This window comes from Arachis hypogaea, chromosome 14, assembly GCF_003086295.3.
Source record: "Arachis hypogaea cultivar Tifrunner chromosome 14, arahy.Tifrunner.gnm2.J5K5, whole genome shotgun sequence".
NCBI lineage: Eukaryota > Viridiplantae > Streptophyta > Magnoliopsida > Fabales > Fabaceae > Arachis > Arachis hypogaea.
The window spans coordinates 21,618,726-21,690,814 of record NC_092049.1 but is presented as its reverse complement, the minus strand read 5'-3'; the positions used below and the strand labels follow the sequence as shown (position 1 = coordinate 21,690,814).

General features: G+C 34.5%; 3 protein-coding genes across 5 annotated transcripts in view; 2 read left to right on the top strand and 1 right to left on the bottom strand.

Annotated features, from left to right (window-relative positions):
* The first annotated feature begins 36,941 nt into the window (after nucleotides 1–36,941).
* Nucleotides 36,942–40,111, top strand: LOC112741805 (uncharacterized). 3 transcript variants are annotated; one of them, XM_025790918.3, is made up of 4 exons: nucleotides 36,942–37,201; nucleotides 38,586–38,880; nucleotides 39,115–39,321; nucleotides 39,609–40,111. In XM_025790918.3, the coding sequence occupies exons 2-4, from the start codon at nucleotides 38,623–38,625 to the stop codon at nucleotides 39,903–39,905; spliced, it is 762 nt and encodes a 253-aa protein (XP_025646703.1). In that variant the 5' UTR covers nucleotides 36,942–37,201; nucleotides 38,586–38,622; the 3' UTR covers nucleotides 39,906–40,111. The 3 variants fall into 3 exon arrangements, with proteins under 3 accessions (XP_025646703.1, XP_025646704.1, XP_025646705.1); XM_025790919.2 differs by having other exon boundaries at nucleotides 36,968–37,201; nucleotides 38,578–38,880; XM_025790920.3 differs by having other exon boundaries at nucleotides 36,975–37,201; nucleotides 38,597–38,880.
* A 16,231-nt stretch (nucleotides 40,112–56,342) lies between these two features.
* On the top strand, nucleotides 56,343–59,236 carry LOC112741804 (cationic amino acid transporter 5). The gene is made up of 3 exons (XM_025790917.3): nucleotides 56,343–57,359; nucleotides 57,639–58,025; nucleotides 58,508–59,236. Exons 1-3 carry the CDS (start codon nucleotides 56,588–56,590, stop codon nucleotides 59,095–59,097), a joined length of 1,749 nt encoding a protein of 582 aa, XP_025646702.1. The 5' UTR covers nucleotides 56,343–56,587; the 3' UTR covers nucleotides 59,098–59,236.
* A 12,722-nt stretch (nucleotides 59,237–71,958) lies between these two features.
* LOC112741802 (cationic amino acid transporter 5) overlaps nucleotides 71,959–72,089 on the bottom strand; it is a 2,516-nt gene continuing 2,385 nt past the window's right edge. The window contains exon 2 of the mRNA XM_025790915.3: nucleotides 71,959–72,089. This exon is cut by the window's right edge and continues 648 nt beyond it. The gene's annotated coding sequence lies outside the window, so the exon portion shown is untranslated.

Below are 72,089 nucleotides of genomic sequence, written 5' to 3'. Positions count from 1 at the left end.
TCATACCTTCAATGTCACATGATGCTCATCCTATGGGTGTGCTTATTAATTCCATGAGTGCTCTCTCTGTTCATCATCCTGATGCTAATCCTGCACTCAAGAGTAAGTAACACAAAAAAAAAAAAAAAATAGTTTTCCAACTTTTCAGCTTTTCAACATTTTTTCATCTAGCTCTGATAATTTCTTTTAAAACCCTTTATCATACTTCAATGCAGGGTTTTGATATTTACAACTCAAAGCAAGTCAGCGATAAACAAATAGCTTGGATTATCTGAAAGGTTTGGTCACTCAATTCTCTCTATTTTTTGTCAGTATCTGTGGTTTATAGGTTTTACTTATGTGTGCTGAATTAGTCATTGATTTATTCTGAATGCTACTTGCCCTGGCTAAGTTTGTTTCCTCCGAATTTCTTATGTAGCATTCATGTAATTTTATACTTATTATTTGGAATTTATCTTATTACCTCTTGGGCAATATCATTTTCCCTTTCTCAATGCAAAGAACAACAATTGCTGCAGTAATTTATCTCAGAATGGTGGGATGGCCACCTGTGCTTCCATCCAATCAACTTTCTTACACAGAAAACTTCCTATACATGCTTGATTCTCTGTATGTCTAACTGTTCTTTCTGTCAGATGATTTGAAACTACTTTATTTTCGATTTTATTTTCCGTTGTGATCTCATTATGTAAATAGGGAATATTATAGAAAATCTATATATATGTATATATGATTCCACATTGTTCATGATAATCGTTACTTTAAGGTGGCAAGTTAAGAATGCAAATCCTATCACTGTTCAAGTCCTGTTACTTGTTATCAATAAGAGTAGTCACGTATGGCCAAAGTAACACAGCTTTTATAGCCCTATATATGTAACTCCAAAACACAAGGATACAAAATATATGCATATTCATCTTAATATCACATTAAAAAGTGGAGCCAAAAAATTATTAAGTTACCCTTCAGCATATAACATCTTATCAAAAGAAAAACATTTGTCACAAACAACCACTATAGTGTGTTTTTTCTTCTCTTCAATCATCTTGTTGGAGCTGAAATTTCATTGTAGGATTCTCTAACAAAGATAGAAACATGGTATATAGTAACTTAATTCTCAAGAATTTGTGTCAGTAATTCACTACAGTACCTTCATGATGGTTAAATTTCTATCTTTTTGCATCTTTCTACTTCTTATGATAGGTTCTTGCTGCAAACCATGGTGAGAAAGAAGGTTCTAAAGGCATTCTGGCGCTCGATTTTCGAGGCTACTCGACAGATAAGTCGAAAACTGGATGATGGCTAGCAGCAGGGCTCATCTTAGGTACCCCTTTTTTTTCTTTTTTTTTTCTCTTTTTTAATCCAAAGAAATTTGAGTCATAATTTGAATTCTAAATTTGCAAACCTTTTTTTACTATGCAGGAACTGAACTAGCTGAAAGAATGTGTTATGGGAATATCTATGAACTTGGTGACATACTTGGTTGGAACTTTGAATCTTCCATCAGCTAAATTTGCTACAATATTGACCAATTTTTTGGGAACTCTCAACCTTCTTGGCCTCCTTGGTGGCTTCTTAACTGATGTTGGCATTCAAAATTTATATGATGCTATAAGAACAATACACTGAGTTTATATTTTAAATTATAGTTGATGTATCAACACATTTTGTTGATGTATAGTTGTTATTTATTATTATAGTTAACGTATCAATACACTTTGTTTATTTTTTGAATTATATTGACTTCCTTGTTTATAGTATTTTTCTTTTACTTTGATAATACAATGACTTTGTTTATTTTTTGAAATATTATAAATATTCGAATACAAATTAGATAAAAATTTCTATTTATTAAATTTATATTTATTTTGTATGAAAAAATGTGTATTTTGCAATGAAAAAATCTAAAAAAAAAACAAAAATTTTACCTTATTGATGGATTTACAGATGGATTTTCTGTCTGTATTCAGAGTTTGGAATGGTTTTCCAAGGCTCCAACTACTGATGGAAAAACTGTGAGAAAATCTATCTGTAATTACCGACGAAAAATCCGTCAAAAAGTTCGCCGTTTCAGGGAAATGGAGGGAAGAATTTACCGAGGAAAAATCTGTCGGTAACTGGTAAAAATCCGTCGGTAAATAATTTCTGACGGAAAAAAATCCATCGGTAAATAATTTCTGACAAGGATTTTATAGAGGGACAAAATCCGTCGGTAACCAAAAATCCGTCTGCAATAAAGAGTAAATATGTCTGTATTAAGCAATTTTCTAGTTGTGACACTTGTAAAACTCCGACTAAATAAAAATTAAATAAATAATTAATTAAATATAGACCGACGGGGTGGAAAATTTTAGAATCATAATTTAGAAATTTAAATGTAATATTTAGATTCGGAGGATTTTTTCGAGTGGAAAAATCAACTTTTCTGTGAAAAATGCGTAAGACGCGTATTGGAAAATTAACCGATAGTACCGACTTAGACTGTCTGGTATTGTAAGTGAAAAAATAAATTACGAGTCAGAGAGATTAAGAAAGTAGAATTAAAAAATAATTAAAATGCAGATTAAAATACTAATCTTAAAGGTTTTGGTTCAAAATTGGGCCAACGGGCTAAATTGAGTGAACCGGCCCAAGTGACCCAAGCCCAACACATATATATGCTCATTAGAGGCCATTTCAGCCTTATTAAACACAAAGAAGGAGAGAGAGGCGTTGAGATTGGAAGAAGTGAGAAGAGAAGGGTTTCACTATTCACCCTCTTCTTGTTTCGCTTGTAACTTTTGATCTGGAACTCTAATTGACAAGGAGTTTGCAGTCACGTGAAACTTGTGTCGAGCTCTTTGATTCTATCTAGGTATTGTGATAAGTATCTTGAAGTTCTCTGCCCAGTTTTATTTTCCCCTTTTAATTCGTGTTTTGGTTTGGATTTTGAGAAAATCTTGTGATTTTGGTTATTTATGGGTGCTCTAGTATGAGCTATTGATGAGTTTCATCAATAAATTCTATAGATTAAGGTAAAAAATCTCCAAACCCTTGTGATTTATCAAATCTCATGAACCCTAGATTAATGTATATGTGAAATTAGTTATGTTGGTGTTATTGGGTAAATTTGGCAGACTTTGAGGACTTAAATTTGCTTGTGAAAATTTTGGGGTGAGTCTTGGAGTAGAGAATTCAAGTGTCGTGTGTGAACCACCATCATTAAAGTATGGTTTAAGTTTTATTTAAGTACCGTGTGATGTGATGAGAATTCCTAGGTTAGATGCTCCTAGGATTAAGCTTGAATGGTATGTTTGAATGGATTGATATGTCTAGTGAACGTGTGGATGAAATTGATACTGTATTTATGAAATTGATGTTGGATAATTATTGTGCATATATGAATTTATATTGAATTGATGAATGTTGGGCCGGAGGCCGTGGAATTGGGCCGGAGGCTGTGAAGGTAATCCCGGTAAGTTGTCGAATGATTATGATTGAGGTTGAATTGTGAAATTGATGGTTTGAGGTTGAAATTGAGATTTGAGTTGTGAATTTCAATGGTTTAGGATTGGAATGTGTGTATTGCATAGGTTTGAGTATAAATGATGGTGAATGAGTGATTTGGATTGGTTAGAGGTCATTACGTTGAGTTGAGATTGATGAGGCTTGTGAATCTTTGGAAATTTGGTAAATTCTATTTTTTTGGTAAAAATTGATTTTTGACCAACTTCGACGAGTTGTAACTCGGTCCTCGGAGTTGGAAATCCAATGAAAGATGAATTTTATGGAAACTTATTCAAAGATCTTTCCAATGGTTCAAGAATGATTGAAAAATGAATTTTGTGGAATAAGTTTTCAGATTTCAAAGTTTGTGTTAAAAATTGAATTTTCTGCACTAAACAGTTTTTCTAAAAACTGATAAACTCACGTACGCGGAGGTGTCATGCGACGTGGGTATTGGGCTCTGTCCAGTACTCTCGCATATGCAGAAGTGTCAGGGTTGCAAACTCGCGTACACGGACGTGTTACGTAATGACAAATAGATTTTTGCCGGTATAGAAATTATCAATTGATCAATCGTAGTATAATCTAAACCGACGCAAATCCTTCATCAAACAAATCTACAATCTATATCCGAGAGTACTAGTCTCCCGAGTCGTTCTCCCTTGGAATTGCCAAAGTGTGCATATTATTGATTTAGTAAGCTTTGTTGGAATTCTTTGAAGGTTTTAGCAAAGCAATGAGAAACAAACAATCAATTATCAAAAGACTTGGCTTAGGGTTGGCGTCGGAAATCCTATCCTTATAGTCCATTCAATGATGACAACAATTAGGCCTTGCTCCATTTAGTTATCCCCTAGGTATAGAGGAAGGTCAAATGAAAGTAATTAACTTGAGTCACAAGTCCTAGCTTCACCTTATGGGAATCTAGCTTTAGTGCACTCCAAGCCAACTAGCAATCCCTAATTCCAAACCAACTATTGATACACTATTCAACTTCTTCCAAAGACCAAACCCTATGCCAAGTGTGAAAATTCTACTCCATAGCTAGTGTTGTCATTTTATCAAACATGTGATGAGCAAGAAGGAAAGGCATAGTAAAATGAGAAGAAAAGTCAAATTGAAAGTATTGCAACACAAAGATCTAACAACATGTCTCAAAGAGTAGCAATGAAAATCCAAAATAGAGATGAAATCTAAAATTGCAAAGTTGAATTCTAGATCTATGAGAATTGATCAATTGCATCTACTACTTGAAATTGGAGAAGAAAATCTATGTCATGAACAAAATGGAGTGAGAATTGTAGTGGATCTCACCAAAAAGTCATTGAAAATTCAGAAATTAGAAGAGGATGAACCCTAGTGAAGCTTGGAATCTCCCTCTTCTTCTCCCAAAAAGTGTAACTAACTCTCTCTTCTCTCCAAAAAAAGAAAAATATCTAGATCTAGAAGAAATGAATTCCAAGTGTCCTTAACCCTTGTTCCTTTGGTCTTCTTAAGCTTTTCCCGCCAAGGTGCTTCTCTAAGAGTGGAATCATCAACTGCCTCCACGCCTAAGTCACGTGACTTCTTTAAAAAAATCATATTCGCAAATCGGCGCGCACGCGCAAGGCACGCGCACGCGTCGTTGAGACGTCTTGCAATGTGCGCGGAGGCGTGATGTACGCGTGCGCGCCCATGAAGATCCTGGCTTAGCCGCTTCTCAAGCCGGCTCTTGGCTTCGGCTCCACGTAGCTGTATCCGCGCGGGCGCGCCAGGTGCGCGCATGCGCCTACGCGAAAATTCCAAGGCTTAATCCTCATGCTTCCTTTCTTCGTACCCGTCTTCTTTCTCTCTTTCGGTCCATTCCTACTCTATATCCTGGAACCACTTAACACACGAGTCACGGCATCGAATGGCATCAAGAGAAGATTAGAAATGTATCTATCTTAGTGCAAAACAAGCATGTTTTCATTCATGAGGCAAAACTAGGAGAGGAATGCAAAATCTTGTATTTTCATGTAGAAAGTGTGTGAAATCATTGATAAAACCCCTGAAATCAGCACGAGATTGATCCTCGAATTGGGGTTTGTCAACCTCCCCACACTTAGATTCTAGCATGTCCTCATGCTTAGAGAAATGCAAAGAAGCACGGAAGACCGATGGATCACAAAAGTATAGGACTCATGAAGTGCAACCTACTTATATGCATGCAACTACGACTTGGTGCTACTATCCACTTGGTTGGGAACAAATTAGCCTTCTTAGGACATATGCGAGCATATGGGGCATGATGGTGGTCAAAGCATGGGACTTGCCACTTTCTAAGCATCAAATGCAATATGCGCAACCTTGCATGAGGAATGCTCGCGAGAGCCGGGAATCGAAGGATTGAGCTTCGAACCCTCACCGGAGGTGTTTTTACTCTAATCACTCGGTGTTTGGGGTTTATTCTCTCAATTCTCCCCTAATCATGCTTTCCAAGATTTGTTTTTCATCTAACAATCAACAATTATTCAATGCATGCATACACTTATCATGGGGTCTTTCCTTAGGTTGTAATGGGGTTAGGGTCAAGGTAGGGTCATATATGGCTAGTGGACTTAAGATTTGAATCTTTGATTAACTTAAACTTTCCCACCTAACCTATATAATGACCTATACAATTAGGTACTAACCTAGCTACCCATTCCTCACTTTTCTACATACTCATGCATTTTTCTTTTCGTTTCACAATACTTATGCATTGATTCCTCTTGAGCTTCACTTTGGGGCATGTTGTCCCTTATTCATTATATATATTCTTTTTCTCTTTATCTCTTTTTTTCTTCTTTTTTTTTTCTATATTTTTTTTTCTTTTTTCTTTTCCATATTGTTCTTCTTTTTCTTTTGTTCTTTTGTTTTTCTCAAATTTTTATATACAAGAGCGTCAATGCACGAGGTTTTACATTTGATCAATTCATGAGTATGTACCCAATTCCCAATATTCCAATAATAATACAAAATACCCTTCTATTCACCTAATGCCCTAAGGTCCCCACACTTGAATGATACTCACATACACTAGCCTAAGCTAATCAAAGATCCAAATAAGGACTTTTATTGTTTTCCGCTTTAAGGCTTGTAATGTGCTAAATTAAGAACAAAGTGGGTTAATCGTAGGCTCAAGTTTGGCTAACAACGGAGGATAGAAGGTATGGCCGTTTGGGTAAGTGAGCTAATGAAATGATGGCCTCAATCATATAAATGCATGAATGCACCAAATAATGGACATAAAGAATCAAACAAATCAAAGGCCACAATCATAGAGAGAGAATACTGCACACAAGAAGGAAAAATAAGTGGTTATAAGATGTAACCACACCATTAGGCTCAAATCTCACAAGCTTGTGTTCTTAGCTCAAAACCATGTTCCAAAATATAATTCTTCATGCAACTTTGGCATCGAAGCATTTAAAATTTGCAATGCCATGGTTGCCCCAAAGTGTTGATTTTCCTAAGAGAGAGTTTCATTGTTCCAACCAAGCGGACTTATCATGCGAATGGTGCTAACTAAAACCTAATCATGCAACCTATCCTAATTTATTCAGATTTATTTAAGTGTTACCTACGGAGATCAGTCGGTCGACCAATTTGCAATGCCATGGTTGCCCCAAAGTGTTGATTTTCCTAAGAGAGAGTTTCATTGTTCCAACCAAGCAGACTTATCATGCGAATGGTGCTAACTAAAACCTAATCATGCAACCTATCCTAATTTATTCAGATTTATTTAAGTGTTACCTACGGAGATCAGTCGGTCGACCTCCCCACACTTAAAACTTAGCACGGTCCTCCGTGCTAGAGGTTAGGCGCAGTGGGTGGTGGAGCTCCGAGTGTGCCACATCTCTAATGCCATTGCTATCTCCGCTTGAAGTTGCGGTGGAGGTGGAGATATCGGGTTCCTCCATTGGCGGGGTGATCATGCTTAGAAGCCTCTTCACATGAGCATAGCGGCGTTGGTTACGCCTCTCATAACGGTCTACTTTGTTGTGAAGGTCTTCAAGGCGTTGGGCGGCCGGTTTTTGTGATGTAGATGAAGAGGTAGCGTGGCCAGTTGGTGCGGGTAGTTCAATGTCCATGGCGACTTCCGGAGGCTTGAGGCATCTCTTGGTCGGAATGATATCACCCTCGACCGGTATTGAGGTTCGCCTATCTTTAGTCTCCTGGTTGACACCGGCTTTCGCAACTAATGCCGTCACGAAAGCGGGGAATGGTAGATTACCCTTGGCATGAATGCGCCCCATGGATTGGCGGATGGCATGCGGAACGTCGACCGGTTTCTCGGTCAAGATGCACCATATCAATAAGGCAAGCTCGGCGGTGATGGATGACCTATGTGTGCTTGGGAGCACGTAGTGAGCTAGAATTTGGGCCCATGCCGTAGCTTCTTGAGTGAGGTGGCGGACATCTAAACCCTTGGGTCTTCGCTTTATGGTTCCCCGAATCCAAAATGCGTCGGGTAAAGCAATGACGCGGAGGATCGCGCTCCAATCGAATGTGCGGTCAACGCATGCAGCCAAGACTTCTTGGTAGGCGTCATACGCATCCGTTGACGGTGCAATCCCAAGGACTTCTCGGATGGTTTCCACGGTGACCGACACTTGTTTTCGGCGCACAAATATTGATGTGAGATGAGGTGAGTGGAAGTTGGAGTAGAATTCCACCACCCAAGAGAGATTTGCCTCCGTTGGTTGCCTCAAGAGGAATCTCCAATGCCTCCGGTCAATATGTGGCATCACCATCGGACTGAGGTGAGCCGGTAAGACTAGGAGGGGTTCCGGATGGTAATTCCTTTCAATAATTCTGGAGTAAACAAGTTCGTAGTAGCGGTTGGGAAACTTGTTCGAATCCTTTGGAGGGTTGTCCTTCTCTAGAACGTCAACGGGGCCCTTAGTCTTCTTTAGGAGGGGCCTGGCCGTTAGTTCTTGGCGTGCTTTATTGGAAGCCGGGTTCTTGGGGCCTTTCCCGTTGTTCTTTTTGATGACCATCCTGTAGAAGCAAGAAAGGAAAATGTCAAACCCAACGAAATGGAGGCACATGAGCTCTGTGTAATGAAAAGGTATGCCATAGAATATGGGTATCTTAGTTACATGACAGCTGCAACATGTAACTAGGATAATGTGTGAATAGCAAGGCAAATAATTTTCATGTGGTGCAAGGGTAGTTTAGGCATGCAAGGAAGAAGCATGAGAAGCACACACCCTTGGGGATCATAAATGGAAGACAATGGGGATGAATGGTTTGTGGAAAGTGGGGATGCACTTAAAAGTGATTGGTTGAGAGGCAAGGTAGTCATAAGAAGTCCAAAATTCAAGTGTGCCTTTCATCAAACACTTGGTGTGCATCCTTGAAGTAGTGTTTAATTATGTGAAAGTGGGAGCAATGTAACTTTCCACAATCCATTATTAATGAATGTAATGCATATTTGAGTGCAAGAAAAGTAAGTAACACCATTCATCTATGCATGCAAGTTAGTATGCTCATGAAGAATTGGGTTGAGAGAGAAGAGGGGGCAAAGACATCCCAAGGGAGGAACTAAAGAAAGAGGGAAGAGAGAAGAAAAAGAAGAAGAAAGCTACCTAAAAGATGGTGCAATTAAATGAGAGATTAATGAACTAAGAGGGGGCCTAGTATAATACCTTGTGAGAGGTAGGAAGGTATGGAGAAAGAAGAGAGGTGGAATGAGAATGAAGGGGTGAGTGTGTCCCTTTTATTTTTAAGGCGTCGATCACCGGCGCGTACGCGCGCGCTGCGCGCTCGCGCAGGGAGCGAGGTGGGCTAGGGGCGCGCGCGCGTACAGGTCGCGTGCGCGCCCATGCGCTTGGGCTGGGGGCACAGGAGAGGCATAGGGGTGGCCTAACTCTCTGGGAGAAGTACCAGAGATGGCTGCAGCGTGCTTTGGCGCGCGCGCGCACAGTGCGCGCGCGCGTCCTCGTAGTTGTGCCCCAGGCATAGAAGGGGCCTGGAGGGGGCTCAACTCTCTGTGAAATAGCCCAGAGAGGAGTGCTGAGTGGAAGGGCGCGTGCGCGGCGGTGGCGCGCACGCGCATTCCGCGCTTGTTTTGGATGGACGCGTGCGCGCCAGGTGCGCGCACGCGGCAATGGTGTTGGGCTGGTGGCTTAGTGTAGGCATGAGAGAGGCTTAACTCTCTGTAGAATATACTAGGGGGCAGCAAAGCAATCGGCGCGGACGCGCGCCATGCGCTTGCGCGTCGATTGGTGGATTTTGCTTATGTGCACGGATGCGCCATGTGCGCGCACGCGCAGAGGGGCGGGATTTTTCTAAATTTGCAAGTGGTTACACCATTTTCAACATTTCAAAACCCCTTTTTTTTTTCATACAGCCACTTAAGCACTATAGCAAATGAAGTCAATCAAAATGAAGGGGAGTTGTCATTAAAATCTAACTAGCAAACATAAAGTCAAGTGTCTATGTACAAGTCTCAAAGGAAGATCTTACCATGGTGGGGTGTCTCCCACCTAGCACTTTTGTTTAATGTCCTTAAGTTGGACTTTCAGCAGCTTATAGTGTTGATTCAAGAGTTGCATCCCTCAAGAGGAACACTTCAAATTCCTTGACGTTCTTTCTTTGCTCACCATGATACAATTTGAGACGGTGCCCGTTTACCTTGAAGATGTCCGGGCTTGATGGGTGGCGCAAGTGATAGACTCCATAAGGTTCTACTTTCTCCACTTGGTAGGGTCCATCCCACCTTGATCTAAGCTTTCCGGGTAGCAATCTCAACCTTGAATTGTAGAGAAGGACTAGGTCACCGGGTTGGAATTCTCTTCTCCTAATGTTCTTGTCATGGATGGCTTTCAACTTTTCCTTATAAAGTCTAGAGTTGTCGTAAGCTTCCAATCTCAAACATTCCAATTCCGCCAATTGGAGCTTTCTCTCTACTCCGGCCCCACCCAAGCTCATATTACACTCCTTTACGGCCCAGTAAGCTTTATGTTCAATCTCTACCGGTAGGTGACATGCTTTGCCATATACAAGCTGGAAGGGGCTCATGCCAATGGGTGTCTTGTAAGCCGTTCGATAGGCCCACAGGGCATCGGAGAGTTTAGTGCTCCAATCTTTCCTATTCGGCTTTACAATCCTTTCTAGCACATGCTTGATTTCCCGGTTAGAGACTTCGGCTTGGCCATTTGTTTGAGGGTGGTAAGCCGTGGCGACTTTGTGGATGATGCCATATCTTCTCATGAGGCCGTCTATTCTTTTGTTGCAAAAGTGGGATCCTTGGTCACTTATGATTGCTCTTGGGGCGCCGAAGCGACAAATGATGTTGTTCCTCACAAAAGAATACACAACATTAGCGTCATCCGTTCGGGTGGGGATTGCCTCAACCCATTTGGACACATAATCGACGGCTAACAAGATGTAGAGAAAACCATTGGAGTTTGGAAATGGTCCCATGAAGTCGATTCCCCATACGTCAAAGATTTCACAAAAAAGCATATTTTGTTGGGGAATTTCGTCCTTCTTGGAAATATCTCCAAACCTAATACATTGGGGACAAGATTTGCAATAGAGATAAGCATCTTTGAGAAGAGTTGGCCACCAAAATCTGCAATCAAGGATTTTTCTTGCCGTTCTTTGGGGCCCATAGTGGCCACCTCCTTCGGAAGCATGGCAAGCGTCCAAGATTGCTTGGAATTCGGTTTGAGGTATGCACCGGCGCACTATTTGGTCCGCGCCACACCTCCACAAATAGGGATCATCCCAAATATAGTATTTGGATTCGCTTTTCAGCTTATCCTTTTGGTGTTTGTTGAGATTGGGAGGGAAAGTGCGTGAAACCAAATAGTTTGCTATTGGGGCATACCAAGGAACCACTTCCGAGATTGCATGCAAGGCATCTAAAGGAAAGGAATCATTGATAGGAGTGGTGTCGCCGTTTGTGTGTACGAGGCGACTTAAATGGTCCGCCACTAGGTTTTGGGAACCGCTCCTATCTTTGATTTCCAAGTCAAACTCTTGTAATAAGAGCACCCAACGAATTAATCTCGGTTTGGATTCCTTTTTTGCCAACAAGTATTTTAGTGCCGCGTGATCCGAGTACACTACTACCATGGAACCAAGAAGATAGGCCCGGAACTTGTCCAAAGCAAAAACAATAGCTAGAAGTTCCTTTTCGGTAGTGGTGTAGTTGGATTGGGCTCCGTCTAATGTTTTGGAAGCATAAGCTATGACATATGGAATCTTACCTTCGCGTTGTGCTAACGCGGCTCCTATCGCATAATTCGAAGCATCACACATGATTTCAAAGGGTTGAGTCCAATCGGGTCCTCGTACAATAGGGGCTTGTGTCAATGCTACCTTGAGTTTGTCATATGCTTCCATACATTCCTTGCTCATCTCAAATTCGGTGTCTTTTTGTAGTAATCGAGAGAGAGGTAAGGCCACCTTGCTAAAGTCCTTAATGAATCTCCGGTAGAATCCTGCATGTCCAAGAAAAGAACAGACTTCCCTCTTGGAGGAGGGGTAAGGTAAATTAGATATGACATTTATCTTTGCCGGATCTACGGAGATGCCTTCCTTTGATACTATGTGTCCCAAAACAATGCCTTGTTTGACCATGAAATGACATTTTTCAAAATTTAAGACAAGGTTTGTTTTGGTGCATCTCTCTAAGACTTTTTCAAGGTTACCTAAGCAATGCTCAAATGACTCACCATACACGCTAAAATCATCCATGAAAACTTCCATTGATTGCTCTAGAAAGTCCGCAAATAGGCTCATCATGCATCTTTGAAACGTTGTCGGTGCATTGCATAAGCCAAATGGCATACGCTTGTAAGCATACGTTCCAAAGGGGCAGGTAAATGTAGTTTTTTCTTGGTCTTCTAGAGCAATATGAATTTGGAAGTATCCGGAGTAGCCATCAAGAAAACAATAGTATGATTTACCGGCTAACCGATCAAGCATTTGATCGATAAATGGTAGTGGAAAATGGTCTTTTCTTGTGGCCGCATTCAATCTTCGGTAGTCTATGCATACTCTCCAAGAATTTTGCACTCTTGTTGCTATAAGTTCACCACTTTCGTTTTTGATGGTTGTCACTCCGGACTTCTTTGGCACTACTTGGACCGGGCTTACCCATTCACTATCCGAGATAGGATAGATGATGTCCGCCTCAAGTAGCTTGGTGACTTCTTTCTTTACCACCTCAAGAATAGTTGGGTTGAGTCTCCTTTGAGGTTGTCGGACCGGTCTTGCTCCTTCTTCAAGAAATATGCGGTGCTCGCATACTTGGGGGCTTATTCCCACTAGATCCGCCAAACTCCACCCAATTGCTCTTTTGTTTTTCCTCAATACATTTAGCAATTTTTCTTCTTGTTGAGGAGTTAACTCTTGTGCAATTATTACGGGTAGCTTTTGTGCTTCATCAAGGTATGAATACCTTAAGTGAGGTGGTAGTGGCTTCAATTCCATCTTCTTGTCATTCCTTGAAGTTTGAGTTTCCGGATGGCTTGTATGATGTGTGGTATTTAGTTCGCTTGACTCTTCAATTGCTTCTTTGATCATGTATTTCTCATCTAATCTTGCAAGATGCACTTTGGCTACTATGTTATCGATTGGGTCACACCGAAATAGAGAATGATTCTCCGGTGGATGCTTCATTGCTTCCTCTAGGCTAAAGCTTACAATTCTTCCATCAATTTCAAATGAGTAGTTCCCCGAGTAAGCATCAAGCTTAAATCTAGAAGTTCTCAAGAAGGGCCTTCCAAGTAGGATAGAGGATGCTCTCTCGGTTTCGCTTGACGGCATTTCAAGGACATAGAAGTCAATCGGAAACACCAACCCCTTTATATTCACCAATACATCTTCCGCAACACCCGCTACGGTTATTATGCTCTTATCTGCTAGGACAAATCTTGCCGTCGACCTTTTTAGTGGGGCAAGTTCAATACCCGATAAACGGAGAGTGGCATGATGCTAACACATGCTCCGAGGTCACACATACAATCTCTAAATTGAACTCCATTGACGGTGCAAGTGACCATACAAGGGCCCGGGTCATCACACTTCTCCGGTAATGTTCCCATCAAAGCGGAAATAGAACTCCCCAATGGGATGGTTTCCAATTCAAGAATTCTATCCTTGTTTATGCATAAATCTTTGAGGAATTTAGCATATCTAGGAACTTGATGGATGGCATCAAAGAGGGGGATGGTTACCTCAACTTTCTTGAACATTTCTACCATTTTAGGGTCGAGTTCCATGCGCTTTTTAGCTTTCTTTGCAAGTGTTGGAAATGGAAGTGGTTGAGCAATTCCTTCTTCCAAGGTTCTTTTGGTCTTGGGTGTCTCCCTTGTTGGTTGAGCTTCATCTTCAACTATGGCTTGTGGTGTCTCCTCTTCCACTACCTCCTCTTCCACTACCTCCTCTATATCTATTCTCTCTTCCTCTTGGGCGGTTGAGATAGGACTTGGGTCCTTTGCTTCCTTTTCTTTTAGTTGTGTACCGGATCTAAGGGTGATGGCATTAATGCCCCCTTTTGGATTTGGTTGAGGTTGAGAGGGAATGACACTTTGGATTGGGGGTTGAGGAGTAGAGGTCGATGGTGTGTCCATACGTGCAAGAAGAGCTTGTAGTGTAGAGGTGAGGCCGGTGAGGCCGGAAGCAAGTGTGTTTTGTAGTTCCTTTTGGCCTTGGATGATGGTCCGGAGTGTTTCGTCTTGGTTGGAGGGGGTGGTTGCATATGTGAGTTGAGGGGCTTGTGATTGGTTGGGTGGTGGTCTTTGATGCGGTGGTTGGTATGTTTGGTAGTTTCTTTGTGAGTTTTGTTGGTTGTATGGTTGATTTTGGAAGTTGTATGGTCGGTTTTGTGAGAAATTTTGCGAGTTGTTGTTCCATCTTTGACCTCCTCCATTGTTGTTGTTATCCCTATTCCCTTGTTGATGATTGTCTCTCCAATTTTGATTATTGTGTCCACTACCTTGGTTGTAGCTTCCTCCTTGATAAGGGTGCCCTTGGTTAGGATTACCTCCTTGGTAGTACCCTTGATTCGGGCGGTCATAGAAATTATGGGTAGCCGCCAAGGTGTTGTCTTCTTGAAGGCTTGGGCACTCATCCGTGTAGTGAGAGTAGCAAGAGCAAATGCCACATACTCTTTGAGGAACCAATTGTTGGTTGTGTTGTTGAGGTGGTGGAGGGTGTTGTTGATATGATTGAGGTTGTTGTGGTTGTTGTTGGTTCAATTGGAGTTGCCTCAAAACGGATGTCATCTCATTCAAGGATTGAGTTAGAGCGGTGGCTTCACTACTAGTTGATACCTCGTTCACGGTCCTTGGACGGTTGACTCTTCACCTCATGTGTTGATTGGATTCGGCTAAGTCAATAATGAGTTGCCATGCCTCCTCCGCGGTTTTGTATTTGGACAAAGAACCATTGCTAGAAGTGTCCAAGAGGGTTCTATCTTGCTCTCGCATCCCTTGACATATGTATCCAAGCAATACTTGAGTGTCGAGCATGTGATTAGGGCATGCATCTAGTAGTTTGCGAAACCGTTCCCAATACTCATATAGTGGTTCCGTCTCACCTTGCACAATACAAGACATTTCTTTCCTTAGCCTATCCATCTTTTCCGGGGGCAAGAATTTATCCAAGAATCCCCTTCTAAGTAGGTCCCAATCGGAGGTAACTTCACTAGAGAGAGTGTAGAACCATTCTTTGGCCTTGTCCTCAAGAGAGAAAGGGAAAGCAAACAACCATATAGCAACTTCATCGGAACCTTCCCGTCTAGTAGTTGAGCATATGCGGTGAAAGTCCTTGAGATGTCGAATAGGGTCTTGTGCGGGAAGCCCATAAAACTTGGGTAGGAGGTTGATCAAAGCGGTCTTCAATTCAAAATTCGCATTCAAATTGGGGTGAGTTACATGGAGGGGTTGAAGGACATAATCCGGTGCACCCGCTTCCTTGATGGTAACTCTCCTTGGAGCATCCATAGTATTAGTACCTAAAACAAAAGAAGAATTGTTAGTGAGGTTGATGGGAGTATGATTAATGCCTTCTTTGAGTGACGGTTCAATGTTCACTTCTAGTAAGGTGGTTGAGGTGGGGAAAACCTCTTCCTCTTTTCCAAATCTTAGCCGCCTCCGAGCTTGTCTAATATGAAACAAAGTTCGTTCTATTTCCGGATCAAAAGGGGCTAAGCTCGGATTCGGTTGTGAACGCGTCATGCAATGAAGGGAAAATGGAATTCATTGTAACGATGAGGAGTTAATCAATTGAGCAATTTACAATGAAGTGCAACTATGTACATATATACATGCTTGATCCAAAACAATAACATGGCACACTAAGCAATTTCCCCGGCAACGGCGCCATTTTGACAAATAGATTTTTGCCGGTATAGAAATTATCAATTGATCAATCGTAGTATAGTCTAAACCGACACAAATCCTTCATCAAACAAATCTACAATCTATATCCGAGAGTACTAGTCTCCCAAGTCGTTCTCCCTTGGAATTGCCAAAGTGTGCATCTTATTGATTTAGTAAGCTTTGTTGGAATTCTTTGAAGGTTTTAGCAAAGCAATGAGAAACAAACAATCAATTATCAAAAGACTTGGCTTAGGGTTGGCGTCGGAAATCCTATCCTTATAGTCCATTCAATGATGACAACAATTAGGCCTTGCTCCATTTAGTTATCCCCTAGGTATAGAGGAAGGTCAAATGAAAGTAATTAACTTGAGTCACAAGTCCTAGCTTCACCTTATGGGAATCTAGCTTTAGTGCACTCCAAGCCAACTAGCAATCCCTAATTCCAAACCAACTATTGATACACTATTCAACTTCTTCCAAAGACCAAACCCTATGCCAAGTGTGAAAATTCTACTCCATAGCTAGTGTTGTCATTTTATCAAACATGTGATGAGCAAGAAGGAAAGGCATAGTAAAATGAGAAGAAAAGTCAAATTGAAAGTATTGCAACACAAAGATCTAACAACATGTCTCAAAGAGTAGCAATGAAAATCCAAAATAGAGATGAAATCCAAAATTGCAAAGTTGAATTCTAGATCTATGAGAATTGATCAATTGCATCTACTACTTGAAATTGGAGAAGAAAATCTATGTCATGAACAAAATGGAGTGAGAATTGTAGTGGATCTCACCAAAAAGTCATTGAAAATTCAGAAATTAGAAGAGGATGAACCCTAGTGAAGCTTGGAATCTCCCTCTTCTTCTCCCAAAAAGTGTAACTAACTCTCTCTTCTCTCCAAAAAAAGAAAAATATCTAGATCTAGAAGAAATGAATTCCAAGTGTCCTTAACCCTTGTTTCTTTGGTCTTCTTAAGCTTTTCCCGCCAAGGTGCTTCTCTAAGAGTGGAATCCTCAACTGCCTCCACGCCTAAGTCACGTGACTTCTTTAAAAAAATCATATTCGCAAATCGGCGCGCACGCGTCGTTGAGACGTCTTGCAATGTGCGCGGAGGCGTGATGTACGCGTGCGCGCCCATGAAGATCCTGGCTTAGCCGCTTCTCAAGCCGGCTCTTGGCTTCGGCTCCACGTAGCCGTATCCGCGCGGGCGCGCCAGGTGCGCGCACGCGCCTACGCGAAAATTCCCAAGGCTTAATCCTCATGCTTCCTTTCTTCGTACCCGTCTTCTTTCTCTCTTTCGGTCCATTCCTACTCTATATCCTGGAACCACTTAACACACGAGTCACGGCATCGAATGGCATCAAGAGAAGATTAGAAATGTATCTATCTTAGTGCAAAACAAGCATGTTTTCATTCATGAGGCAAAACTAGGAGAGGAATGCAAAATCTTGTATTTTCATGTAGAAAGTGTGTGAAATCATTGATAAAACCCCTGAAATCAGCACGAGATTGATCCTCGAATTGGGGTTTGTCACGTAACGCGAGTCAACATTTCTGTTTTCCACTCATGCATACGCAGACGAGGCATGTGTATGCATGAACCCCAGTTTTACTAAAATTGTGTTTTTAAAGCTTTCAACCATTCTTCTAGCCTTCCAAACTTCTGTAAGTTCTGTTATGAGTTTAGAGCCGGTGTAATGGAGGATAGAGAAGTTAAGAATGAGAATTTATGAGTTGAGTTAGTGAATTGAGGATGGATGATTGATTGCGTATAATAGGAATGATTTTGATAATGAGAGATGGCGGAGATCGATTACGATTGAGTATGATGAGAATGATTATGATAATGAGTGAAATGAACAATGAGTCTAAGTTATTGATAATTGGTGAAGGATGAGAGATTGGAGAGATCGAGGATTCCCTCCGAGTTATATGTTATATACATGAGTGAAGATTCTGATGAGATGATGATTGAGAAGTGTGACAGGCACTATATCCCGGGATGAATAGACGAGTTGGGCTTGAGGATTCCCCCTCTTTTGTTGTGGTTGTGAATAAAGAGATACAGGCTTTTCTATTTGTGAGGTATATAGGGCACTCACCCTGCGAGAGATACAGACTTGTGTGCCTGCAAGGTGTACAGAGCACTTAACTTTTCGAGGTGTATAGAGCACTTAACTCTACGAGGTGTATAAAACACTTAACTCTGTGAGGTTCTCTCTATCTGCAAGATGTACAGGGCACTCACCCTACTAGATATACAGAGCATTAACTCTGCAAGGTGTACATGGCACTCACCCTGCGAGGCTATGCTATATTCCAAGTAAACAGCAGAGAGGACAATATCCGGGTTAGCTCCGGATGTGTCGGGTTCTGACAAAGTAACCGACACGTGAGCTCATGGCCAATAGGACAAACATACATCATCTCTATTTGATTGATTTGTTTGGGTTTGCTACCTGTCATGGCTGTTTACCTGTGTATAATATATGACTATGTGCTAATTATTTTACTTGAATTTTTTTGTGTGTTATTTGTTTGTCTTGCTTGTATTTGCATAACTGAGAAGTCCCTCATGTTGGTGTCAACTGACGATGAGGACTGCTCTTGTTGAGATGAAATGATGAAATGATTGAATAATAAAGATGAATATGGAATAAGATGACTTGAGCTCCCTGGGTAGATGCAGTGGAGTGATTCCACTTGCTCCAGGTGGAGATTTGAGGTGTTGTTATAGAATTACTGAGTTGAATTAGCTGAGAGTGGTTCCGTTTGATGTTGAAAGGTTGCAAAGAATTGTGAAAAAAGTTAATGAGATAATAGAGTCATATTAGAATCCCTTAAGACAGTTGCCTGATTATGGATTAGTGAGAACTTATGAATGGAAAGTGACATGTTAAGGTATGGAGCTTAGGGATGCATAATGAGTTCCTATTATAGTGCATTGTATTTATTTGGCTTTTTTATCATACTGGGAACCCATAGGTCGGGGGTTCTTATTCTGTATATTCTCTATTTTTCAGATGCAGGTCCTGGTGCTCAGTAGTGAGCTGGATTTGTCTGGACGATGGTGAAGTCTATTTGATTCTGTTTTGTTCTTTTAAAATCTCTCCTTTTTATTTTGAAAACCTTTAATATGATGTATGTAAATGTTTATTTTGGAACTTGCCTATAGAGGCGATGATGTATCTTTGGGAGAGATAGAAAATACTGTTGTTAACTGTTTTAATTCTGTAACCCTAGCCAATCTAAACGTCGCGGGTCGTGACTAGTGGCTAGTATACTTATATTATGATACATATCTAGTTTTTATTCTATTCTTCCTTAATGTTTTATTGCTTATCACTTTCCAAACGCACTTTACCTTTCATTTTCATCGATGCGTGAGTGTACCCGATTCACGATTTTATTTTACTCCTTTTCAGACTTCTCGTTTAATAATTTCTTCAATTATATATATATATATATATATATATATATGTATTATAAATCCACCTTTAAAGTCGTACCGCCTTATTATCACTGACTTATGACTCGAGCATAAGAATTTATATATTAGGGTGTTACAATACCAACCATAGAGAATGAGAGACTTATAAATCATCCTCACAATAATCAAAGTCCTAATTCTACTTTTCATCATATATATTGACACTATGTTTCCACCAACTACACTCCCACTGTCCTCATCTAATCCTTATTTTTCTAATAATCAACTTCATCCTAGTAGTATCCCTATCTCATATATCGAGATACAATTTGGTAGTGCACCTAAGACTCATGTTAAACCCAATAATCATCCTATGCAAACTAGATTGAAATCGGGTAGTAGTAAACCGAAGTTATATCACACATTGATAACTCCTCAATTTGATTTGATTAATAATATTTTCTCTATTGTGACTCGAGCTTTACAATCTGAATATTGGCATCAAGCAATGATTGAAGAGCTAAATGTTCTATACAAGACCAATACATGGTATTTTATTACTTCACCTACAAACACTAAAGTGATAGACTGCAGATGGATATTTGTCATTAAATGCCATCCAAACGGTGAAATCATGAAGGCAAGATTAGTTGCCAAAGAAAATCATTAAATAGAGGCCATTGACTATAATCAAGTTTTTGCTCCCATTATCAAATGCACAACTATTCAGATTATTCTTACAATTACATTGAAAAATCAATGGCAAATTCGGCAATTTAATTTTAACAATGCATTTTTGAATGGTGACTTGAATGAACTTTTTTTATGAAAGAACTACCAAGTTTTATACAAAGTGATGCTGTCCAAGTTTGTAAATTGTACAAGTCCTTATATAGACTCAAGCAAGCTCTAAAATTATGGTTTTTTAAACTTTCTTCTACTCTAGCACAATTTGGATTCATCAAAACCAGGTCAGATCATTCTTTATTTACTAAACATGATGGTGATCTTATCTTATATATCCTTGTTTATGTTGATGATATATGAATTACTGGAAATAATTCTCAAGCCATACAGTCCATCATTGATCAATTAAACAATGTCTTTTCCCTCAAGGACCTAGGTGAATTTAGCTTCTTTCTAGAAATAGAGGCATGAAAATTAAAATCTGGTACTATCCACCTTTTTCAAATGAAATATATTAATAACCTTCTTTAAAGAGTGGGCATAAAAGAACATAAAGTGGTTCCTACACCCATGACTACCTCTGTTAAGTTGTCCAAAAATGGAGAGCATGAATTTGAAAATCCGTCTCTATATAGGTCGATCATGGGTTTCCTTCAATATACTACTCTCACCCATCCTGACATAGCTTTTTCGGTAAATAAATTGTGTCAATATATGCAAAGACTTCTCATTAGTCATTGGAAATGTGTTAAGAGATTATTACGCTACCTCTCTGGAACTATTACTCATGGTCTTGTATTTCATGCTAGCAATAGCTTACATTTATTTGCATTTTCAGATTCTGATTGGGGCTCAAATTTGGATGACCGCCGTTCTACAGGTGGTTATTGCATTTATATGGGATCAAATCTTGTCTCATGGTTAAGTCGGAAGCAAGCATCCGTTAGTAGATCAAGCACGGAGGCCGAATACCGCGCTCTTACTATTGCAAACTCAGAAATTATTTGGATCCAAAATTTGTTACAAGAATTGAGAGTGAAGATTACATTAACACCAACTTTATACTATGACAAGCAATGAGAGTGCTGTCCTCTTGTCCGTAAATTCAATTTTGCACAGTAAAACCAAGCATTTTGAGCTTGATTTACACTTTGTGAGAGATAGGGTAAATCAACATCAGCTACATGTGGTACATATAAGAGCCATTGACCAGATGGCTGATATATTTACAAAGCTTATTTTCTTGAATTTATTCACAAAGTTTACTATCAAACTTAAGGTTGCTTCTAAAGCCACCTTAACTTTGAGGGGGCCTGATAATGATACTAGTATAATATAAGAAAAGTGACAAAATTAGTTTGGTTAGTTATTAAGAAGAGTGTGTTGTCTTCTTGAAGAAATAGAAAATACCTTTTATATAAATACTACTCTTATATCAGTAACTATGGAACAAGAAATAATACAACTCTGCAGAATTTATTTTCACATGTAATTTCACTCTTCATACACAAACTCTATCATAGTTTTAATCCAAAAACTAAACAAGTGAAAAATTTCAATCATTTAAAATCTATTAGTTGTTGTAACAACATTTATAAAATTATCTCAAGGGTGATGATGACATCACATTATTTTTCCAGTTTAGCATGCTTTAGTTAGGGAGAAATAAATTCAAGATAACATAATTATTGTTAAAGTGTTTCATTCTCTTCAAGAAAAGGTAAGAAAAGTTCACAGGACTTGGCGGCTAAACTTGATATGAACAAAGCATACGATAGACTTGAATGAGATTACTTGAAAAAAAATTTTTTAACCTTTGAATTTAACAAGAAGTAGTGGACGAGTGACGGGTCTTATGATGGAATGTGTAAGGAGTATTAGATACAGGGTTTAATATTAATGACAATCTGATAAAAGAAATCATCTCAAAGAGAGAGAATTGAGATAGGGAAACTCCCTTTTTTCTTATCTTTTCATTATTATTTCTAAAATACTAATAACCATTCTTATGGATGAAGCATAAAAGAAAAAATTAATTTATGGTGTTAAATTAGTTCCTTATGCCCCGACTATTATTTTTTTTTTATGATTGTATTATTTTTTCAAGGGTCCGAGAGGAAGAGATTTATCAAATTATACATATCCTCAATATCTATACTTTAGCATCGGGACAAGTGATAAATTTGGATAAGTCGAGCATAATATTCGAGAATCAAATTTCTATTCAAACAAGAGTGAACATAGAGAAAATTCTGAGACCTCAACTTGAGACAATCCTAGCAAATATCTTAGACTCTCGACTTAGTAGAGTAGATCTAAATCAAAAGGTTTAAATTGAATAAAAAAAAGTTAAGGACAAGATAGAAGGTTGAAAAGAATTTCTTCTCAATTAACCCAGAGAAAGAAGTTCTTATAAAGGCAATGATTCAATCTATCTCATCGCATGTCATGAGCGTTGTACGATTTTCTAAAATTTTTTGCAAGAAAGTATATGTTAAAGTGATAAATTTTAGTGAAGAATTCCAATGAAAGATAGATGAATACAACGGAGAAGGTGAGATAAGTTGTGGAAAAGTAAAAAAAATGAAGGGATAGAATTTAAATAGCTATCTCATCAGAATATAGCTCAACCAGAAATACAGACTTGGAAGTTGGTCCACAATCCTAAAATCTTATGGGTCCAAATCTTAAAAGCGATATACTTTTCAGATGCATACTTCTGGAAAGTGAAAGAGCATAAAAAATTTTGAGTGTGAAAAAGTATGTTATAAGGGAGAGAGTTTTTAAAAAGGAATAACAAATAGAGTATATAATAGGAAAGAAAAGTCAATATTTAAGAAGATAACTGAATTTAGGAATTGAATTATCCATTGAAAAGGAGAAATCAAAAGGTGGATAAAGTGACAAAACTCATCAATATTCATAAGGAATGGGATAGAAAGAGAATTTATGATATTTTTTTAGAATATTGCAGAAAAGATACTCCAAACTCCTTTAAGAAAATAGATAAGTTGGATAGTTTAGTTTGACCTTTCAAAAAAGATAAAAACTATACCGTAAAAATAATATATCATATAGCCAAAAGAAATGAGTTAGAAAGAGGGGATAACAAACCAAGCACTAGTTGATCTTACAAGGTTATGGAGAGAAATTTGAGATATAAAAGTTTCACAAAAAATCAGAATATTCCTATAAAAAGCTATATATAATATAATTTCTGTAAAATCAAATTTGTATAAAAAAAGAGAGAATAACTAATTGTCGTAATTATCCTCTTTATTTGCAAGAAAATGAAATATCTGTCACCAAAAAAAAATGAAACATCTAAATACAAAAAATATAAAATCTACGGTAATTGTAGTGTGTGTGAATAGAGGTGTGTTATGTAAAACCAAAAAAATAAAAAACTTCGTAGCGATGCTAGAAACTTAAATTTTGTTGTGATAAGGAATGAGTTGTATGCTCATTAATACTTGGACGGCTCAGTTTCTCAATGAAAGAAGACTTTAATGAAGTTTGAAAAATCAAAGCCTAATATGTGTATGAATAGGAGGTTAATCTTCCGTTAATAACACATAGAAAAATAACAATAACAAATACTTCACTCTCTCTCTTTATATATTGCAATAACATATAAAATTCTCTTTCTTTCTATTTCTCTCCGTGTTTTTTTTTTAAATTGTAATATACTAGTAAATATATAAATTACTTATATTATACTAAGATAATTTTATTAGTGAATAACAATACTCCACTCTTTTATTTATACTTCTTTATTTTATATTATATCTTCCTTGTTTATTTATTTTACAATACGTTATCAGCACGAGACTCTGATCAAAATTTAGGAATTAATGCTTTTGATATATCTAGAAATAACTACTTATCATGGATACACGATAATTTTATAAGTAGTTATCTCGTAATAAATTTTCATTATGTCAAAACTCTCTCATCTTGAATTAATGCTTTTGATATATCTAGAAATAACTACTTATCATGGATACTAGATACTGAAATCCATCTTAATTCGATGGATCTTGGAGATACCATTAAGGCTTAAAATAATGCATCTCAGAAGGATAAAGCCAAAGCTATGATCTTCCTTCGGCATCATCTTGACGAATGATTGAAAATGAATATCTCACATTAAAAGATCCTGCAGATCTATGGAAAGACCTTGAAGAAATTTATAATCATCAAAAGACAGTGATACTTCCTCAAGTCCGATATGAATGGACGCACTTGCGTCTATAGGATTTTAAATCCATAAATGAATATAATTTAGTAATATTTCAAATCACCTCACGAATGAAATTATGCGGGGAAAAGATAACTAATAATGATATGTTAGAGAAAATTTTCTCGACCTTCCATGCCTCGAATGTGCTCCTGCAGTAGCAGTATCTAGAAAAAAGATTTAAAAAATATTCTAAGTTAATTTCTTGCCTTCTTGTTACTGAACGCAACAATGAGTTGCTTTTAAAAAATCATGAAGCGCGCCCAGTTGGTGCCACCCCGGCCCATTTCCTGAAGCAAATGCGGCAAACCATAACCCCAGAAGAGGTAAATGGCAAGGTTTTGGTAACAAGAAAAATTATGGAAGGAAGAAAAATTATGTTCACAAGAAATGATCTCATCAGAAGTGGGATAAAGAAAGAAACAATAGGCAAAATAAATCAACACAGGATAAATATTTTCGTTGTGATGGAAAGGGTCATTGGTCGCGTACCTATCGTACCCCAAGGCACCGAGTTGATCTTTATCAAGTGTCTTTGAAAAAGGGCGACAAAGGAAAGAAGACGAATTTTGTTTCAAATGATGCTGCTGGAAATTACACCTCATTATGATGTATCTGATTTTTTTGAGGATTTTGAAGAAAATATTGGTCAATTGATCAATGATGAAAAAGTTTAATATGTATGTTTGTTAAGTAATCATGTAAATAAATATAAAAAAAAACATTTAAGTTTTATTCTCTATGTATTTGAATTTCAAGTGTGATGTATATAAATAATATTTAATAAAATATTTATGTTTATAAATTTTAAAATTACTAAATGTGCCAAGTTCTAAAATAATAATAATAAAATTTTTAGTATATGATACTACGCACAGTATTTCTTAGAAAAACAATTAAGAAAATAATTTTACTGTACATATACTTCTACTCATTTTATTATTATTATTTGTCTTTGAAGAAAATGACAAGAATATATAATGAAGATGTTTACTTTGCAGATAGTGCTAGTTCACATACCATTCTCAAAAGTAATATATATTTTACATATCTTATACTAAAAGAAGAATATGTTAATACTATTATTGGTTCAAGCAATGTGATAAAAGGCTCAAAAGAGCTATAATTTTATTTTCCGGAGGAACAAAATTCATAATAAATAATGCACTATTGTCTACCAAGTCTCTAAGAAACTTGTTGAGTTTTAAAGATATTCGCCGAAATGGGTATCATATTGAAACAATGAATAAGAAAAATCATGAGTACTTATGTGTCACAACTCATTATTCAAATAAAAAGGTTATATTAGAAAAGTTACCCTCACTTTTATCTGGGTTATATTATACTAAAATTAGTGTAATTGAATCACATGTCATTGTAAACCCGAAGTTTACCAACCTAAATGAATTCATAACTTGGCATGATTGATTGGGTCATCCGAGAACAACCACGATGCGGAGAATTATTGAAAACTCCCATGGACATTTACTAAAGAACCAGAAGATTCTTAAATCTAGTGAATTTTGTTGTGCTGCATGTTCTCAAGAAAAGTTAATTTTAAGGCTATCACCAGTAAAGATTGGATTTGAGTCTCCTGAATTCCTAGAAAGGATTCAAGGCGATATATGTGGACCTATTCATCCACCATGTGGATCTTTTAGATATTTTATGGTCCTAATAGACGCATCTTCGAAATGGTCACATGTATGCTTATTATCTTCTCGCAACTTGGCGTTTACGAGATTACGTGCTCAAATTATTCGATTAAAAGTACAGTTTCCAGAAAATCCACTCAAAGCAATTCGTCTTGATAATGCTGGCGAATTTACTTCCCAAGTCTTTGATGCTTATTGTATGGGTAACGGAATAAGTGTTGAAAATCCAGTAGCTCATGTTCACACACAAAATGGGTTAGTAGAATCACTTATTAAATGCCTCCAATTAATTTCTAGACCCTTAATTATGAGAACAAATCTTCCAACCTCGGCTTGGGGGCATGCTATTTTACATGCCGCAACATTTATTTGTTTGAGGCCAACAAGTTACCATCAGTTCTCTCCTATATATGCAGTTAGCTTTTGGCCAGCAGCCAAGTATTCCCCATTTAAGAATATTCAGGTGTGCGATATATGTTCTCATTGTATCACCTTCTCGCACCAAAATAGGACCCCAAAAAAATTAGGGATATATGTTGGATATGATTCTCCATCTATAGTGAGGTATCTTGAGATACAAACTAGATATGTATTTAAAACCCGATTTGCAGTTGCCATTTTGATGAATCAAAATTTCCAACATTAGGGAGAGAGAATAAGCTTCCTGAAAAGAAACTTAATTGGAATGCATCATCCTTGATGCATTTAGATCCTCGATTAGGGCAATATAAACTAGAAGTTCAAAAGATTATACATTTGTAAAGAATAGCAAACGAGTTGCCTGATACATTTTCCGATACAAAGAGGATAACCAAATCTTATATACCAGCTGAAAATGCCCTAATTCAAATTGATATACCAATTGGACAAGTGGCCACTGAAACAAATTCACGCCAGAAGCGTGATACACCTGTCAATTCCAAAGACAAAAATCTTCGAAAAAGAAAAGAGGTAAATACTATTCCTGTTGAAAAAGATAAAGACATAGTAAAGACACCTGCAGTTGTCCAAAATTCTGATATAGTTTTGACTTTAGAAGACGTTCAGGTACCTGAAAATTGTGAAAATGACGAGATCTCGATAAATTATGTCTTTACAGGAGAAAAATGGGATCGAAATAAGATAATTATCAATGAAATATTTGCATATAATATGACACTAAATATCATGCATAAAAGTAAGGATCTTGAGTCAAGAACAATCGAAGAATGTCGACAAAGAAATGATTGGCCAAAATGGGAAGAAGTTATAAAGGTTGATTTAAACTCACTTGTAAAACATGAAGTCTTTTGACCTGTAATCCGTACACTAGAAGATGTAAAACCTATTGGATACAGATGGGTATTTGTGAGAAAATGAAATGAGAAAAATGAAGTTATACGCTACAAAGCTCGACTTATGGCACAAGGTTTTTCACAAAGGTCTAGTATAGATTATAAAGAAACATATTTTGCTGTAGTGGATACAATAATATTGCATTATTTGGTTAGTTTATCTGCATATCATAAATTATATATGCATTTAATGGATGTGGTAACAACCTACTTATACGAATCATTAGATCGTGATATCTATATGAAAATTCCTGAAGGATTAAAGATATTTAAATCGTCCAATGAATATTCATAGGGGTTATACTCAGTCAAATTGCAAAGATGTTTATATTGTCTAAAGTAATCTGGATGAATGTGATATAATCGTCTTACTGAGTATCTGGCCAAAAACGGATTCAAGAATGATGATATATGCCCATGTATTTTTATAAAAAAATCTGCATCTGACTTCATTATAATTGCTATGTAAGTTGATGATTTAAATATCATTAGAACTCTTGAAGAGATTCCAATAATTATAAAAGTTCTAAAAGAAGAGTTTGAGATGAAAGATCTTGGAAAGACTAAATTTTATCTCGGCCTGCAGATCGAGCATACAAAAAATGAGATCTTTATTCATTAAACAACATATACAAAAAAGATTTTGAAGAGATTTTATATGGATAAGTCACATCCCTTGAGTATCCCAATGATCGTAAGGTCTTTGGATGTGGAAAATGAAGATATCCTTGGTCCTAAAGTACCATATCTTAGTGCCTTGGGGCACTAATGTATCTTGCTAATAATACATGACTTGATATATCATTTGCTGTGAATTTATTAGCAAGGTATAGTTCCTCTCCAACCAGAAGACATTGGAATGGAATCAAACAAATCTTTCGATATCTTCACGGGACGGTTGATATGGGATTGTTCTATCCATATGGATCAAAGTCACAACTAGTTGGCTATGTAGATGCAGGATACTTGTCTGATCCACACAAAGGGAGATCTCAAACAGGATACTTATTCACATATGGTGATACAGCTATATCATGGAGGTCAATGAAACAGACGATAGCAGCAACATCTTCTAATTATGCTGAAATACTAGCGATACATGAAGCAAGTCGTGAGTGGTTTTGGCTCAGGACTTTGATCCAATATATTCTATCATCATGTGAGCTGATTGATCATAAGATAGCTCCAACTGTTCTATTTGAAGATAATACAGCATGCATTGCGGATACATCAAAGGTGATAGAACAAAGCATATTTCTCCCAAATTCTTCTTCACTGATGATATTCAAAATCAAGGAATAATTAATGTCCAACAGATCCGCTCAAGCGAGAATCTAGCAGATCTATTTACAAAGTCACTTCCAAAATCCTCATTTGAAAGTTTGGTACCTTAGATTGGGATGCGCCGATTCTGAGACATTAAGGTAGCGTTTGGTGAAGAGACAGAGATAGAAAGACTGAGACTGAGAGACAGAGACTAAGAGACAGAGATTAAAATAAATCTCAATATTCTGTTTGGTGTAAAGTAGGAGACAGAAATTGAATCAAGAATGAAATTCTAATTTAATTTGTACAAAGGGTAAAATTGAAATTAATTAATTAAAATGAAGGTATTTTAGATATAAAATGTTATTAAAGTTTCAGTCTCTATCTCTAAAAATTTTAGTCTCCTGTGTCCCTACTTTTTGGAGGTATTGAAATACTGAAATTTTAGGAATAGAGACAGAAATTTTAGTACCAGTCTCTGAACCAACAAACATGATACTGAGTCTCAGTCTTCCAGTCTCTGTCTCAATACCTCAAAACAAATGCTACCTAAATAATGTTGACAAGAGGAGGAGACTGTACTCTTTTTTTCTTAGTCAAGTTTTTGTCCCTAACGGATTTTTCTTGACAAAATTTTTAATAAGGCAGTCCCCATCACAAAGAATATTGTACTCTTTTTCTTTCACTAAAATTTTTTTTCATTGATTTTTTTAGTAAGGTTTTAACGAGGCATAATTCTAAATGGTCATTCAAAGGGAGTGTTGTGATAAGGGATGAGTTGGATGCCCATTAATACTTGGGCGGCTTAGTTTCTCAATAAAAGAAGGTTTTAATAAAGTTTGAAAAATCAAAGCCTAATATATATATAAATAGGAGGTTAATCCTCCGTTAATAATACACAGAGAAATAACAATAACAAATACTTCACTCTCTCTCTTTATATATTGGAATAACATATAAAATTCTCTTTCTTTCTATTTTTTCTGTGTTTTTTTTTTAATTGCAATATACTAGTAAATATATAAATTAAATATAATGAGATAATTATATTAGTGAATATCAATACTCCACTCTTCTATTTATACTTTTTTATTTTATATTATATCTTCCTTGTTTATTTATTTTACAACAAATTTTAATAATTGTCTTGTATAATTGTGTAATCAAATTGTATATATAGCATTAGTGACAGTAAAATTGGTAGTTGGTTTAACAAATAAAAAAACACATAGTTTTGTTAAAAAAAATGATCATTTTAGTTTAGTTTATATTTTTATTTTTAGTATTTTATATTTATAAAATTTTGCAAAAAAAAAGTGAAGGTAGAATTGTTTGAAAAATATCAGGGGGATAAGTTATTTTTATAATTAAGTTTAGCAATTTTTTTATGTTTTTAATTAATTTTTATTGTACTAATAAATTATTAAACCAATTTAATTAAATTTAATTATCAAATGATTTCGTCATATACCATCATTAGAATTATTTTATTATTAATCTGTTAAAAATTTTAATACCAAAAAACATTATAAATAAAATTAAACAAGGGCAAAACGTTTTACCAACAAATATGATGAAAAAATAATTTTTATTTAAAAAAAACTAAAAGAAATATGATTAATTTTTTTGGATATGGAAAAAATTTTGGTATAAAATTCAATTATTAAGTTTTATGATATTTTTTAAAATTTTGGGGTGGGATAATATGTCTTTGTGTATTGATAATATGTCTTAAAATTTTGAAAAATATCATCCAATAATTAAATATTATACCACAATTTCACCAATATCTAAAAAAATAAAAAAAAATAGCATAGGCAACTAGAGATGGCAAAAAAGCTCGAATTTGCGGAGACCGCGAAAAAAACCTGCGACGGAGAGTAAAATAGAGACCCACAAAATCTCTACGATGATGGAGACCTGTCTCCACAAATAAACGGAGACGGAGACAGGATTGAGGTACCCACCCCATGAAGATCCGCTAAATTTCCGCTAGTGTGAAATTACTAAAATATTCTTTATATATACACACAAGTTAATGTAAAATTCTAAATTTTTATATGTTTAATTTTGGATTTAAATAAGACACTTTAAAATTTAGGGATCAAAACAGAATTAGACTCAAATGTAAGACACCAATTTAATATTTTATTTCACATTTTATTTAGAAATAAATTAATGATTTACATAATATCTAAATCTACACCAACTAATTATTTAAATTTGTATCTACTTAATATACTAAAACTGGATTTTCTCCTAACTAATGGAAGTGAGGTGTCGATTTCTCATAAATCTATTTTTCCGCCAAAATGAATGCACTATTTTCGCTTCTAAGTTTATTTTATAAAAATATCTTTATTATAATTATACTATAATTAGAATTTAAGTAATAGTACATATTATACTAATTTAAAAAAATATCTTTATTATAGTTATATAAAATCAATATTTAATGAATTATTAAACTACTTATCAATTATTAATCGAAAAAAAAAAAATAATAATAATAATAATAATAATAATAATAATAATAATAATATTATTATTATTATTATTATTATTATTATTATTATTATTATTATTATTATTATTATTATTATTATTATTATTATTATATGACAATGGCACCGGTTATTAATAACCAATTTATATTTCTCTAAATAAATTTATTTTTAAAAAATATCTTTATTATAATTGTATTACAATATTACAATTAATATTTAATGAATAGTGCACAATTATACTAATTTAAGAAAATATATTTATTATCTATCTATTCTATTATATAAAAATCAGATTTTTGCACTTAATAACAGAACTAATGCGACATGCTATTAAGGTGTTTCCTTATTTATTTCATTTAATTCATTAAAGCAAATCAATTATAATTAATTAATTATATCAATTAATTAATTGATTAGATATTCAAATTTTACCATTTGTTATAATTAATTATATCAATTAATTAATTTAGTTAATTATATTAATTATTTGATTTGATTGGAGTAAATATCGAATTATTTAATAAATAATAAATATGATAACAAAATATATGAATTAATTTAATTAGTTTATTTTTTCTCAATACCCTCTATTTATATAAAATCAAATATTTTTTACTCATTCGCTTTCTTTTCTCTCTCTCTCCCTCCCTCCCTCCCTCCCTCCCTCCCTCCCCCTCTCTCTCGTGTTTATGTACAATTTTTGTAATTTATTGAATTTTTGTTTCTTTTATCTTTATTTATACATTTTATTTTTTTATATTTTTTAAAATTTCTGTTTATTTTAATTGCTTATTATTAGGCGCACCCTTTTCTTTTTATTTTAGCTTCTGATTAACAAAAAAAATATGTGATTTTTATGTTGTTTTTAAATAATCTTACTATAATTTTGTTTTGTAATATTCTATTTTGCCATGTGTACTTTAATTCATATATTGTCTTTTTTTTTGTAATTCATAATTAATATATACATTGTTCGTGTATATGGTTTATATGTTAATGTTTTTATTGATTCTCTTTATTTTATTTTATTTTTTTGTGTGTCTCTTTGTTGCTCTTTATTTTAGTTATATATATTCATTGATTTTTCTATATTGATACTCTTTTTATTTGAAATATCGTGACAATTTAGAGTGTATGTTGTGACCCATGTGATATTCATTAATTTGGTGTATTTTTTTAGATTGTTTATGTTATAATGTGTTTAAGGAGTTGACTTAAAATTATAATATGATATATAAATTTATAATATGATTTATAGTATGCTAAAATATTAGGACATTATCATATAAATATTTTTTTATTTGTCCGTTAGATTTAACTATATATAGGATCTTAAAAATTATGCAATTATGTAATTATTTATTTTTCATATAATTATTGTATTGATCATTTACATTAGTGAGACTATTTTTAATATTAATATTTATAAATATGCTATTATTTATATAATTGATTAAATCATCTTATTCGTTTAAATTTAATTCTATTGAATTAATTATTCAAAGTGTCATCGTTATTTCTATTTTTAAAGAATTTTTTTAATATTATTTAACAATTCTAATAATAACAATTAAAAAAAGTAAGACGGTACAAAATTGTAATGACGATAAGATTGAAATACCCGTGATAAAATTATGTTGATAATATACACTTGGGTATTACTAACAACTATGTTAATAATTACTTAAAATAAATAACAAAATAAGCTATAGGGTATTATTTTATTTAAATTATTAATAATTAAAAGAATAAAAGGTCAGTAATTATTTTTTAAAATAGACATTAAATTTAATTTTATGGTACTAATTTATTTGAGTTGTTAATAAAATTTATAATTTCTAGATTTATATCTACTCAATTTATATATTTTATTTATTTTAATTTAACAAAAAATTGAGACGTGTATTTTTAATTATTTATTTAGAAAATATAGTGAAATGAGTTATATCAATTATAATTAATTATCGATAACTAATATTAATAAATTGATTGTATTAATTTATAAGATGAATAACGTGTAATAAATGTTGTAAAATTAATTATAATAAATTAATAATTAATAATTAATAAATAAAAAACTAAAAAGGACTTTTTTAATTACTTTTTAATGGGTATACATTTTTATAATTTTACTTTCTCTTTATCTCTTCCTTACACATTTAATTCTTTTAATTTATTGAACTAAATTAATTATATTAATTATTTGTATTAACTAATTAAGTACTTTTTAATGGGTTATTATAAATGTGCCTTTAAACCATAGGTTAAAAATATTATAAAAAATCTTTTATAAAAGTTGTTGCAAAATAAATATTTTTAAAATGTGTCCTTAACACACAAATTGACTAAATTATTTTTCAATCTAATGTGTTTGATTCTTTCAATTTTATTAATTATAACTAATCAATTATATAATTTTATTTGATTAGTATAAATATTTCATCATTTAATATTTTATTTGATTTATTAAATTACATTAATCATAACTTCAAATATTTGATGTAATTAGAGTAAATATCAAATTATTTTAAATTTTGTTTAATTTATTAAACCAAATTAATTATAACTAATTTATTATTTAATATGATTGAGATAAATATTAAATTATTTAATAAATAATATATAAAGCAATGAAATAAATGAACTCAATTAATTTAAATTATTATCTTATTATTTTATATATCCCTTCTCTCTATCTCTATTTTGTAGTTCAAGTAAAATATTTATAATTTTTTATTTTTATTTTTTTATCTTAATTTTGCTAATATTTTTCTATGATTTTGTTTTATATTAATTTTTTATTTAAAGATAATTTAAATTTTTTGTAATATTTTTATAAAAGTTGATTAATAGGTTAATAAGATCGTATTTTAATTTTTCTCTTTCATCCTTTGTATTAATTAATTATATTAATCTTCTATTGCAATACATTTTTTATCTACTCCACACATTATCTTTTCTATCTTCTTTTGCTTTTTTTAATAGCTCTTTTTACTTTATTTTTAATTGTTTATTTTACTTTTACTTTTCATATATAGATTTATTATAATTCATCACAGGTTCTTTTTGAATTTAAGTGATTTTTTAGGTTATATTTTATCATTAATGCTTTTATTTTTTAGTGTATTTTTTTAGTCGGTGTTTAATATAATAATCTGTAAATATCTATTCTAGTATGTAAAAATTAAATTTCTACACTTAATGATAAAACTGTCGTAACATGTTTCTGATGGTGTTTTTCGATTTATTTCTTTTAACTCATTAAATTCATTTTATTATAATAAATCAATTATATCAACTAATTGATTTGGTTAATTTTTTAAATATCATATAATTTATTATAATTTCTATCAATCAATTAATTGTAATTCAAATTGAATGATTATTTTGTTACGAAATTATTATTTCCTAATCTATTTATGGACAATACATATATTAATTATAATCGTAAATTAAACTATTTTACATTAGATGACTTATATAATGGCCATCTCATTTATTATCATAAATGTTGAATTAAATAAGTCATTATTACTTTTGATTTAGAATTAAATGAGAATAAAACTAGAGATACTATTTTTATTTGGTATTTCGAGTTTAATGGGTTTGACACTCAAATATAAATAATGACTTCCGGATTTTGGTCTCCAACACATCAAAGTCATATCCGTAACTCTTTTTCCATAAAAGGAATTTCGATTCAACTCTATCAGAAATACAGAAAGTTTTCAAAAAACAAAAGAATTGTCTGAATTTGCACGAATTCTAAATGTTCGAACTTACGACGTTGTTTCAGTTCGTTGTCCTTACGAGAATGACTCTAATCTTTACGTGTCTAAGGACTAGAATAGATTAAATATTATTTAAGTAATTTATTTCTAATATTGGTATTTAATTAAATTAGTTTTAGAGAAATTTAAATTGTTGATTCAATTTATATATTACGACTATTCTTTTTGAATATATTATTTTTATATATTTTAATATAAAATTTCTTTTTTTTTCTTCTGATTTTTAAGTTCATTTTCTCTCTCATTTTATATTTTAGATTAGTAATGTAATTATTAAAAAAAATATATTTAAAAAAAAGAACAAAAATTAAAATATCACAATTTAAAAAAAAGAAAGATACGTGAAAAAAAGAAAAACGAAAAATTAAAACATCACTATTAGAAAAAAAACTGTTAATATGCGTATGAATGGAGTTAGAATTGAGGAATATATATAGATATAAAAAATAAAAAATTATTGCACGATTGTAGAAAGATATATATAGAATTATTTAACAAAATTAATATATAGCGTTATGGAAAGTCTCATCCAAATTTGACAAGAACAAGACGACTTACATAGAAATGGTTCTCATGGATGATAAGGTAAGTTGATTATTTTCCATTATTCTTTCAAGTGATGCTAGGTCCAATTTATAAATATTTTTGGTTCATATTTTAAGTTTATTTGATAAGTAAACCCTTGCACACGAACAAAGACAGTGCGATTTTATAGATTTATAAGTGCTAATAGCCTTTATATTTAATTTGCATTCAGTATATATGTCTGATTTATTGAAAAAAGTATATTATTAAAACTGATTAATAACTATTTTAGAGTTAATCCAATTAACACTAAATTAAAAAAAAACATAACACGTTACTTTTTTATTAATCAAATTATTATAATTCAAATTAATTTTAAAAAATAATTTAAAATTATAATTTCAATCTTATCACGTGCATGACGTGGATAATTATACTTGTTATTATAAAAAGAGAGTACTATTACGGAATTATGATCGTCATTCAAGACTTATTATGTTACTATATTAAAAGTTTTTATATTTTATTTTAATTTATATATGAAAAATTTTAAATTTATGTTATTATATTAAATGTGTTTAAATAATCTTTAATTTAATATATTGTAGTTAAATTATATAAAATTTTAACGTGATTTTATTTTTTTATTTTCATGTATCTGTCTTTTTAAAAAAAATAAATAAATAAAAACTCAACAAAAATAAAACAGAGATGGAAGACAATTTTTTAAACAGAAATGAAATGAGAAGGGGAAAGAAGGTTCCCATTTCCTAGATATCCATTGCCATTCCTACGTACAACTGGCTAGGAAGCAACATTACTACATTACAAATTTACAATATTAGATTCAGTTCCAAGGTTTACGGTCCCACAAGATGGGGTGCACGTGCAATAATGTAATGAACATCAATAAAAAGCTTTTGGAATGTAATTTTGATATATTGATAGTATAAAAATTTTTATATAATTTTAAAGTTTTTTAAATAAAATTTTATTTATTTTTAAATTATTATTTATATGATTAATATAAAAAAATTATTTTTATTAATATATATATAAAAAGTTGTTTTACACTACGATGCATCAATTTTTTTTTTTTTTTTGAGAGTTCAAGGCCATTGTTTTAGGTGCAAAGCAAATGGTATTCCCTCAAAACCTGACGCTGTTTTCTGGTGAATACGCAATGACCATAATACCCCAATACCACATATATTCTGCGACCATAGTTTTCTCTCACCCTACCCTCACTTTTCATTTTTGCCTTTTCTATTCTTTAACTTTTAGTTAATTGCTATAACAAAGTTAGTTTTACTTAATGTCTGGTTTGATAAAACCTTTAATTTTCAAAAATAGTTTATTATAATAAATATAAGTTAAAATAATTGTATTTTGATAAAATCATTTGTAAAATTTAAAATAATTTTAATAGACATAAATAGAATAAAAAATATAAATATCTGTTAAGATATAAGATTATATTAATTTTTAATTTTAATAGATATAAACTAACTTAAAAAATACTGTTTCTAAATATTTTCAAAAAAATATTTCTAACTTTTAAACTTATGTCAATGTCATTCTGTAAAAAATTAATATTATTTCTGTCTAAAATTTTTTAAAACAAATTAATTTTCAGACAAACAACCTAGGAAAAATGGAAAATAGATGCAGAGGAAAACAAAATAGTGAAAAACAAGAAACAACGAATCAGGGGGTTGTTGATTCCTCATTTCCTTGTGACATGTACTCTTCTTGGGAGAGTAGCAATTCTCTCTCTCTCTCCCTCTCTCTCTCTCTCTCTCTCTCTGAATGTCCTTTTTTGCATATATAAAAATGGGTACTCACTTCTCTCCCTGTGTTCTCCATGATTGTGTAGCTTGAGCATTTTCCCATTTGGGGATTTAAAAAAGCATCTCGATTTTACTTGAGCTTCTGGTAAGAACCAAGATTCCTTTCCTGCCTCAATTTTATTGTTCTTCTTCTTGTTATTGTTGTGATTGAACAATTTGAGTTTATTTCTACAAGTGGATTGTAAAAATATAATCTTTTTGGTGAAATGTTTCTGGGTGTTGACCTGCTCACACTCTAGTGCGTGTGTGCATTTTTATTTTTCTTTTCTGGTAATTGTCTGAAACTCTGATTTGATCTCCTTTCAACTATTTCTCTCAAGTGTTTTGTTTCCGCTTAAATTTCATATTGGAAATTTTCCCAATTTGAATTACTTTGGACTGGATGCTCCTTTTTCTTCTTTTGTAGCTGATGAACTTTGGTTTAGCCACATTATAAACCTTAGTGCATTTTGACTTAAACCCATTAAAGATTATTTTTTTTTTTTTTATCTTTTCGTTTAAAAGAAGAATGAAAGTATAAGCCTTTGACCTGTGAGGTAGATGGGTTGATTTCAGGTTAAGATTTTGTGTTGATGAATGATTATAGAGATTAGAAAGAATATGCTGCATTATTTGAACTGTTAGTAATTAGTGATTTTTGTTCTTTCTTCATCTTGAATTTGTTGATGATTGCAACCTTACATCATTACATGCAGAGTGCAATTTTAATTTCAAGTTCCTTGAAAAAAATCGTTGAAACTTGAAATGGACCATCCATCCATCCATTTTGAGCTACCCATTTTCCAAGATGTATTAACATAATACTAGCATTATGTATAACATTACAACTAAGTCTAAATTGCTGATGTTTGCAAGGAAAATGTGTTATCTGAAAGTGCCTGTTGTGTGTGGCAATGGTATTTAATTATCCAAGTTTAAGGGTATTTTTGGTTGCGGGTAAAAATGGAGAGAAATTCCTATAAAGAAAATGGGCTAGAAATTTTCATGGATGAGTTTCGGGGGTAGATTTTACCTACAAAGCTCATCCATGGAAATTTTCACTCTCCAACCGAACATAGCTTATCCAGTTCCTTTCAATTTGCAATGGTTTTACCATGTTATACTTTTTTTTTTGTTCTTCTTGCATTCATCCATTGCTTTAATCATGTGTAGTTTCAAAGCCACGTTCGTATCATTCAGTCCAACAATTCTGATATTGATTAGAAAAGTTCTGTCTCTCTATTCTGCGCAATATTATCAATAACTTCATCAATTCAAAGCAACCATTTCCATGCTCCTCTCTTTTACTTGGTCAAAGATTTTACAATGCTCTTCTTTGATTGAAATTTCATTTCCACTTCAAGTCACTAATATAGTAATATGAAATCACATGTGCAAGCTTCAGTATCAATGTTAAAGGAGCTCAATACTTTATTCCATTAGTTGATTTATTGCTGCTGTTTGTGAAATTCTTCTGATCAGTCTCTTAGTCAACACACAGGAGCCTACTTCCCGATTCGCGCCACCATGTCACTACTGAATAAACTACGGTGTGTCACCATAGATGTTACGGGTACCCTAATGGCTTACAAGGGAGAGCTTGGTGACTACTATTGCATGGCAGCCAAGGCAGTTGGCTATCCATGCCCGGATTACAAACGTGTGCACGAGGGTTTTAAGCTTGCCTATAAGGACATGGCAAAGAAGTATCCCTGTTTCGGTTATGCAGCCAAAATGCCAAACATTGTGTGGTGGAAAACTTGCGTGCGAGATTCTTTTGTGAGGGTAAGATATCTTTGGAAGTCAGTATACTTGTTTGTACTAATTTATCAAAATAACATGAGAAATGAAGCAAATTTATTTTTGAACCATCAAATGTGTTGAACCCACTTTGATTGATGTGTTATGCTGCATTATAAGATATTGATATTGATATCAAGTAATGAATTATAGCTTTATGATAATCACGTGTGAAAAGAATTTCTTGAATTTCATGGAGATAGTTGTTTTCCCTGGCAGGCTGGATATGAATATGATGAGGAGACATTTGAGAAAATTTTCAGACGCATATATGCGGCCTTCGGTTCTTCGGCCCCATACACCGTCTTCCCTGACTCCCAACCATTTCTTAGATGGCTTCGAGGAAAAGGCATAACCGTCGGCATTGTCAGCAACGCAGAGTATCGATATCAAGATGTGATTCTTCCAGCTCTGGGTATAAACCAGGTAAACTTTTCTACAATTTTTGAAGGTTTGTTGTTAGATTTTTACACAAACTCTAGAACATTAGTTCACACCGTTGCGCTTCAATTTTGTAATCATAATTTATCATTTTTATCTCCTGATCCAAGCAAACCACACTCCCAGCAGAAAATTTTGTTGAACCAGTGTTTGTTGAGCTTTAAGACTTTACTAACCACTACAAGTATCCATTGCTTTTTGATACACTTGCAATGCGATTATATTGAATTTTGCTTCTACAATTCCGAATGATTGTCTAAATGATGGTGCAGAATTCCGAGTGGGACTTCGGTGTGTTTTCCGGTCTGGAAGGCGTGGAGAAGCCGAACCCAAAAATCTATGAGATTGCACTGGAGAGGGCTGGAAACATTGCACCTCAAGAAACTTTACATATCGGTGACAGCATGCGCAAAGACTATGAGCCGGCCAAGAGCATAGGGATGCATGCCCTGTTGTTGGATAGATTTAAGACACCGGATGCCGTGGAGTGGAGGAAAGCCGGTGCAGTTGTCCTCCCTGATTTGGTGGCCACGCAGGAATGGCTATCGTCGGAGAAGTCGGCTTGCTAGAGAGTAGAGGAGTCTCTGACTTTGCTAAAGTGAACCATTTGTGTTTCATTTTTCCCCCTCTGATTGGGTGTCATATTTGCTTCATTGCTTGTGCAGCTGCATGTTGCACTAGAGAACCATACCTGAGGACCTGATACTGATAGCAAAGAGCTATGTTTTTATGTAGCTTGGTTATAACTTAAAAAAAAATTAGAAATTTGTTCAAATTTTGTGTCTCTTCCTTTGTTTCTTGTTTTGCTTTGTCATAATCTTTTTCTTTTTTCTTTGTGTTGAGTCGCAAGGGGGAATCAAAATCAAAGTTTATTATCTCATGAAAATAAACTGATGAATAAAAAGTGAAAAATACAACTAAGATTGAAGCCTTATGCAGCATTGATAATTCAGCAAGACACATTTGATTCAAGTCTTCTAGGCTGGGTTTGTTTATTTGCAGGCATAGAACACTGAGACTGAGGAATACAGAGACACAAAATTATGTTTAACAAATGAGACATGAACAGAGACACAAAATTATGTTTAACAAATGAGACATGAACAAGAGACATTGTGTCAAAACACTAATAAAGAAATATATAAGGAACACATCTTATTTTTTTTTATTTTTTTTAGAGTTATGCTACACATACAAGTCTTTTTGAGTTATAAGTTTTACAAGTTGGGTTAAGTCTAACAAAAACTACATTCACCCAGTGTGATAACACGCGCGTTGTCACTCTACCGTTTCTAAAGCGCGCTCTCACTCACTATTATGGAAGACACTTCTTCTACCGTTTCTAAAGCGCGCTCTCACTCACTATTATGGAAGACACTTCTTCTTCACGATCCTCCTTCTCCTCCTTCTTCTTCTTCTCCTTTTTCTTTGCGTTTTTCTTCCTTTTTCTTCGCGTGTTTTATCTCTATTGTTATTTTTTTTTATTATTATTATTGTTGCTGCATTTTTTTCCTCCTCCTCTTTTTATTAATTTTGCAACATTATGTATTTTTTTTCTTTATTTGATTTTTTCTCCCAATAAGAATTATAAGAAAACAAAATAAGAAGATGAGGAAAAAGAAGCAGTAGAAAATGAAAAGAAGGAAGAAGAAGAGTTTTAAATTATGCAAAACAGAACTTATCAGAACAAAAATACACCAAAAAATTCTTAAAATACACCAAAAAATTCTTAAAATACACCCAAATATCTTTATGTTACATCCAAATATCTTCGTATTACAACCAAATTTGCTGCAAATACAGAAAAATATTTTCTCTAATGCTGTGTTTTTTTCTTCTTTTTTTTTATTTCTTTCTTTTTTTAGTTAAATGAATGTAAGTTCATCCTCTTCCAAGTAATTTTGCAGCATTATGTGTTTCTTCTTTTTTTGTTTGATTTTTTTGTTTTTATTCTTGTTAAAAGAGTAAAACAAGAAGAAACTTGAGAAGATAAAAGAAAAAGAAAAAGATGAATAAGAAAAGAAGAAAAAGAAGATGGTGATGATGATAAAAAAAACAAAGAAGAAACAGTAGAAGATGAGAAGGAAGAAGAGGAAGAATTTTGAATTATGTAGAATTTTTTTTTGGTGACTAAATTATGTAGAATTTATCAGAATAAAAATACATCCAAAAATTCTTAAAATACACCCAAATATTTTCGTGTTACACCCAAATATCTTCGTGTTACACCCAAATTTGCTAATTGACAATCTGAACATGAATTATTTATTATCTTCAACAACGAGATAACTGATGATGAAGGAGAAAGAGAAAAAGAAAAGAGGAAAAGAAATTTCAATGAAAAAAGAAGGAAGAAGAGGAAGAGGTGGTGTTGATGATGATGATAACGAGAGAAAAAATTACAAAGAAGAAGAAGAGGCACGGAAAAAGAAGAAGAAGAAAATGCACGGAAAGGAGAAGAAGAGGAGGCACGAAGAAAGAAGAGACACGGAGAAAAACGTAAAAGCGTGTGAATATAAATGACTTGTATAACTTATATAGGAAAACGCTTCTACGTGGAGAATAATTTTTTTTTTATTATACCTATTAATTTTTTATAAATATATTTTTTAATCATTATATTTTTTTCTAAATTTTTTGTATGAAAAAATTAAAGTAAATTAGATTTTTATATTTAATTTATCACTAAACAAAATATAAAAATACTAATTTTTATATATCTGTTTTTATTTTTGTTCTTAAAATTAAACGCAATCTTCGTTCTATCTCCTCTCACATAAAGCCTCGGCTATTATTCAAATCCTTTTCTTTAGTTAGTCATATATGTTTCTTTAGCTTTTTATTTGGACATTAGTCTTCAAAGTTTTTAGATCAAATAGCAACATTAATTAAGTTCTCACATTTGTATTTTAATTTTGGGATAGTTTTTGGCATTCGTTTTTGTTTTCCACTCTTAGCATTTTTAACAAGGCCCAGCATTGAGACCTAAGAATCGCCTAAGACCCACTTCATATAATCCACAAAATGGTTTGCAGTCTTTTCTTTTTTTTTTTTAATGTGTGAATGTATAAGAACAAATGTGGCCTATGGTGTATTAGCCCTTATTATTTCCAAGTTGTAGATTTCGTTTTTATAATCCTAATTTGTCAACCATGAGACCTAGCACAAGTGATAATTATTTTCAAGAATCATGTCTTGGATTTGATTTTGGCAGACTTTCTACCTAGTGAAAGGTGAATTTCGACGACTAGAGTTAAAACACCATAAAAGTTCCAATTGTGGGAGTTAAAATTCATAAAGAGCAGTGCTACATAATTAACAAATCTTAGTATTTGACTAATAATAATATTTTTATACATATGTTAAAAAAAAGTTTAAATACATCATTTATCACATTAGTATAAAAATTAAAAAATACTATACTGGATGAAATTAGTAAAAAGATGCTGATCTCTTAGCTTTTCTGATCCATAAAATATGATGTTAATATATGGATAGGCAAGTGAAACTGGCAAACTGCCAATTGCCAAGCCAAGTCAACGTTTAGAGCGTCAAGTCAACCCAAGTTCTTAAAAAGGACATTGCTATTAGTCACACATTTAATAACAAATATCTTCGGTAGGAATATGCTAACAAAATCAGCCACAAATTTGTTTGAATTTAATCAATTTATATATAGTTTTTCTTGTTTTTTTAATAAAGCATTTAGTAATTCAAATAATCACACATTTTACAATAAAATAATTAATTTTTTTTGTAATAATATAATCAATTTTTTTTTAAAATATTAAATATATATTCATATGTAATGATTGATTAATAATTATTTTTTTAATTATGTATATCATAATTATTTTTGAATGGATTTGAATCACAACATATTTTAATTCTTTAATGAATCAAATCAAAGACGAGAATAGTCATGAACATGATTTTTGAATTAAGTACGATTTTTGTTCTTAAAGTAAGGGCTGAAAATTTTTTTTATCTTAAATCGTTTTTTACTTACAAAATCGTTCTTAAGGTTTAACTTACTTTTAAAATCGTCCCTTTTACAAAATTTTTTATTTTTATTACCAAATTATCCCTAATTAAAAAAATATATAAAATAATAAAAAAAAAAAAACGGAGAAAGGGGGAAGGGAATCATGTTGGTGGGTTTCCAAGGAAGAAGAGGGGGAAGGAAATCTGCTACTGCTGCTTCTTGCCGCCACCACTGCTATTCCTCGTCGTTCAGTCCTTGTCACTGCTGCTCTCATCGTCGTTCGCTCCTCGTCGCCATCGCTGCTCCTCGCCGTCGCCGTCGCTGCTTCTCGCCTCGCTGTTGGATCTCACTGCCAGATATCGCCGCTGCTCCTCTTCCTCGCTCGACGTCGACGCCAGTAGATCCACGAGGTTGGACGTCACGCGCCGCTCGCCGTTTCTGCTCCTCCTCCTCGCTTGGTCGCCAGTCGTCGATGCTCTTCGTCGATCGCCGCTGCTCCTCGTCCTCCTTGTCGGTTGTTGTTGTTGTTGTTGTTCTGATTCCTTTATCCATTGTTGTTGTTGTTCTTCTGATTCTGGTTGTTGTTGTTTCATTGTTGTTGCTTCTGCTTCTGCTTCTGCTTTTTACTTCTGCTTCTGCTTCTGTTTTTGTTTCTGCTTGACTGCTTCTGCTTCTAGTTCTGCTTTTGTTGTTGTTCTGATTTCATTATTCACTGTGGTTGTTCTTCTTCTGCTTCTGGTTGTTGTTGTTTCATTGTTGTTGATTCTGCTTCTGCTTATGGTTTTGTTATTGCCCTGATTCTATTATCCATTGTTGTTGTTATTTTATTGTTGTTGATTCTATTTTTGCTTTCTACTTCTACTTTTGTTTCTGCTTCTGCTTCTGTCTCTACTTCTACTTCTGCTTCTGTTTCTGATTGATTTTGAGAAAGAAGGAGAAGAGTATTTTGGTCCAAAGGACGATTTTAAAACTAAATTAAACCTTAGGGACGATTTTGTAAGTAAAAAAGGTTAAGAATGAAAAAAATTTTCAACCTCTATTTTAAAGACCAAAATCGTACTTAATCCATGATTTTTCAATAAAATATATTAAATATATACTAAAATTACTTAAGTATATACTAAAATTAACTACAAATATTTTGTATATAAATATATATAATTTATTTTATTTTATTTTATTTTTAATATATATTATATATATATATATATATATATATATTTAATATTAATAATTAATTTTGATATATATCTAGTATAATTATTTTTCAATCTATTCATATTATTTGTTAAACCAAAGCAGTGCAACCTTATCTAACTAGATGTATGCGCGCAAGGCCATACTTTTCATTTGTCAACAATATCAGCGCAGAAAAAATTGTTTATGATTTATGATAATTATTGTTCTGAATTGACATCTGAGCGTATTAATTTCTGGGAGTGGAACACAGAATTCTTGACTATTCTTTTTCCAAAACAGATAAGTATGTAATTTTATTATCATCAGCATAAAAGGAAAAGCGGGGCAGGCCGGTTTAAATATTGGGGTTGTGCAAAATCTTCTGAACATGGATTATATAGAAAGTTAGAAACTATACTTAGATGCTAAATCCTAAATTATATATTTTGAACTGAAAAACAAAAATTAATTATTATTAAGAGAGGTCAATGAATTATAACTCAAATGACATAATCTCTTTATATTTATCTAAAAAGTTACGAATTCAAATCTCTCTATCTTTAGTAAAAAAAAAAAAAATACTACCAAAAGAAGAATAATTGGAACCCTACTAAATCCTAGTAGGACAATAACCAATATTTTACCAGTTGTCTAATTTTTTTATTAAAAAATGCTAGTTATTTTTTTAAGAATTTATTATTATTTAATTAATTTAAATACTCACTTTTATGTATTAGTTGGTCAAAAAATCAGAAGAATTATGTTTTTTATTTTTTTTAAAGGCTGAATAAATGACAATATTTAAAGAATACCTAATTATAATATTACTAAAAAGAACCTTAACAATAAGCTATATTTCTTTCTTGAAAGTATTATTTAGGGTTGATAAAATAGGCTAAATTTATCGAATTAATTTATTTAATTAAATTTATCGGGTCAATTTATTTATCTATTTAAATAGACACGTTTTACATCTAAAATTAAGTCCATTTAGATTTTGGATTAAATAGTCTGAGTCCGATTACCTTAAAAAAATAATGAGTTAAACAAATTAGTTCACAAAAAAACGAACGACCAGATTTTTTTACTCTTTTTTAAAAAATTTAATATTTTTTATCAATATTTCTTTTGAAGTGATCCAAAAATCTAATTTATTAACTAAAAAATATTATTTATTTAAAATTTTTAATCTAAAAATATATTTTTTATCAAAATATTTTTTAAAAATTAAAATAAAATGATAAATGAGCTAATCTATTTAACTTATCAAATAGGTCATAAATAGTCTAAATTTAAAAATTATGTCATATAAATAAAATAAATTTAGTGACCGAACCTAAATGAATCGAACCGTCTAATTTGACAGCCTAGTGTCATGTCGTTTTGTTGGGCTTACTTGGCAAATAAATCACAGTCCCATGGTTTGAATATTGGTTCATAAGATCAGAGAATCTTCAAATCATCAGTAGAATACAAATAGACCTACATGATTGACATTGATTGCATCTAAAGTCTATTTGCTTGACTTTATGGTTGTGAATGTAGTACACAAAGCTGGTCTCCATTCATTTATATCGAGTTAAAATTGTAATAATCACTGTGGACTATATGTTATTAGGATATGAATATGATGCGACAGCAACCCAATTTTTTTCCAAAGATATAGCTGGAATTTCCATTTCCATATATACCAACGGAAAGATTTCAAGTGCACCGGGAGTACTGGTGTATCAGTTGTTTTAACTGTTAATCTGAATTATAAAAAATATATAATATATATTAATTGAAATCAATGGTTAAAACAACTGATGCATCGGTACTCCCGGTGCACTTGAAATGTTTCCTATACCATAAACAATAAGTATCCCAACTTGAGCATTAATATGCTTTCTCGGTTGCTCACTAGGTCGAGTTAAACTCTAAAATGGTTTCTAAAATTGACATCAGGCACTAAAATCGTTATTAAGATTTTAATTATATTAATTATATCTCTGAAATTGATAAAAATGTACCACGTTAGTCTCTGACCCATTTTTTATTAACGATGTGATGATATGACTTGTTGAAGTGGCATGTGGCATGTTAGTGACACGTATCACTCTATGATTTGGCCACATGTAATGGTATAATGATGTATTGACCAATGACACGTGGCATGCTGATTAAGATTTGATTGTGGCATGCTTTTATAAATATGCTGACCAGTGACACGTGTATTTTCTATTAAATACAAGTACTTTTATAAAATATTTAAATATTTTTATCAACCAAATTACACGTGTCAAATTACCAAAATATCCCTAGTATATATATTTTTAACAAACCCTATTTTCAAATTCCCATTTCATTCACACAGTCTGCGCTCTGTCCGAGCCTCACTCTCAGATCCTCTCCTCACCACTGCCGCCACCTCCGTTGCTCACTTTCTAGACTCGCCGGCGAGCTCCTCCTCCTCCTTCAGCGAGGTCGCCTCACCTTTCCCCCTTCCATTTTCCCCTTTTTTCATCAAGTTCTGCTCCTTTGTCGTCGAACTGCCTAGCGCAGTGTCACCTAATCGTCATTGCAGCATCTAGCATCCTCGTCATTGTCAGATTCTCTCCATCCCGCAGACAGTGTCGTCAAAGCTCCTCCTCGCGCGCCATCCCTCCTCCTCCTCGTCAGATCGTCAGCGCCACAGATCTTCCCGTCGCCATGTCTGCCACATATCTACTTGTCGTCGTCTCCGCCACAGCTTTGCGCATCGCCATCTGCACATTGGCAATTTTCTGTCGCCGTCAACTCCATCTCTGGGTCTGCTTCTTGCCGTTGCAGACTGCACCTGCCTCGTCATCTACAGATCTGTGTGTTTTAAAATTTTTTGAAATTTATTATTAATCTGCATTGTATAGAGCTGGGTTTTTTTAAAATTGTTCAAAAATCTGTATTATTAATCTGCATTGTTATGAAATTTGCATTGTACAGATCTGAGTTCTTTAAAGTTATTCTGAAATCAAAATTGTTAATCTCCATTATTATGAAAGCTATATTGTTAATGTGCATTGTTTCTTAAATCTGAGATCTTTAAATTTTTTTTAATTTTTTTTTGTTTTCTAAAGAAGATCATTGGGGATATCCGTGGAAAATGGATATCCAGCGGATATCGGATATCCGTTATCCATCGTGGATACGGGGCGGGGACGGGTGGCTTTTTGGGGCCACAGGGGCGGGGGGTGGAAGACATGTCCCAGTCCCCTTGGGGACCCGTTCAATCCCTAATCCAATCCTGTTTTGGGGCATAACTCCAAAAAAAGTTTCATATCAAAATTTTGGATCTTTTTAAGGGGTTAACTACGGTACTTAAAAAATTCAATCACTGACAAAAAAAAAAGTCTCTAAAAAATGTTATTGACAAAACAACCTTGGAATGATTTGAAAATATGACAAAAAGAACTAATAAATATTATATTTTGTAAGTAACAAAAAAATTCCATATTTAGTAAACGGCTTATTCATTAGATCTAAATTTTTGTGGCAACATTTGAATAAATATTTAGGAGGAGCAAAAAAAAAAATATAGAGCAAAATTTGATCTCTAATTTTTTTTTATTTTTCAAAAAACTATGGTCATTCAAAATAAAAAAAGTTTAAAAAAAATTCACTTAACTGAAAATGATCAAATTTTAAGAATAAAAAGATCTTATTTTTTTAATCATGATTTCAAAAATTTGCATCAAAATTTGATCTCTAAAGTTATTTTTTAGAATATATTTTTAATATCTAGTTTTTTGTCACCTTTTAAAATTTTTGAGGGCTTATTTGTCGTTAGCAACTTTTGGAGTTTGTTTTGTAAGCGGTGCGAACTTTTAGGTACCATTTTAATAGTATACTCCTTTTTAAAAACACAAACTCTTTAATTTATATTTGATAAATTAAAAAGATAATGTGTTTTTACTTGTAGCTTTTAAAATACAGTCCTGTTACATATCCAAATCTTTTTGGCAACCAAGTCTAACTAAGTTGGTCCAAACCCAATAAAAACCATTTTCATTATACGCAACGTGTACACACGGTGCTTCACTAATGCAAACATATTCTTCTTGTTCTTCGCGTTCCTTCTTCCTCTTCGCGTTCTTCCTTCTTCTTCTTTTTCTTCGTGTTCCTTCTTTTTTTTTCGCGTTCCTTCTTCTTCTTTGCATGTTTTCTCTCTATTGTTGTTCTTTTATTACTGTTGTTGTTGCTGCATTTTTTCTTTTCCTCTTTTTCTTCTTAGTAATTTTGTAGTATTGATTTTTCTTTTTTTTATTTTATTTTATTCATCTTAAGAGAATGAAACAAGAAGAATTATAAGAAAATGAAATAAGAAGAAGAAGATGAAGAAGAAAAAGCAGTAGAAGATGAGGAGGAGGAAGAGTTTTGAATTATACAAAACTTATCAGAATAAAAATATACCGAAATTTCTTAATAATAACACATAAATTTTTAGTTTTACACCAAAATTTTGCTACAAAAGCACAAAAATATCTTTTTTAATGTTGTATTTTTTCTTCTTCTTTTTTTATCCTTATTTCTTTCTTTCTTTTAGTTGAATGAATGTAGGTTCATTCTCTTCCTAGTAATTTTGCATCATTATGTGTTTTTTCTTCATTTTTATTTAATTTTTTTTGTTTTTATTCTTGTTAAGAGAGTAAAACAAGAAGAAACTTGAGAGGATAAAACAAGAAGGAAAAGATGAATAAGAAAAAAAAAGATGATGATAATGAAATAGAAGAAGAAGAAGCAGTAGAAGATGAGAAGGAGGAAGATGAAGAGTTTTGAATTATGAAAAATTTATCAGAATAAAAATATACCAAAATTTCTTAACGATAACACATAAATTTCTTAGTTTTTACACCGAAAGTTTGCTACAAAAGCACAAATTTTCACGATTACACCAAATTATACCAAATCCAAGTAAACGAGACCAAATGCACCTCAATTAACTCAGAAATACACCAAAATTACTTAATGATTGCGACATACAATCTCAGTTTGAAAACAACACATAACACATAAATGTCTTAGTTTTTACACCGAAATTTTGCTACAAAAGCACAAATTTTCACAATTACACCGAATTACACCAAATCACTTAATGATTGCGACACACAAACTCAGTTTGAAAATAACATATAACACATAAATGTCTTTTTTTTTACACCAAAATTTTGTTACAAAAGCATAAATTTTCACAATTACACCAAATTACACCAAATCTAAGTGAACGAGACCAAATGCACCTCAAATAACACAGAAATACACCGAAATTATTTAATAATTGTAACATACAAACTCAGTTTGAAAACAACACACAAAAATGAGTGAATTATCAATAAAAACACATCCAAATCAATTTTGGATTAGACAACGGCATCAATATGGCAAAAATTTTACGATAACGATAACAATAACAACGATAACGATAACGACGATACGTATAAGAAGAAGACGACGATAACTATAACGATGATGATCATGATGATGAAGATGATGGAGGAGAAGGAGAAAAAGGAAAGAGGAGAAGAAATTCTAATAAGGAGGAGGAGGAGGAGGAGGAGGTGGTGGTGAAAACGATAATGAAAGAAGAATAATAAAGAAGAAGAAGAAGAACGTGCAGCAGGGGCACAAAGAAGAACGTGCGCGTGTGAGTGTAAATGATTTGGCTGGACTTGGTTGGTTAAATGACTTGGATGTAGAGATTTATTCTTTAAAATATAGGAGTGTTTTTAAAAGTACTTAAAGTGGAGCTTTTTAAAATTAAAAAGTCTAATATAACCCGTGAAGGATTACTATGTGTTCATAACACACGCAGCGGAAGAAAATAAAGTAATCCTAAAGATCTATTTTGTGTTTAAACTTTATTCCAATAATAAATAGATAGTAGATCAGATCTAAAATACCTGAGTACGCTAGTAAAAATCACTTTCATAACTCAATTTGAAAACAGAATTAGTTAGGATCTCATCCAAATTCAGAAATAGAATAACTAATTATTCTCAAATCTCATTTAATATTCTCAATTATCATACTATTATTATATTCTTGGTGCTAGCAAAGAATATAATAATATTCCACTTGAATTAATATAATTATTTATTTGATCAAATCAAAATAATAATTAAATAATTCTACAACAAAGATTAGAACACTCGTTAGTGTGTGACCCCATAGGTTCAATACTAAGCAGGTAGTAAATTAGTCATACTAAATTTACTAATCAAGGTTGGCGTCTAGCAACACTCCTCAACGACCCGATAGTTTGAAGTAATCTATTTTTACTAAGAACCTCAGAAGAACAAAGTATAATTCCTTCCATCTTTCTAGCTCTTGGTTAACCCTTAGAGTATGGTTTAATTGTCAAACTCTAACTTGTTACCATTATTATAATGAACTGTGAATGACCTAAGAAACTCATTTCTTCATTCATTCAATCCCCTTGGCCAAGGTTTTATTCATCTCAGTCATTATAATCATAGAGCTCAAACTCTTTATCGAGAGTTGACGGATTCCTTATTGACTAATCATTAATTCTACAAGTATTTAAATCATACCCAATATCCATTCAACTAGCACCCTAGGGTATTAGGTGTCCGGAATCAAAGTATAATAAATACATTGTTAATTACTATGACAGTCGCAGGTCAAAGGAAACTCTATTACTGTGTTCATCTTGAGAATATCCTATTGACAAATATACGGTAATTATAACCATTAGGAATTCTCAAAGTGAGTCAGTTCAATGGTCATATCTCTATATGCACCATCTATATATATAATTTAATAAATGAGATCTATTAATCTTCATCCAATGAAGACCATTATATATATATTGATCTTTCCGGATTATTAATGTCCTTTTTAATAATCCTATGACCAAGAACAATTTAGATTAAATTATAAAAGATTTATCTCTCAATATTGTGATCACTATCACAATGATAAATCTCTAAATTTAATCAAGGACGTTATTATATTAACATTTTAATATAATAACAATAACAAATTATTTGACACGTGATTGATTGGATTGTGGTCATACTACTTATTCCCAACAACCCGCATACATTAATTAATTTTCAAATTCAACTTTTATATTTATATCTATTATAGTATTTTTAAATTTAAAAATTATTTTACTAAACATTATTATTGTTACTTGTGCTTATTAAAAGCTATTTTTAATTTGAATTTCTAAATATAGATACTACAATTTTTTAAATAAATATATTTTTAAAAACTAGCTTTCATAAACTATCTTTAAAAATAAAAATTTTACTAAACTAAACCTTAGTCTTATACATTAAAAGGTTATCCTAGTATTTTGGGTGCCAAATATAATAATTAGATTTTTTTTACACATTTCCATAGATAGAATTGATGAACCAAAATTTTGATTATTTTATAAGTTTAATTTCAATAGACTTATAATATAATTTTTTTTATCATCGTTCAATCACTTTTATTTTTTTATATGATTATTTACGTAATCAATATAATATATAGGTTTTTTTTTTGTAATGTAAGAGCATATTTGTTTCTTTGACTGAGTCTGAAACTGAAAAACTGAGATTGAGTATTTTGTTTGGTGATTAGAAATTAAAACTAAAATTTCAGTTTCGAGACGCAATATTTCAGTCTTTTCAATATTTTCAAAAAATGAAGACACGTGGAACTAAAATTCATAGGAACAGAGACTAAAATTTTAATATTTCTTTCTAAAAATACTCTTAAAATAATACATCACATATAATACATATAATACTACTTTATATTAATAATATATTAAAATTAAATTCAATTTTGATATCTAAAATAAATATTAAATCATCTCCATTCGATTAAAGAGTCAGTTCCTTCTACTCACTCACATACCCTCTAAATTAATCTCACCTTAGTTAATAAACATACTAATTAAGCATATACAAACAATATTTCTTATTTGGAATATATATATATAAGTAAACTTTCAAAATAATATTCGAAAGTTTGCATCGTTCACAAAACAAATTCCAAAAAATGTTAACCACAAATAAATTCTCAAAATATTTAAAAACATGACAAAAAAAATTTAAATATATATTCTAAAAAATGACTTTAGAGATCAAATTTTGATATAAACTTTTACAATCATTACAAAAAAAATGTAATTTTTTGTCAAGTGACTTTTAAAAAAAAAAATATTGTGAATTACCGCATTGTTTTGAAAAATAAAAAGAAAAATATCTAAAGATCAAACTTTGCTCCGAATTTTTTTGTGCACATTCTAAATATTTATTCAAATATTGCTACAACAATTTAGATTTAATGGATAAGTCGTTTGCTAAATATAAAATTTTTTTTGTTACTTACCAAAAATATAATATTTATTAGTTCTTTTTTATCATATTTTCAAATCATTCAGGAGCTATTTTTCGATAACATATTTCAGAGACTTTTTTGTCTGCGGCTGAATCTTTCGGATACCGAATTGGTGGTTAATCCATGATTTTTTTTATGGGATACCATCAACTCTTGCATGATGCAATGCTGGCAAGCGCCTATTAGATACACGATAAGAGGTAGTTGTCGAGAAGATTGTGAAACTAATAACAATCTTTTTATGTATTTTTAGAGTAAATATTCAAAATGGTCCCTGAATTTTAAAAAGCTATCCAATTTAGTCTTTCACTTTCATAAATGACTAACTAAATCTCTGAAACTCCAAAATGTGCATCTCTGTTAGTCCCTTAGAGAAGTGTTGTCTAAACGTCAATGATGTAGAATGTGAAGTGTTATATGGGCATTGGATGAAACGACGTCGTTGAGAGAGGAACGCCCTAAGCATGTGCAAATGACGTCGTTGAGAGAGGGACGCCCTAAGCATGTGAAAACAACGTCGTTTCAACATCTTTTCCTCTTCGAATAAATTATTCGCACTGGTCCCCCTTATCAATGTTTCCAACAAAAACCTCAAAGAAACATTCTCTTCTTCTTTGTACGTTCGTTTTTCGATACTTCCCACTCACATTTTCTCGCCGGTGATCATCCTTGGAATCTACTCTCTCCGGTCAGTGAAAGACTTGTCAACGAAGCATCGCCTTCGCACACTGCCGATGACGAAATGTAAAGGTTTATGTTGATGCTTCTCTTCCATTATTTGTATTCTGTTGAGGGTTATTAGTACTTATGTGTAAATGTGTAGTTTAGAATGCCGTTATTGCATATGTAATGAATAGTTTAGAACGCTATCGTTGTTAGTGACGTGACGTAAATGTTAGAGTTTAGGTGTTATGAAATAGCAAAAAAAAAAAAATAAAAAACAAAAAACTGATGAGCTAGCAACTGCTACAAAAGATGTTAAGGATGATGCAAATGAGATGCTAGTGCTGAAGGTAAAATTGGAGCTGAAGGTCAAGAAGGTGGAGTTGTTGGTGCAGGAAGTGTGACTGGTACTAAAAGGAGACAAACTCAAATTCAAGTAGAAGCTACTGTTGAAGGAGGTCAAGGAACTAAATAAGAACATGCAACTCATTGTTATTATTACCTTTTCTATTTATGTTGTTGTTGTTGTTAGTTTAGCATTATGAATGTTATTGCTATCATAGATTATAAAGATTACGAAAAATGTTAAGAAAAGGGCTTCTAAGGACTAAAAGTGAGAGACACAATAAATTTCCTATTAAGAGGATAACTGCATCCACTATTGCTATTATTACTACTCTACATCCAACTGAGATTTTAAGAGAGATTATTCAGAGAGTTAGTGCATCAACCTCTGAAAAATTGATCTCCTTCATAAAATTTCTTCTAACTTCAGGATTCAACCGCTGAGGAAAAAAAAAAACTTTCATGATATAGTTTTGTTTTTTTAACTTGTAATGGTCTAGTCTAGTTAGAACAATGTGTAGTTACCTTTTGAGTTGATGTTGTTGTGGTTGATTACTATGGTTAAACAATATTATATTTTTTGTGGTGTAATTTTTAAAACCTATATGTATGGTCTTTGCTGTTATTATGGCCTATGATGTTTTAGGTTATGATAGTGTGTTATGCACTATGTGCTTTAGCACAAACAACATTTATTTCATGTTGTTGTAAATGTTATGTTAATTTAAATTGAGAAAGTTTAGGGGTAGCACTTTTATTAAAATTTGACTAGCATTTAACTAGCAAAAGAAAAGTGAGAATCCCACACCATTGGATGAAATCTCACACCATTAAAAACACTAATGATGGCTAATTGATTGCTACAAATCACAAAACTTGCTAACTCCCTATAACTCCTCATTTAAATTCATGTTTAGCTTTTTTGTATGTTTTGATGTATCTCTTTTTATTTAATTGATCATAATTTTAGAAAAACAAATGTAGTATTCAAGAGTTGAACTCATGCAAAATTAGTATTTCATTTTATTGCATTTTCATCAAGATATTACATAGCACTTAAAAAATTTAAAATTTCATAACATAACTATCATTTATTGATTATAAAACTCAACAAGCTAAAAACTAAACACACACCAAAAGCAACTACAAAAGCCATCAGCACCATTATCATCATCTTCAAGGTCTTAACATCACTCTCCAAACTTGCTATTTCCAATTGAACTCGTGCAAAATTTCTTGCAAAATGAATGTTGCACAAACTGATTCTTCACTTCCATCAGTCCAACAAAAAAAATTACATTGGCATCCATACTGTAAAGTAATAAACGTAGGTGAATCCAACCTCAAAGTGGAATCATCTTAACATTTTCTTCAAAGTCATAACTTTACCTCATAGTTTGGACAACTATAAAATAGTCTACTAAAATTCTCTGCCGTCGTTGAGTATTTCATCACCGTTGGAAGTTCGCAGTTACAGAAAATGGCGTTCTTACCTCTCCTATTGCGTATTCCATTGCTGCTATAAGGTTTTCCTGCAAAATTTTTCTACTTGAGATACTTTGACTTCTCTCCTCATCTCTCATCATCACTCACGCAGACGAGAAAACAAGATAAACCGAAAAGCAACAGAGAGGTGAAGAAGAGAAGACAAGAATTTATGGTTTAGGGTTTTATACTGAAAGATGGACTAATTTGAATATTATTAAGCATTTTTGGATACTAATTTAAATCACATTCAACCTTCGTACACATCAGCATACAGTTAGAATGCCCACCTAACACTTCACATTTCACATTATCGACGTTTAAACGGAACTTCTTTAAGAGACTAACGGAGATGCACGTTTTGAAATTTTAGGGATTTAATTAGTCATTTATGAAAGTGGGAGACTAAATTTGGTAAAGATTTAAATTTCAAGAACCATTTTGGGTATTTACTTTTTCTTTTTATTTGTCATTCTTATTTTTATTTTTCGATTATTTTTAATAAGTCGTTTGTTAAATATAAAAGTTTTTTTTGTTACTTATAAAAAATATAATATTTATTTTTTTATTGTCGTATTTTCAAATAATTAATAGACTGTTTATCGAGAACATCTTTTAGGGACTTTTTTGTCAACGAGTAAATTTTTTGAATACCAAATTGACAATTAACAATATATATATTGATTTTGGGTTATGTTAGGTAAGAAATGACTTTTTTGAACAACATGAATAACCACCAATAAAATAAAAACACACTACACCTCTAAATTATCCACCTAAATCTTAATATTAGAATAATCATCCGTACACCTAACCATTCGTACACCTAGTAAAATGAACATCCGATATATTTATTGTTCACATTATTTACCAATGTTAGTTAGCTATACTTTTCCATTGATTTTTTATGGGATACCATCAACTCTTGCATGATGCAATACTGGCAAGCGTCTATTAAATAGACAATAAGAGGTAGTTGCAGAGGAGTTTGCGAAACTAATAACAATCTTTTCATTTCTTTTTATCTGCCATTCTTATGGTTATTTTCCGATTATTTTTAATATATTCTTAAATGAAGTATAAAAAATTGTCACTGTACACTAACGAATAAAAAACTAAACTAAACTAAACTCACTCTCAACAGTTCCTTGATAAATACATTTGTATTCAGATACATGGATTCAAATATGAGCAGCACATAGAAGATTTCTACAAATTGCAATGGCTTCTACAAGAAGTTATTGGAGATGGAGCAAGCAAGATTTCTTGCCAGAAGAGTCCTTCCAAACCTGGACGAACTACACCTCTGCCCTCTCACAAACATGGTTCAGATTCAAGAACCGCCTAACATCAAGATCAGATGATGAAACCGAAACTACACAACTCAGAAAGCAAAGCGAGAATGAAATGAAGCGTTGCCTCAGTTGGTGGGACCTAATCTGGTTCGGTTTCGGAGCAGTGGTTGGTGCTGGAATCTTCGTTCTAACCGGAGAAGAAGCTCATGATACCGTTGGTCCAGCTATTATCTTATCCTATGCAGTTTCTGGAATCTCAGCAATGCTTTCAGTCTTCTGTTACACCGAATTCGCCGTTGAAGTTCCGGTAGCCGGCGGCTCTTTCGCTTACCTGAGAATTGAGTTGGGAGATTTTGCTGCCTTCATAGCTGCAGGCAACATTCTTCTTGAAAGCATTGTTGGAACTGCAGCGGTTTCCAGATCTTGGACTTCTTACTTCACAAGCCTTTTGAATAAACCAAAAAACTCCCTGCGGATCAAGACCGGTCTCAAAGACGGTTACAACTTGCTTGATCCTATTGCTGTTGTGGTTCTTGCCGCCGCCTCCGCCATCGCCATCAGCAGCACTAGGAAAACCTCCTACATCAATTGGATTGCATCTGCTGTCAACACTTTGGTGATTTTGTTTGTGATCATTGCAGGGCTTGTTCATGCTGACACATCAAATTTGACACCTTTTCTCCCATTTGGTGCTAAAGGTATTCATATTCATAATTAAATTTCATAATGAGTTTGTGTTTATGTTGTCTTCTTGTTTTCTTGCAATAAGTTTCACTTTACTGTGCTGAATTTCTTTTGCTAAAAAAAATCATTACATGTTAAAATTTAAAATATATATTAAAATTATACAGATATAGGATACCTGACTTGGTAGTTAATTTTAATGTGGATATAGTATTTTTTATAATATAATCATATTTGATTTATATTATAATCAAACTCCGTAGGTAATATAATCAAACTTGATTTCTTAACAGGAATTTTTCAAGCTGCCGCAATTGTTTATTTTGCATATGGGGGGTTTGATAGCATTGCAACAATGGCTGAAGAAACCAAGAACCCTTCAAGGGACATACCAATAGGGCTTGTTGGATCAATGTCGATGATCACAGTGATATATTGCCTAATGGCACTTACACTCAGCATGATGCAGAATTACAAAGACATAGACACTGATGCAGCATTCTCTGTTGCGTTTCAGAGTGTGGGAATGAAATGGGCTAAGTATGTTGTTGCTTTTGGTGCATTGAAGGGTATGACAACCGTTCTTCTTGTTGGGGCATTGGGACAAGCACGTTACACCACTCACATTGCACGTTCACATATGATCCCTCCATGGTTTGCCCTTGTTCATCCAAAGACAGGTATGATGGACGGATATGAAAGTTAGACAAATCATTTCTTATCGTTATTTAATGAAAACATAACAATTTCAGTTAAAGTTTGAAAACTGATTTGGTGATTAAGTACAGATTTGAGATATTATTCATAGAGTAAATAGTCATTTTGGTATCGAAAGATTTTAATTTTGATAAAAGGAACCTCAACCTTTGCTTTTGTCAAATGAACTCTAAAATATCATCTTTGTTTGATAAAATGATCCAAACATCTAGAGTAATAGGTTAACAATTACTCTATTTTGTCAAATGAAACTGATATTTAGGAGTTTATTTTGTCAAAAACAGAGGTTGAGATCCGTTTGGTCAAAATCCGAATCTTTTGGATGACAAAATAGCTATTTACTCTTATTTATACTTAGCCTTTTTTGTTACTAAATTGTGATATTTGCAAATTGTATTTTACATACCATAACTAATAGCTATACCCTTATTGGTGCACATATCAGGAACACCTATAAATGCAACACTGTTGATCACAATCTCAAGTGCTTGCATAGCATTTTTCTCAAGCTTGGATGTGTTGTCAAGCTTGTTATCAATAAGCACACTCTTCATCTTCATGATGATGGCTGTGGCACTTTTGGTTAGGAGGTACTATGTGAGAGGTGTGACACCAAGGGAAAACCTTTTAAAGCTAGGAGCATTCTTGCTACTAATCATTGCTTCATCAATGGGGATTTCAGCTTGTTGGGGCATAAACCCTAATGGATGGATTGGATATACAATAACTGTTCCTATATGGTTCTTGGCCACATTAGGCATGTCACTTGTTTTGAAACAGCAAAGGGATCCTAAGGTTTGGGGAGTTCCACTTGTTCCATGGTTGCCATCAATTTCAATTGCAATTAATATATTCCTAATGGGATCTTTGGATTCATCAGCATTCATAAGATTTGGAATTTGCACTGGGGTAATGTTGATATACTATTTTTTCTTTGGACTACATGCAACTTATGACATGGCTCATCAACAAGAAAAGTTGCAAAACGAGAACAAAATTAAGCAAATGGAGACCATGGAGAATGCAGGGCCTTAAATATTTACTCTCTCACATGTTTGTATTAAAATCAGAATTCCTTTCTACAAGTTTTACTAGATTGTATGCTAGTAATCTATATATGTCCCAGTATGATGATCAAATTAAAAACAAAAACAGAAGAATTACTATAGCAGAATGAACTCTCTTGTTCACTCATTTACTTACAAACCGTGTACATAATAATAGGATCCCCAATCTGATGACATTTCCAGAATAATCCTCCTGATTCAAGTAAAAAATTAGCAAAAGTATACTTGCAGAAGCATTTAATAACATATCAACACCGTTCATTGGTTATGCATATAGTTCATAAGAGAGGACTATATTCATTAAAAGCTTGACTGATATGATCAATGCCTCACTCTTTGATTCACTTGAGGTACCTGAACCATCAAAAACAGCATCTATGACTATACATGACTATATCCCGTTCGATTTTCAAAACCTTGAGTTATGTTTAAAACTAATAACTATGTTAAATAAATAAAAATAATCAGCCAAAGTATAATAACAGGAATGGTTCTACATTTATATTTATGATCAAACTCCACAATTCAAAATATTGATTCAAACTTATATTCAAATCATATAATCAACTTAAATTATTATCAAATTTGATTTACATTAATAGTCAAACTTTATGACCAATATAATCAAACCAGATTTTCATTTTAATCAAATACGAATAGAAGATTAGAAGTATAACATACGCTGGGTATTGATTTTCGGTGTTCATAGAAAGTTTGATTTGATTTGCTATGAAAAATTTGATTATTTTGAAAAATAAAAAAGAATGGTTATTCTACATGAAATATTTGATTATTTTTGTGGCGGATTACTTTATTAAAAAATATGTGAAATATAAATAAATATGAGTTAATAATTAAATTAGTTCTCAAAAGGATTATTCTTTTTTTAAATTCATCCTTAAAAGATTTTATTAATCAAATTTGTCATTCAAAGATTATAAATTAATCATTTTCGTCCTTCGATCACTCACTTATAAGTTTTCGTCAACGATTGACAATATAGAATCACATCATACATGATACTTAGCATATCTAATTAGACATAAAACAAATATATTTATGAAAATTTATCAATTTAGTATTGTTAGGTTGATGAGTGGTATAGTTAAAGGATCTACAAAGAAAGCAAGAACAAATGATGAAAATGCAGTTCAACAGGGGGTGGAGGGTGCCAGCCTACAAATGGCACCAAAGGCGCCATGAGTAGGGGTGAACGTGGATCAGATCGGATCGGATATGGCCAAAATTTCGATCCGATCCGCACTAAAATCATCGGATCGGATCGGATCCAATATCCGCAATTTTTAAGGTTGGATCCGATCCGCACATTTGCGAATCGGATCGGATCGGATGTCGGATATATCCGCAAAACACACAAATATTTTTAAAAGCTTATTTTTATTAAAAACATATCAATAAAATTCATTTTTCTATTCGTTTAAATATATTTACTCTTAAAATAATATTGAACATACTTTTCTTAAATAATAAATTAAAATAATACAACATATATGATAATTATTAGTTGAAATAAAACATAAAAGAAATATTTACTTATTTATTTCTTTATTTTTGCGGATACGCAAATATGCGGATCGGATATGCGGATACCAACACAAAATCCGCAATCCGATCCGATTAGTGTGCGGATCTGATCCGATCCAATTTGAAAGCCTTGTGGATTGGATCCATATCCGCAATTTTCGGATCGAATTCGGATAAATACCGCGGATATGCGGATCGGATCCGATCTATGAACACCCCTAGCCATGAGAACTATAGTTTGGAATTGTCGGGGTTAGGGGAGACCCCTGACAATTCATACCCTAAAAGGGATATGTAAATCCCACTCCCTCGAGATTGTGTTCATAAGTGAAACAAAGAACCAATCTCGACAGGTGGAAGCAAAACTCCGGGCATGCAGCTATGAAAACTGGTATATTGTTAACCCGTTAGGAATGGCAGGAGGACTTGCGCTAGCTTGAAAGGACATCATCCATGTTCAAATTAAAAGCAGCAGGAAATTCTTTGTAGCAGCTGAAGTTAAGAAGTTCGGAAACAATGGGGTATGGACGTTCATTGGTGTCCGTTTGAGCTGTTCGGAACAAATTCAAGCCTTACAGTTTGAGAAACTTACAACAATGAGTCAACAAATGGAAGAAAAAGTGGTAATAGCGGAAGATTTTAATGCTATAATAAGTCAAGCGGAAAAGGAGGGTGGAGGCAAAAAATCAGCAACTACCATTGTAACATTCATTAATTTTATTGATAGCAATGAATTAGTGGATATTGAAATGATGGATTTCACGTGGACAAATCGAAGACAAGGAGAGGATTTGGTGAAGGAGAGGCTTGACCGCTATTTAGTAGGGATGAGATGGAAGCTGAAGTTTCCGAATGCAGTGGTGCACAGGCTCACAGAATCAGGCTCGGATTATGCTCCTATCTTGATGGAAATTGAACCTCAATCCTGGCATAGTAAAAGGCATTTTAAATACTAGAAATGTTGGTATGGAGAAGATGATGTCAAAAGAATTGTCAGCGAAGTGTGGAAAATGGAAGTAGTAGGGTCGACTATGTTCTTATTGGCCCAAAAGTTGAAAGAATGTAGACATAGATTAGTTCAATGGCAGATAACTCACAAAGCAAACTCTCAGAAAGAAATTGAGGACCTTCAAGCTAGCCTAGAGGAGCTATGAGTGGCTGGAATCAATGGGGGAGAGGAGATTACCATATTGGAAGAGAAGTTGGAGCTAGCATATATGAAAGAAGAGAGCTATTGGAGAGAAAAATCTAGAGTCAAATGGCTAAAAGAAGAAGATCAGAACATCAGATTCTTTCACCAGAAATTTTAATCAAGGGTGCGAAGGAACAGAATTTGGAGATTAGTTGGGAGGAACAATGAGATTGCATCGAAATCGGAGGATATTACAAAGGTAGCTGAAGACTACTTATGCGATATTTTTACTTCTTCTTGTTCGGTTGATCTGAATCCATATTTGGAGGATTTGGAGCCTAAGGTTACAGCTTCCATAAACCGTAGGCTCCAAAGGCCGGTAACTCTGGACGAGGTCAAAAGAGCTACGTTCAGTGTTCATGCTCAGAGTGCTCCTGGTGATGATGTGTTTACAGCTAAGTTTTTTCACTTTTTCTAGGATATAGTTGGAGGTGACGTTTTTAAGGCAGTGCGAAGTTTCTTTCACAGTGGAAGAATTCTAAAACGTTTCAACCATACTCAAATTTGTTTGATTCCAAAGGTGCCAGATACCAGTGACATGACTCAGGTACGACCAATTAGTTTGTCCTTAATTATGTATAAAATTATTTCTAAAGTTATGGTGCACTGACTATAAGGTATTATGAATAAAATCATAAGCCCAAATCAGAGTGCTTTTTTCAAAGGTAGACTCATTTCAGATAATATTCTAATTGTCCACGAATGTATGCACTATTTGAAAATGAGGAGTGTTAGGGAGCGGCAATTTTTGTAATTTGTAGCCATCAAATAGCCATCAATGTTGATTTTAATAGTGTGAGATTGGTGTGAGATTTCATCCAATGGATCACTTTTCTTTGCTGGTTACATGCTGGCCAGAATTTGGAAAAATTGCTGGCCCCTAAACTTTTCCTTTGAAAAATAAGAGAAGTGGAGCAGATCATGAGATGGCTATTAAACTAGATATGAGCAAGGCTTATGATAGGGTTGAATGACACTTCTTATGGTACATCATGGAAAACCTGGGTTTTGATGCTAAATGGATTAACTGGACTAAGGAATTGGTAATGACTGTTTCTTACTCTGTTGTTGTGGAAGGGCAACCTTTTGGCTACTTTAGGCCAAATAGGGGCATCCGATAGGGTGACCCCCTATCTCCATATCTATTTCTTTTTTGTGCGGAAGGGCTTTCCTTCTTGCTACACAAGACAGAGCAAAATAGATTAATTTAAGGAGTTCAAGTTAATCGGAGATGCCAAATAGTTAATCACTTTTTGTTTGCTGATGATTCAATCCTTTTTGCAAGGACTCACCTAATACAAGCCAAAGCATTTTGGAATTGCTAGAGATCTACGAGGGCTTCAGTGGGCAAAAAGTCAATTTGAATAAGTCGGCCATCTTTTTCAGTCACAACACACCTCAGAACACAAGACTAGCAATTGCGTAAATACTAAATATTGAACATATCGGAGCCCAAGACAAATACTTGGGGTTGTCCTCCATAGTTCAGAAATCAAATAAAGCAACCTTTGGAGCTATCAAGGATAAAGTTCAGAAGAGGATTATGGATTGGAAAAGAAGTTTATTGTCCTTAGGTGGCAAGCACACGCTATTGAGAGCGGTGGGGGGAAGCGATTCCTATTTACACACTCTCTTGTTTCAAGCTCCCGGACACGCTGTTAACTGAGATTCATAGCATGCTCTCGCAATTTTGGTGGGATAAAAAAGGCGCAGAACAAAGAATGGTTTGGATTCAATGGGACACAATGACGAGACCGAAGAAAGATGGTGGGTTGGGGATCAAAGATCTAAGGGCGCAAAATTTGGCCTTATTGGGCAAGCAATGTTGGCGTCTAATGAAATACCCTAATTCTACACTGTCAAGAATGTTCAAAGCTAAATATTTCAGATATACAAATTTCTTACATGCAGAGATAGGAAGCATACCGTCGTGGGGCTAGAGAAGTGTTCTTGAAGGCCGCAAGGTGATTGAGAAAGGCTTGTTATGAAAAATAGGCTTTGGTGCTAATGTCCACATCTTCCATGATCCCTGGTTCCCACCACCATTGCCCTTTAATGTTCCTCAAGCTGCAGTGACAAACCCACCGAATCTGCAAGTATATTATGTTAGTGCGCTACTAAATCCTGATAGAAGCTGGAACAGAAACCTGATTGAGTCAATTTTTTTCAGTTGATATATGCAATAAAATTTTTTCCATCAAACCAACAGAGGAGGAGGATGAAGTTAATTGGTGCTGGACAAAATCTGGTATATACGAAGTTGGGTCAGGATACAAAGTTGCTTATGGGTTCTTTCATTCTCCTATTTCATTGATGTCTCAGAACATACAGAACAATAGAGTATGGAATAGCATTTGGAAATTGAAATTACCTCATAAAATTAAAATTTTTTTATGGAAGAGTCTTCATAAAAAGCTTCCGGTTTTGCAACAAATCCATAGCTGGTTTGCATCCACCCCCGCCACTTGCCCAAGATGCATGCTGAAAGATGAATCAATTTCTTATGCCTTGTTCCAATACCCCCTGTCTTCAACAATCTGGAGTCTAAACTTAATAACCCTCGACTTATGGCAGAGAGAAGAGGAGACCTTCATCAATTGGTGGCAACGAGTTTTATCTTGGGCAGCGGCTCAAATCGAAGGTAGACAAAAGATCCTCTTCATTGCGGCGCTGTGTTGGAGCACTTGGAAAGCGAGGAATAGGTGTGTCTTTGAGAAGCTAATAAGCCCAGTACCGGAGATAGTGCAAGAAGTCAGCAGTCTAGTGCGTGAACTCAATAACCATACCTGATGAATGCTAATAATTTCTCTTTATTCTTACTTTACTCTTTCTTAAGCTATTTGTCTTCCAATCACATTTGGTGATAATTGGGAATACCCAACTTCTTTTGTACTTCCTTATGGAAATATTATTATTTTATAATAATAAAATAATATCTATATTTGAGAAAAAAAAAGGTTATATTAGGAATATGATTCTTTTTTTAATTTAAAAGATAGACTAAATTGATAGATTTTCATAAAGTTTGTTTAGTTTTCAATTGGACATGGTGGGTGTCATGTATACTATCAATTAACGTTTTATATTATCAATCATTGACGGAAACTATTAATTGAGTGACAGAATGATAAAAATAATTAATTTATGATCTTTAAGGTAGCGTTTTGTGGAGAGATAGAGATTGAAAGATTGAGACTGAGAGACTAAGACTAAGAGACAGAGACAAATAAATCTGAGTATTCTGTTTGGTGCAAAGTGGGAGACAAAAATTAAAACAAAAATGAAACTCTAATTTAATTTGTACAAAAAGTAAAATTGGAATTAATTAATTGAAATGAGGGTATTTTAGGTATAAAATGTTATTAAAGTTTCAATCTCTGTCTCTAAAAATTTCAGTCCCTTGTATCCTCACTTTTTGGAGGTACTGAAATACTGAAATTTTAGGGACAGGGACAGAAATTTTAGTACCAGTCTCTGAACCAACAAACATGATATTGAGTTTCAGTCTCTCAGTCTCTGTTCCATTACCTTAAAACAAACGCTACCTAAAAGACTAATTTAATTGATAAAATTTTTTAAGAATAAAATTAGAGAATGATATATTTTTAAGGACTAATTTAATTATTAACCCAAATACAACTGGCAGTTAAGAAATTAAGAATTAGTGGGGAAAATGGGAGACCGAGAGGCTGAGCGGGGGGGATACACCAGAGGAGGTGGGAGCAGGGACTTTTTTCAACGGCGGAAGGATCCGCGGATTTGGACTAAGGAAGAATATCATCACTTAGAAAGGGATTCTTTCACTGTCTTTGTGGATAATTTGCCGGAGGATATTTCTAGGAGGGAATTGTATCAGATGTTTTGCTGGACCGGGAGAATAAACGACATCTATCTTTGTAGAAAGCAGAAAACAGAAAAGGCGTACATATTCGCATTTGTTAGATATACGACGAAAGGTGGTGCCCTCAAAGCTATTGCCGAAAAAATACAGGCTACGCGGTAAAACTGTTGCTGTGGGGGAGGGTAAGTTTCGGAGGAATATACAGGAGGAGGACCGGAGGGGGCTGGTGGGGACAAGAGGTCAGATGGAAGCGAGGCCAGAGAGAATTATTGTGCAGAATGAAGTGGTTCAGATTCCTGGGGAAGGAAACGTGCTAGCAGGGGACCAAGTTCATGTTCAGCAGGGCAATGGGTGTGCGAAAAGGATTGAAGTACCTGTTGTAGCAGCAAATATGGAATGGTTGGCTAGGAGCTTAGTGGGGTACACACTGAAACGTCAGGACGCCAGATCCTTGAAGAGGGTAATTCACACAAATGTGTCTCATGTGGAAGATGTTCGGGAGATCGGGGAGAATAAAGTATTATTGACGTTTGATACGGTGGAGCATTCTGCTGAGGCGTACACGTTTAAAATGGATTCTCTGCTACAAGTTTTTCATCGAGTCCGGCGATGGGAGGAAACAGAACGCGGTGGGTCTCGCAGAGTATGGCTGGAGTGTTACGGAATGCCGCTTCATGTATGGTCGTCAGACACATTCAAAATGGTTGGAAGCCTATGGGGAGACGTTCTCCACTGTGCTATTCCAACAGGAGCAGGGGCGTCACTTCGGGTAGGAAGGATTCAAGTAGATACGTACGTGTTTGATGAAATTAGGGAATGGGTAAGGCTTGCTGTTGGGACGAAGGAGGTTACAATATTTGTGAAAGAGATGGGGTGGACGGCTGGTGGGCCTGGGAATTCCGAGGAGGAGATGCAGGTCTACAAAGGGAGAGCTGTCGACGGGGATGGTGACCATAGCCTGAGGAAGGAGGAGGTGGTGCGGGACCCGGCGGCATACCTAATTACCGGCAATGAACAGAAGAGGGACCAAGAGAAGGGCAGGATAGTAAATTCAGAAGTACTTTTGAATGATATAAACGTTGAATTTTTAAAGTTCAAAAAGATTGGAGAAGCAACAGATTCGGTGAGTAGTACCCAAAATAATGGGGAGGGGGTTATGCAGAGATTTGGTGGAAGTGAGGAAGGAGATTCTGACAGAACGGTTACACAGGGGTTCAGTTATGGGGAAGAAAGGGTTAGTGGTACTAACGGGCCATGTGCTGGACTAGTACAGAAGGACAAGCCATTAAGGGCTAAAGTTGGACGCTGCTTAGAGAGTTGTGGGTTGGGCCATGAAATCACAAGCCCAACATTAACTAAGCAAAGGAGTGGGGGACGGGAGGATGAGGGGCTGCAGGTAGCATGGGAGACACGGGGTGGGCCTATATTGGGCTGGACAGAAGCGGACCGGGTTGCCATGACCCGTTTGGAACCGGGGCGGACAGAGAATAGGGTTCAGCGGGCTGCTGCGGCTGAGGGTAGGCGTCTAGGGCGAACAGCAGAGACCAATATTGTGTGTGTGGCGAGGGACGCAGTCCGGGACGGGCAATCCTCGCAGGGATGGGGGCCGGCTGCTGTTGAGGAAGGCGAGATTGATCGGTAGGGTTGTGTACAGGAGAAGGCGGTGTGTGTAGAGGATAGGAGGGCGGCGCGAGGTTCTGTTACTGTGCCTGGCTGCGAAGGGTGAGATGTGGGGGTGACAATCCATGGAGGGGCGGGGGACGACGGACGGGCCAAGCCGTTGGAGCAGGGACGGTGGCCGGCTGTCCTGGAGGCAGGTGCGAATGCTTGGCAACGAAGTGAGAAGGAAGCGCGACTGGGAGTGGGTGTGGAGGTTGGAGGAGAGACGGTGGGGAGGGAGGAGACTAGTGTCTGTTCTGAGGGCATGGTGCAGATTCGTACGGACAGGGAGGGGATTCTCAATGGCAGTAGGGTGGAGGAGGATACACGGTTGCTCATGACAAAGGAAATTGTTGGAAATGTTGCAAATGAAAACGGAGAAGAGGTGGCTGAACAAGGTTTGGGTGAGAATGCAGAAAACGCTGGAAACATGGATGCAAACGTTGATGAAACTGGCAAAGAGCGACTCACAGAGGGAGAGGATGGCAGGATGTCTATGGAAGCACAGACAAAAGAGAATGAGGTTACATGGGCACTGGCGGTGGAATCTGGCGCTGAGTTATATGATGAGGACGTGGATATCATGAGTATATTGCAAGCTCAGAATGAAGAAATAGCGAAAAAGCGGAAGTTGGCGAAACAAAAAGAAAAGGCAAGAAGGAGTCGTCCAAAGAACAAACATAAGGTGAGCAATAATTTGGTTAAATGATTGTGAGCTGTTGGAATATTAGGGGTTTAAGGGGGGATGGTAAGTTGAGCATGGTCAGAACGTTGAAGAAAAAATATAACTTAAACATGTTAGGTTTGCTAGAAACAAAAAGAGAGGGTATTTCAAAATATGATGTTAGCAGGATTTGGGGAAATAGTACTGTTGGTTGGGAGTTTGTGGAATCTGTTGGGGCTGCCGGGGGGCTTTTGTTGATGTGGGATGATAACATGTTTCAGAAAAGGAACTGTTATAAAGGGGAGAGGTGGTTGTGTATTGAGGGAGTGATAACACAGAATAATTTTCAGTGTGCTTACTGTTTGGTATACGGGGCACATGGGAGGGAGGCAAAGTGGGTGGTGTGGGAGGAATTGAGTTATGTTGCAGGCTTATGCCAAGTTCCTTTCTGTTTGTTGGGAGACTTTAATGAGATTTTGCAAGCTGATGATCGAAAAGGGTTAAAGAGTTTGCCGGGGTCAGCGGAAGACTTCAAGAGTTGGGTGCAAGATATGCAGCTGGTGGATCTCCCCCTTACGGATAGGAAGTACACTTGGTTCAGGGGTCAATCTTGTAGCAGAATTGATAGGGTGCTGGTTAGTGTTGAATGGGTGGAGGAGTTTCCTGACATTAGGCTGAAAGGTGGCCCAAGGGGCTTGTCAGATCATTGCCCGTTGATTGTGGAGGATACAAAAGTTAGAGGGGGGCCTAGACCGTTCAGGAGTCTGGATTCCTGGTTTACCCATGAGGGCTTTCTAAGGACGGTCAAAAATGAATGGCGGGCTTTAGGCGGAGGGCCATTCCTTGGTAAACTGAAGGCCTTGACGACACCATTGAGGCAATGGCACAAGGATAACTTCAGTGATATGGATAACAGACTGCAAAAGTTTGAGGATGAGATCAGGAAGCTGGATGAGGAGGTTAGTGAAGGGATTTATGATGATACAACGGAGGCTAGAAGGAAGGCGTTGGTGAGATTTTGTGAAAGGTGGTACATTAGGAAGGAAACTCATTAGAAACAGATGTCTCGGTCTAAACATGTGAAGGACATGGACAGAAATACCCGGTACTTTCACTCTATTGCATCGGCTAGAAGGAAGAACAACAGGATTGATGCTCTGATGATCCAGGGCCGGCTTGTGAGGAATCAGGCAAGAATAACGCATGCAATTAGGGGATTCTATAAGGAGTTGTATCATCAGGAGTATGCACCAAGTATAGGTATTCAGGATGGTTTGTTGAAGCAAATTGATAGAGCTGAGGCAGAAGCTTTGGAGGTTTTTCCGTCTGCAGAGGAAATTAGGGAGGCAGTTTGGGATTGTGACTCGTCGAAGGTCCCAAGTAGTGATGGATACAATATGAATTTTATTAAGAAATGCTGGGACGAGATTGGTTAGGAGTTCACGGCGGCAGTAATGGATTTCTTTCAAAGGCTAACGTTACCAGCAGATGTGAATACAACATGGGTGACACTGGCCCCAAAATTTCTGGGTGCTAAGGAGATCAAGGATTTTCGGCCGATTAGCTTGGTAGGATGTGTGTACAAGGTGATCTCAAAGGTGTTGGTGAGAAGAATGAGGTCAGTTATGCCGGGATTGGTGGGTGAGACTCAGACTGCATTTGTGAAAGGTCGAAAAATTCATGATGGTGCTCTCATAGCTTGTGAGACAGTTAATTGGCTCAAGGCACGGAGGAGGAAAGCGGCGATCATTAAGCTGGATTTTCATAAAGCGTATGATAGAGTCAGATGGAGTTTTGTGGATATAGTGTTACAGAAAATGGGATTTGGACAGCGTTGGAGGAATTGGGTGAAGGAGTGTGTCAGCACGGCTACCATGTCTATTCTGGTAAATGGGTCACCATCTAAGCCATTCAAAATGGGAAGAGGTCTCAGGCAAGGGGATCCCCTTTCTCCATTTCTGTTTGTGTTGGTCGTAGATGTGTTAAATCGGATGGTGGGAGAAGCTGTAAGGAACGGGCACATTGAACCGCTATTGGTCGGAGGAGAGCATATCGAATTGTCGCACTTACAATTTGCGGATGATACGATATTGTTCTGCCCCCCGGTGACAGAGACAATAGTCAAATATAGGAGACTGTTGAGGTGTTTTGAGTTGATGTCAGGGCTGAGCATTAATTTTGAGAAGTCAAGTTTGATATCGGTAAATTGTGAGCAGGAATGGATAAATCAAGCATGTGGGGAGCTGGGATGCAGGCAAGCGGTACTACCCGTGAGGTATCTCGAGATCTCTTTGGGTGCAAATCCTCGTTTGGTGAAGACTTGGAAACCGATAATTGACAAGGTGGAAGAGAAACTCAGTCTATGGAAAGCAAAGGTACTAACCAAAGCGGGTAAGCTTGTGCTTATTAAATCGGTGCTGAATAGCCTTCCTATTTACTACCTCAGTCTGTATAAGATGCCGAAAGCGGTTGCGGATAATCTGATTGCCCTGCAAAGGCGATTTATGTGGTGTAAGGGAGACGGTAATGATGGTATTCCGTTAGTTAAGTGGGAGTTGGTTCAAGCACCAAAAAAGGCTGGGGGTTTGGGGGTGGGGGATGCGGTGATCCGGAACACAGCGCTCTTGTTCAAGTGGTGGTGGCGTTTTTCTAAAGAGGAGTGCCCCTTGTGGAAAAGGATAGTATGCTCGTGCAACAACCTGAATCCTGCTGTAATGCTAGTAAATCAGCAGTTACCGGTTAAAAGAGGACCCTGGAAAGACATATGTCAGTTGAACATTAGAGAGCAGAGGATAAAGGACAAAATGACTACGGGTATGGCGATGGAAGTAGGGAATGGGAGGAGTACCCGATTTTGGGAAGATAACTGGCTGCAAGGTGGCCCATTGAAGGTGGCATTTCCAAGACTATACTCTATTTCGAATCAGCAAGGTTCGATGGTAGGGGATTGTGGATTTTGGGATGGGCTTGAGTGGATATGGAACTTTCAGTGGCGGAGAGAGTTATTCCAATGGGAGCTGGAACTTGTCCACCAACTCCATGAGCGGCTAAGACAGGTGAAATTGACAGATGGAAAAGATGATAATATGGTCTGGAAGTTTGATAGTAAAGGAGTATTCTCTACCAAGTCTGTTGTGAAGGTCCTACAGTCGGAGAATCTGTCAGATGAGATAACGAGTTACAGTTTCACAAGTTCTGTTTGGAGAGGAGTGGTACCGCCGAGGATCGAGCTGTTTGGGTGGTTTGTACTTATTGGCAGAGTGAGTACCAAGGAGAGATTGAGTAGAATAGGAATTATTAGGCCCAGTGATAATCTTTGTGTACTTTGCAAAAAGGAGGTAGAGTCGGTGGAGCATCTATTTCTTCTATGTGAGATAACATGACAGGTGTGGGATAGTTGGTTGAGGTCGTTTGGAGAGGTGTGGCCTATCCCTGGAACCATAAGGGAACTGTTTGAGAGATGGATCGGTAGGTATAAGCGGAAACAAGATCAGAAGAAATGGTTGCCGGGTTTCTTTGCAGTTATTTGGAACATTTGGATGGAACGCAATGCTAGGATTTTTAATAATAAGGAAACAGGTGTGGACTTCGTAATAAGAAAGGCGATTCTGAGTTACAACGAATGGACTAAGAGTGATACTTTAGGTGGTTGAGGCATTGCAGAAAGCTTCAAAATTTATGTATTTTCTAAGTCTTTGTTGTTTCTTTCGTTGCTCCACATTAGTGTGTTGAGCTTATGTTGATTCAAAAAAAAATTATTAACCCAAATAAATATACACAAATATTTAGCGATTGATTTTAAATGTTCATAAAGCATTTTTAGAAACCAATTCACTAGGTTTTCACCTATTTCTACTCCTACACCAAGTCCACAAAAATAGTTGAGACTTACTCTCCTAAGTACCGTGAATTTTAGAGCTAAACCAGAGGTATTAACTTATCAATTAGCTTATTATTCTTCTTCTGAAAGTGTCGCTCATATAGAAAGACTAAACAGATGGAGGTCCATATATGCTGTTGACTTGAATAAGCCTTTACAAAGCTATCAAGTATCAAATT

Excerpts from the sequence above, each read along its gene's own strand:
- LOC112741805 (XM_025790918.3), top strand. The coding sequence starts at position 38,623 with ATGTCACTACTGAATAAACTACGGTGTGTCACCATAGATGTTACGGGT. Across the intron at positions 38,881-39,114 it reads TGCGAGATTCTTTTGTGAGG|GCTGGATATGAATATGATGA; the intron begins GTAAGATATCTT and ends TTTCCCTGGCAG. Across the intron at positions 39,322-39,608 it reads CAGCTCTGGGTATAAACCAG|AATTCCGAGTGGGACTTCGG; the intron begins GTAAACTTTTCT and ends ATGATGGTGCAG.
- LOC112741804 (XM_025790917.3), top strand. The coding sequence starts at position 56,588 with ATGGCTTCTACAAGAAGTTATTGGAGATGGAGCAAGCAAGATTTCTTG. Across the intron at positions 57,360-57,638 it reads TCTCCCATTTGGTGCTAAAG|GAATTTTTCAAGCTGCCGCA; the intron begins GTATTCATATTC and ends ATTTCTTAACAG. Across the intron at positions 58,026-58,507 it reads CCTTGTTCATCCAAAGACAG|GAACACCTATAAATGCAACA; the intron begins GTATGATGGACG and ends TGCACATATCAG.